Raw genomic sequence first — 72,089 nt, 5'->3', positions numbered from 1 at the left:
CTATTGCTATAGGCGATTCATTCTATTATTATTATATGCTCTGCATCATTCACTTGTTGTGCAGCCTCTTACATCTTCAGGTGTTGCTCCCTTCACCCACGGTGCTATGCTTCCTTCTATGGCTATGAGCTCTGCTCCCTTATATCGGCTTCACGCCCTTTATCTTTTACCCTCACTCCACCGGTATTCGAGAGTCGAGGGATCGAGCGGAGCTTCAGCTGGCCGATAGGTCTTATCTCTCCCATTCGGGGTCGAGCGGTTTTCACTGGTCTCAGACCAGCTTATCGGATTTCATATCTTCCCTGTTCAGGGTTGAGCGGTTTTCACTGGTCTTGGACCAGCTTATTGGATTTCATATCTCCCTCGTTCGAGGTCAAACTATCGCCACCGATCTCGGACCGGAGCAGCAAACTATCGCCACCGGTCTCGGACCGGAGCAGCAAACTATCGCCACCGGTCTCGGACTGGAGCAGCAGACTATCGCCATCGGTCTCGGACCAGAGTAGCAGACTATCGGTCTCACCATTCGCGCACTCACCGCTCTACTTGACACCCACCACACTCACTTCATTGATCGCTTTGCCTGGCACCCATCGCGTACTCGCTTCATTAGCTGCTCTGCCCGGCACTCAGCATCCACGTTTCGCTCACCGCTGTGGCTCGATCGGCACTCATCGCTGCACTCGTCATTCTGCCCGACACTCATCCTTAGCAGGTCGCTCACCGCTGTGGCTCAGTTGGTACTCACCGCTCACTTGCCGATCTGCCGTGCACTCATCATATTTGCTTCACTCACCGCTCTGCCCGGCACTCAGCATCCGTGTTTCGCTCACCGTTGTGGCTCGGTCGGCACTCACCATTCCGCTCGCTGCTCTGCCTGGCACCCATCATACTTTCGCTCCCCTCGTCGCTCTGCCCGACACTCGCCCTTCACGTTTCGCCCATCGCTGTTGCTTGGCCATTGGCTCGACCACTCACTGGTGCCACTCGGCTACTCGCTTTACGCCGATCGACACATCGCTTAATGTTTTTCTCGGTTACGCACTCGACATCGCTCGCTCGGTCTTATTCTGCCATATAGGCATTCTCTCGGTTTCCCGGTTGACACTTTTCGATCACCCGGTCGTGATTTATTGTCGTCCGAGCACGCGCTCGACACCGCTCGTCCATTATCTTTCGACTCGCTTGACTTTTTTTTGGCCACTCGGTCGTCATTTTTCAGGTCGCGCTCAAGGCCTTACTCGTTGGTCCGTCTCTCTATAGCCCGGTCGCAACTTATTGTCGCTAGGTCGGCACACACTCGATCATGATCATGATTTTGCGCATCCGTCATTTCTCTTTATTGTCAGGTTGCGATTCGCTGTCGCTCAGTCGACACTCGCTCGGTCACGATTATGGTTTTGCTCGTCCGTCATTCTCTCCATTGCTCGGTCGCGATTTATCGTCGCTCGGTCGGCACTTTCCTAGTCACGCTCACGGCTTCGCTCGTCGATCAGTCTCTCTATTGGTCGATCGCGATTTCTCGTCACTCGCTCGATTCTATTTGGGTCCCTTGCTCAGCATCGCCACAATTACTCGTTCGACGTAATAAGACGAATCCAACGATCTGATTTCGCGTTCGGTAGTGATTTTGTTTTGGACGTGGTCTAGTCAGTCGGACTTGTGCCTCCTTCGACTAGACTTGAAGGGGAGGCTTGTGATACGGTTATGGCTTAATGGCAGGAAAGGAATTATGAGGGAGAGGAGGGGCAATTTTGTCTTTTGACAGGTGTGGAGTTTTGGGGTTTTAGGTGTGGCACTGTAGCATGCGAAAGAGGGGGGTTTGGGTTCGTGGGACGCCGCCACCGCCAACAGAAGGAAAAGGTCTTCTTCCTCATGCTCTCGCGACACCCTCGCCGGTGTCGACGCCGGCGCCGTCGGCCTCCACCACTCCTCCCTCTCCTTCTCTTTCTCTCCGCCGCCCACAGGACCAAGAGGAAGATCATCTTCTTCGTCCTCGCATTCCTCGCCAACGTCGCCAGCACGAGGGATCGACACCAGCATCCACAGCTGCGCTCCGACCACGCTCCTACTTGCCTCCTCGTCGCAGCGGCCGACCATCACCGCCGATGAGGCATGCCCCTGACTCTCCTTCTCGCCGAGCTCTGGACGCCTCCTTTTCTTCAAGTCGCCGCACCTCTTCTTCTTCCTCACGTGCTCTACCGGTGACGACTGACGTCAGCCACAGCACTGCCTCTTCTCTTCCTTCCTCCCCCTCGCTGCGCCATCGTTTCCTCCTCACTGCGCCGTTGCCGGCAGATCACTGCCCCTTTCCTCCTCGTGATGCCGCCGCCCGGCCACTGCTCCTCTCTCCTTCCTCTCTTGCTGGCAGCAACTTCCAGCCACCTCCGCTGCCTATAATCCGAAGCCGGCAGCAACCACTTCCTCCCTCTCCCTCTCTTTCTCTTTGTTGCCTGACCGGCCACTGCTCCTCTCTCCTTCCTCTCTCGCTGGCAGCAACTTCCAGCCACCTCCGCTACCTATAATCCGACGCCGGCAGCAACCACTTCCTCCCTCTCCCTCTCTTTCTCTTCGCCGCCAACAGGAGCCAAAGGAGGCCTTCTTCTCATACTCCCTTCCAGCGCCACCGCCGGCTGCAGGTTGTGTCACGCCCCGGGGGAGTCCCTGCCCGAAGAAATTTCGGCAGCACCTCCCTTGTACGGCGGACAATCTGAAACATTGCTACATACGAAATACACATCAGCCACACTCGGCTGGAATATATGTACCATAGAAAATGGAAACAACACAACCACGCAGTTTAATATACTCAGCCTACTCGGCTGGACAAAAGAAATAAAATAAGTACAGCGGAAAGAAAACGAAGAGAAAACCCACAATTGCAAAGTTATCAAAACATCACAAATACCAAGTCCACACAACAAGTATCAAAACATAGTTCTCACAACACCAAATCCAATGAATACGAAATGCAAGTAAAGAGAAACAGAACCAAAATCAATTTTCGAATATGACGCGGGACCCAGGACTGGCAGACGGCATCTCTCCAAGCATCCATGAATAATCTACTGCTACCTGGCGAAAGAAAACCATTTTACGGGGTGGTGAGTATTGAAACTCAGCGGGTATAGAAAAGAGATAGTGCATGAACATAATAAACCAATAGAGAATGCCAAAAGGAATACAGTCTCATAAGAGGAATAGCAGATACTACAATAGAACCAAAATAAATGCTCGTACCTGAAACCATATCCTAGGCTAGGTATAGTTGGTCAGAACTGATACTAATCTGCTACAGTACTGCTCATAACTATAGAGGTAATAAGCAAGGTATATACAAATATCCAATGACTAAACATTTCCAATGAGCATATATCTCAACACAAGTAAGCATATCAGCATATGTGAACGACAGCAGTAAATAAGCAATAACAGCATATATAGATAGCAGCAGCCAAAACAAATATAATAACAACAGCGTATGCACGGATGGTCACTCCCGCCCACCTCTCTGCACCATGACCCCTGTATGGTCGAGAGGCCGGGTCAGTGACAGACTGTACACCACTCCAGCTACCACTCACACAAGTGGCCGAGGGGACAGTTGCATAGTAGCTAACTAGCTACATCTGCGACGGGGTCCCTGCTGCTCGTACTCCAGCTACCACTCACACGAGCGGCCGAGTGCGGCAGGACAGGACAAGCGGCATCAACTCCAGCTACCACTGTCTCGAGTGGCCGAGGGTGCGACATGCATGCAATGACATGATGCGAACAATGCAACAGTCATCATATATATATATATAAGCAGAAACAGGTATGCTACATGAAGCCAACATGCTCAATATCGTACATAAATAAGCAACAGTTAAAGCAAACAAACATGGTAACTAGTATCTGCTACTGATCATGGACAATAACAAGAGACTGTATAGATATGGTACGAATTTCTCAAAGATTGCGTGGAAGTATCAAGTGCAGGAAAAATAAGAGTGGAGTCAAGGTAAAATAGTCCTTATCCAAAATAATTCATGCACCAAGGTCAAAATACTAAAAGAAAACAAAGCAAGAAGTACCCGCCTTTATACGTAGACCGTGCTAATTAATCCCACATCGAGTTGCTCGTCTCGAATCAAAATCCTGCAAATCACACAATGTACAGTTTAGCTAATCATGTTATACATCCACTAACTAAGCCTAGTTCCCAAAACTGATAAGGTAACCCTCCATCGCAATGATTATTAATCAATACTAATCGTCGATTTACCTCGATTAATTCAATCAATAAATCCTTAATCGAATTGATTTAACCCTAATTAATTCACCTCGACTTCAAATAGACCACTCAAATCAGAAATTCCAAATCTATCGAGAATTCAAGGCTATCTGTCGAAACCAAAATAACCTTAAGGTTAATTCAAAATATGCAAATCTGTCTAACAATCCAAAGTTGTCTTGCCAAACAAAAACTACATCAAGATTGATTCACAACCCTTGGATCTGTCCAAACAAATCCACAGCCGTCCAAAAGAATCAGAACCTCCCTTAACCCGTGAATTCAGCACCATCTCAAAGAATCAGAAGTTATACAAAACAATATGACTTCCACCTTAAGACTCGGAACCTTCAAAAGACTAGAATACAAGATCAAGCCAACATCTCACACCCAAAATAAATCTGTCCAAAACAAAATCAAACTATCACAGCAACATGAACAAAAAATCGAAACCATACACCACCACCAAATTCCGTCCACTGCTTCACAACCAATTCATGGAAACCAGCAATTCCATCAACACCGAATCCTTGCAAAACAACCAACCAAGTTTTTGATCACGTTTAGCTCCCTACCCTTGAATCGAATAAATTCCCAAAATTCCATTGCTAACTGAAAAACAGAACTAGTTGAATCCATCAAGATGGCCAGAACTCAATCCGAAAGACTAAACAAAATAAGATCAAACGCGAACGCCCAAATTCATAACCATAACTAACCACTTACCACCGAAATTACTGCTAGGGCACAACGCCGCGAGAGGGAAAGGGAGGAGGGTCGGCAGCGTCGAGTGCGAGGAAGAGAGGAGCCGGCGTCTACGGTGGCTCGGTGGCTAAGGAGCTCGCGTGAGGAGGAGATCACTGGCGGCTATTGTGCTCGACGACTGGCACCCGCGTGAGGGAGCGAGGCCGCAGCTGTGGTGGCCGCGTGAGAAGTAGGGGAGGCCGGCGACGTCGGGCTGAGGGCACGAGAACGAGGACTCGGCAGAGCTTGTAGTCGGCAGGTTTTGGGGAGCAGATTCGCGAAAGGGAGGGAGCTCGGGGATGAAGGAGGTGCGGCGCCGTGTGGGAGGCCAGGGCACGGGCTAAGAAGAGAAAAAGGGAATTTATAAACCTAGGTATATTTGATTAAGCCCTAGATTAGTTTTTCAATCAACTCCCACTTCCCGATATTCCAAACAGGCTTTTTCTCGGACCCATTTGTTCATCCCCTCTAAGTACGTCATATGAGCTCTAATTAAATCCCAGAAAATTTCTAAAAATTTCTACAAATTCCAATAAGATTATTTGTCTAATAACCTTATTATTTAATTATTATTTGGACATCGGATTTTACATTCTCCCCCACTAATAAAAATTTGGTCCCCAAATTTCCTACTTAACTCAAGGGTCCCCATCTAAGGGAATCAACTAAACAACATACTCATATACTTTTCCAACCAAATATCATGAACCAACCTCTAACCGTAAAAGATGACTCTGATACCTAATCAACTATGAATAAATTAACTATCTCTAAAATCCATAATCCATTATCAATCACTGAAGGAAAAATCTACTCAACATAAATAGTTTTCACCCATGGCTTCGAGCTTACAGCAATAATCTTTACCTTGGGCATATGGAGACATTATGATAGACCCTTTTAGATCTACCACTATTCTTAATTTAGAGTGGCTTTAGATTTTATATTTATTGAAATAACAAAAGGGGAAAACAAATGCACTGTTGCATGGACAGAGCTCAAGTTACGAACAGCATATACTATAATTTGAGGCTAGGTAAGTCAATAACTCACAAAATAAACCAATTCTGAATTCTAAGGTAACATAATCATAGAATAATTTTCCATCAACCAAAACTGGAAATCTTCTAAATCTTTTAATATGTTGCATTATCCAAACTTCTCCACAACAAGGATAACTAGACTAAGATAAGTCTAGTCCGAATTATCTCTAGCTGCTTTATCTTCTAGCTTATCGTAGCATCTAAAATATGACATTTCCCTAAGTGTTATCATGCTAGCTACCAATAACGGAGTACTACAGGTGTAAAAACAGCAACCCCCATCCAACAAAATTGGAGGGAGCTAGAGCTAACTAACCACATCCTAATTCCGGTGATATCCATCTTATCTAACATTAACCTACACCAAGTAGTGAACACCAAAAGGTAAGATAATTACATACATATACCTTACTTTCCTATAGCTCAGAGATTCCTGCCGCTGCCTGGTCCCAAAACTCGAAAGTCACATCGAAGAATCGAAGCCAAATCGAAATCTCAAAAAACGTAAAACCCAGAACACGGAATCAACTCGAAAAATCATAAATTGAAACAAGATCGAAATCCCAAAAGACAAAACACAGCATTTGACTCGAACCAGACTCTGATACCACTAAATTGGTATCAGATTAGCTCGACAAATCGTAAATCACAACAAGATCAAAATCCCGAATACAAAAAAACCAACAAACATCGTATATCTGCTCTGATACCATTAAATTGGTATCAAATTAACTCGAAAAAAATCATAAACCGAAACAAGATCGAAACCGCTCTGATACCACTAAATTGGTATCAGATTAACTCGAAAAGTTGTAAATCACAACAAGATCGACATTCCAAACACACACATCCCAACATCGAAAATCCAAAATACAAAAAAAAATAGGAATCACAAACCCGCTCTGATACCACCAAATTGGTATCAGATTAACTCGAAAATTCAAAACATGGAAACAAATCGCAAAAACCTGAAACATAAAAATAGGATTCGCCAAAACCTAAGCTCTGATACCACTAAATTGTCACGCCCCGGGGGAGTCCCTGCCCGAAGAAATTTCGGCAGCACCTCCCTTGTACGGCGGACAATCTGAAACATTGCTACATACGAAATATACATCAGCCACACTCGGCTGGAATATATGTACCATAGAAAATGGAAACAACACAACCACGCAGTTTAATATACTCAGCCTACTCGGCTGGACAAAAGAAATAAAATAAGTACAGCGGAAAGAAAACGAAGAGAAAACCCACAATTGCAAAGTTATCAAAACATCACAAATATCAAGTCCACACAACAAGTATCAAAACATAGTTCTCACAACACCAAATCCAATGAATACGAAATGCAAGTAAAGAGAAACAGAACCAAAATCAATTTTCGAATATGACGCGGGACCCAGGACTGGCAGACGGCATCTCTCCAAGCATCCATGAATAATCTACTGCTACCTGGCGAAAGAAAACCATTTTACGGGGTGGTGAGTATTGAAACTCAGCGGGTATAGAAAAGAGATAGTGCATGAACATAATAAACCAATAGAGAATGCCAAAAGGAATACAGTCTCATAAGAGGAATAGCAGATACTACAATAGAACCAAAATAAATGCTCGTACCTGAAACCATATCCTAGGCTAGGTATAGTTGGTCAGAACTGATACTAATCTGCTACAGTACTGCTCATAACTATAGAGGTAATAAGCAAGGTATATACAAATATCCAATGACTAAACATTTCCAATGAGCATATATCTCAACACAAGTAAGCATATCAGCATATGTGAACGACAGCAGTAAATAAGCAATAACAGCATATATAGATAGCAGCAGCCAAAACAAATATAATAACAATAGCGTATGCACGGATAGTCACTCCCGCCCACCTCTCTGCACCATGACCCCTGTATGGTCGAGAGGCCGGGTCAGTGACAGACTGTACACCACTCCAGCTACCACTCACACAAGTGGCCGAGGGGACAGTTGCATAGTAGCTAACTAGCTACATCTGCGACGGGGTCCCTGCTGCTCGTACTCCAGCTACCACTCACACGAGCGGCCGAGTGCGGCAGGACAGGACAAGCAGCATCAACTCCAGCTACCACTGTCTCGAGTGGCCGAGGGTGCGACATGCATGCAATGACATGATGCGAACAATGCAACAGTCATCATATATATATATATAAGCAGAAACAGGTATGCTACATGAAGCCAACATGCTCAATATCGTACATAAATAAGCAACAGTTAAAGCAAACAAACATGGTAACTAGTATCTGCTACTGATCATGGACAATAACAAGAGACTGTATAGATATGGTACGAATTTCTCAAAGATTGCGTGGAAGTATCAAGCGCAGGAAAAATAAGAGTGGAGTCAAGGTAAAATAGTCCTTATCCAAAATAATTCATGCACCAAGGTCAAAATACTAAAAGAAAACAAAGCAAGAAGTACCCGCCTTTATACGTAGACCGTGCTAATTAATCCCACATCGAGTTGCTCGTCTCGAATCAAAATCCTGCAAATCACACAATGTACAGTTTAGCTAATCATGTTATACATCCACTAACTAAGCCTAGTTCCCAAAACTGATAAGGTAACCCTCCATCGCAATGATTATTAATCAATACTAATCGTCGATTTACCTCGATTAATTCAATCAATAAATCCTTAATCGAATTGATTTAACCCTAATTAATTCACCTCGACTTCAAATAGACCACTCAAATCAGAAATTCCAAATCTATCGAGAATTCAAGGCTATCTGTCGAAACCAAAATAACCTTAAGGTTAATTCAAAATATGCAAATCTGTCTAACAATCCAAAGTTGTCTTGCCAAACAAAAACTACATCAAGATTGATTCACAACCCTTGGATCTGTCCAAACAAATCCACAGCCGTCCAAAAGAATCAGAACCTCCCTTAACCCGTGAATTCAGCACCATCTCAAAGAATCAGAAGTTATACAAAACAATATGACTTCCACCTTAAGACTCGGAACCTTCAAAAGACTAGAATACAAGATCAAGCCAACATCTCACACCCAAAATAAATCTGTCCAAAACAAAATCAAACTATCACAGCAACATGAACAAAAAATCGAAACCATACACCACCACCAAATTCCGTCCACTGCTTCACAACCAATTCATGGAAACCAGCAATTCCATCAACACCGAATCCTTGCAAAACAACCAACCAAGTTTTTGATCACGTTTAGCTCCCTACCCTTGAATCGAATAAATTCCCAAAATTCCATTGCTAACTGAAAAACAGAACTAGTTGAATCCATCAAGATGGCCAGAACTCAATCCGAAAGACTAAACAAAATAAGATCAAACGCGAACGCCCAAATTCATAACCATAACTAACCACTTACCACCGAAATTACTGCTAGGGCACAACGCCGCGAGAGGGAAAGGGAGGAGGGTCGGCGGCGTCGAGTGCGAGGAAGAGAGGAGCCGGCGTCTACGGTGGCTCGGTGGCTAGGGAGCTCGCGTGAGGAGGAGATCACTGGCGGCTATTGTGCTCGACGACTGGCACCCGCGTGAGGGAGCGAGGCCGCAGCTGTGGTGGCCACGTGAGAAGTAGGGGAGGCCGGCGACGTCGGGCTGAGGGCACGAGAACGAGGACTCGGCAGAGCTTGTAGTCGGCAGGTTTTGGGGAGCAGATTCGCGAAAGGGAGGGAGCTCGGGGATGAAGGAGGTGCGGCGCCGTGTGGGAGGCCAGGGCACGGGCTAAGAAGAGAAAAAGGGAATTTATAAACCTAGGTATATTTGATTAAGCCCTAGATTAGTTTTTCAATCAACTCCCACTTCCCGATATTCCAAACAGGCTTTTTCTCGGACCCATTTGTTCATCCCCTCTAAGTACGTCATATGAGCTCTAATTAAATCCCAGAAAATTTCTAAAAATTTCTACAAATTCCAATAAGATTATTTGTCTAATAACCTTATTATTTAATTATTATTTGGACATCGGATTTTACAGGTTGTGCCTTTCCTCTTCTTGCTCTCGTACACGTCGTCGTTGAGCCCTAGCGTCGTTGGGACAGAACCCTCCCCTTTTTCCCATTCCTTACGCAGCAGCCCCGCTAGCCGGCAGTCATCGGGCACCGCGGCCTTGCTTGCCAGCGCCTCCTTCGACTCATCACGCCTCCACGCGCGTTAGCCTCTCTGACCAGCAACCCCCACGCGCCAACAGTCCACGTGTCGACCGTCCTTACGTCGATTTCGTCCCGGCTCCGATTCCGCCTCGTTTGGTGCCGACCTTCGTGCCGTTATCTCATTCCAGCTTCGTATGTTGTGGTGTTTCAGCCTTTGTGCCTTGGTTATTGTTGAGCGCCACTGATTTGATCGTACTCCGCTCCTGTTGTTATCTCGGTCTACATGCCGGTGTCTTCTCCCGGCCTGCGCGCTGATGTCCTATCCTGATCTATGTGTCAATAGTGTAGTCCGGCCTGCATGCCGATCTCGTGTCTTGGCCAGCGTGCCGACCTAGTGTCTCGGTCTATGTGTTGATCTCGTGTCCCTGCTCGTGTTGCTAGTACCTCTTGGCCTGCGTGCCGAAGTCTTATCCCGGTCTGCGTGCCGATGTTTTATCCTGGCCTGCGTGTCGGTGCCTTTATCCCGATCTGCGTGTCGATGCCTTATCCCGGTCTGTGTGCCGGTAGTACCTTCCGGTATGCGTGCCGGTGCCTTATCTCGGTTTGCGTGCCGATAGTACCTCCCGGCCTGCGTGCCAGTGTCTTATCCCGATCTACAGGTCGACTTCCAATGTCGTGTTGCGTTCGGCTCCTCACCATCAGATCCAGCCTGATCAGAGTCATCTACTCTTTCGAGCCGCAACAACTCGAGCCGCGTCCCATCCGAGGGCGCCCCCTGGGCCAGGGTACATTCTCCGTTCATATTCCATACGTATTTTCATTATTTTATGGCTTAGTCTGTTACTTATATGTTCATTGGATCCGCCTCGAGCCTCGGGGTACCAGGGACCGGGGGCCCCAGTCACTGGTTGCAGGTAGCGTTGATCACAGGACTTCTGAAGACTTGGTCAACACGGAAGTCATCTCAGCACACCCTCCTCCGAGATGTCGTGACTCGGTCAATATTCTCACCACCTCACTCGACGGTCCGTCTGACTCAGATTTCGAACGGGATCAATCTTCATACTTTTCGTATAGAACAGGTGCAGTTTACACACATAACAATTGCATGTGCAAAACTAAGCTAGCTACATTAGGTCGGCCTAGACAAATGCCTGCAGCTTAAATATGAACACAGATACATTGTAGATATGATCTCATGATTATAATAACAAAGGATTTATAAAGACTAAATTGATTTAGCTATCCTAATTCAATCATGTGATCCTCTTCAAAAAGATCAGCTGAGGATATGACTAGAAGGTCGACAAGATGAAGACTCCGTGTAATTTTGTAATACAAAAGGTGTTAATACTGAGTTGAGAAGGAGTTCCCGATATTGACCCTCCGACGTTCAAGTCAATTCCGGTATAGTGGAGAATAGTAAGAATATTGTAGTAAAGAGTGTGTGAATAATGAAGTTGCGCATACCTTCGCCTATAGATGGGAAGTTGGGAACTCCTTTTATAGTGTGCCTACGTAACATGCTCTGTTATCAGTGGCACAAACCTCCAAAATAGTATGATGAGATACGTAAGTAGGTTCCACTGTGAGCTGACTGGTGGCCGCTCGGCCGGGATGCCTCTGCTCAATCATGCTAAACAAAGCAATCTCACTTCACTCGGATGCCCCATTGCAGGAGGATTGGCTTTCATCCAACCGGTTGTGTCGTCCGGTTGGTCGAGCCGATGGTCTGAGGATTTTATTGTTGTCTCAATCGTTCGGTTGCAAGCTTTCCGAGACTGGGTGTATCATTCGACCTTACTCGTTTGCTCGAATCAGGCATGCCGTTCGTTCAGCCTTGCTAACATATTCGGCCGACTTTACTTGATCTATGGATTTTATCTTTTTTGACTTTAATCTTCATGTCAATCATTCTTTATTACTTTGATCCATCTTTGATACATCTCGTTTTTTCATCACTGTATTATAATAATTATATAAATAAATAAATAAATAAATAAATATATATATATATATATATATATATATATATATATATATATATATTACATTTTTGGTAGATCTTTTTTTTCATCAATGTATTATAATAAATATATAAATAAATAAATATATATATATATATATATATATATATATATATATATATATATATATATATATATATATATTATTACTTTGATCCATCTTTTGGTAGATCTCGTTTTTTCATCACTGTATTATAATAATTATATAAATAAATAAATAAATAAATATATATATATATATATATATATATATATATATATATATATATATATTATTACTTTGATCCATCTTTTGGTAGATCTCGTTTTTTCATCACTGTATTATAATAATTATATATATATATATATATATATATATATATATATATATATATATATATATATATATATTTTGGTCTTTACATCCAATATATATATTCAATATAAATATAAACTACTATGGAGAGACCGACATACACCAAGACAGGTGATTCATGCATGGGCTTTCTTTCTTTCGATAGGGGCGAAGACAGCAATGCAGGAAATCAATTCCTACATCGGCACGTCAATAAAAAATTGAATAAATGTAAAGCTTGAATAAAAAATTGAACACGTTGATCAAACATACTAATAGGTGCCATACAAAATTGAATAAATGTAAAGCTTGTGGCATTATTCGATAAACTCTATGATCAGCGTGGAGTATCTACCACGTGCGGTTTGTGTAATGAATAATCAAACATCTTTGCTAGTGCCAAGTACTGAAGAGTGGAGATGTCACTAATTAGATCAGAGATCTGACTACAAAAGGCCTAGCACTTGTTTTACCGTTCTCTTGAATTGAATACTATACCTTTCTCTTCATCTTCAATTAGCAACAATGAACAGTAGTTCTAAAACACATTTGACGTAATAGTTTGAGAGACAAGTGGTTTTGGTAAAGGTTATCTCCAAAGATTTTGGAAATACCATTTTATTATGTTTTTTTTTTAAAAAAAAAAGAAGACTATTACCTCAACTATTGGTCTCATGGTGCAGATAAAGAAGCTGATTGATTTTGTGAATAACAATACTACTTCAAGATCTACTATCATCTATTTCAAAAAGGGGTCTCTCGCCTACAATCAGTTCATCAAATGAGGTCCAAAACCATTGCGGCTTCAAAAAGGTGCTTTATTGTTAACCTAGAAGCTCCAATTTTAGTTGGTGTTTATCCACACTGACACTAGTACTAGTACGTTTTCTTTAGTTTCCTTTCTCCACTAATATTGTTCCTATTCCAAGCCATCTTCTTTCCATCAAAGAAGACTAAACGTCGACAAATATCTACATATAACATTCATGGTTCAATTGCTTGGAGCTTTACTACCTAACCTTTACATATCATTGACCCAATCAACATGTGTTCACCCATTTCAGACATCATCATTTAGAACTCCGGGAAAATATGCTAATAAATCAAAAGCACAAATTTTCTATGAAACCTATAGAACGATTCAAAAACAGTTTTGGGCTAGGAATTCTTCTTCCGTCTGCTTCTTTTCCTTCTCTGGCGCTCCCTCGCTAACCGACAAATCGCAATCAAAAGCACTGGCGAGATCGGGCGGTCATCAGACTGTTATGCCGTGATCCGACGGCTGTTAGATAGAGGAATTCTGATGACGCTGTAGTGCAATCAGTAAAAATAATGCGCATAAACCTACTTTTATCCATTTATTACATCAAAATTAGAATCATTCTCGCAAAGCTAGCAAATCCTCTACGACAATGTAAATCCATTCCGCCATCTTCTTTGAAGTGAGAACACAAACAAACAAATTAACAAAATGAATCTCTTATTCTCATGTGTTTTCCCCCTCTAACCAATGCTATGTACACATAAACGAATCGGTCTCCCCTCTAATTCCAATACGGCAGCGAGCTCGAAGTGGAATAGTAGTATTGCTGGTCTGAGACATCAATTTCAGATGTGGATCCAAGTTCTGCCATGGAACTCTGAAAACCTTCGAAGTTCAAGTCCATGATCCAATCTGTCTCCTCTTTCATTCCTTCCACCATTTGAAGGCTGCTGCTCGTGGGATTTACAGCTCTGCCCTGCTGATCATGAATTGCTTCAGAAACCTGATATGGGTTGATTCCTGCCGGCTGGATTCGATTTCTGGATTCGACATCCGATTCGGCAGTCCAGAGACTAGAGTTCGATGACAACTCCATTGTTGTTCCAAAGGATGATGCTGCTGCTGCCTCTCTCCTTTTCTGCATCTGGTCCCAGCTGTTCTTCTTGTGGTACAAGCGGCACAACACCCACTCATCCAACTGCACAGGAAAGAGTCCGGTCAGTTTCAATTGGCTTACTAAAGTAGTTGATCTCGAAGAGGAAGCGATTGAATAGGAGACTTGACTTACTCGTTTGCTGCCGCCTCTCTTGTTCGCCGGTAATTGACTGGAATCTATCAGGCGGTACTCGTGCATGATCCAATCAGTCTTGATCCCTTTGGGCGCTTTCCCTTGGTAGAAGACCAGAGCCTTCTTTATCCCCAGAGTACGGCCGATGCTGCCGGGCACCGCCACCGGCTTATCAGCTCCGGTGGCCTTCCAGTAGCCTCTCCCGGCGGCCCGGTTCGGCCGGGAGCCGTTGGGGTACTTCCGGTCCCTTGGCGTGTAGAAGTACCACTCCCTGTTCCCATACAACGCCAACCCTGTTCGCGTAAACGCACCCAAGAAATCAAATTAGGCAAATAGAAAGAAAGAAAAAACAGAGGAAGAGTTGGGCGCTGGATGGAATCGCTGACCTGGAAGGTCCCACGGATTGTGCTTGTAGAGGTCGACCTCGGCGATGATGGGCGCGGGGATGCGGTGGCCGGCGATCTTCCGCCAGAGGTAGTGCTGCACCAGCTCCTCGTCGGTGGGGTGGAAGCGGAACCCCGGCGGCAGCTGCAGCCCGGCCTCGGCGTCGTCGATTCTCCCCTTCATCTCGTCTTCCTGATTCGAGCTGATCTCCGTAGTTCGTATCGGTTGCGACTCCGCTGCTGGATTATTTATGGTGGGCGTCGTGGAGGTGATTCATGATTGTTGTAGGGCGTAGGGCGGCAGGCACTTCGGACACGTGCATGAATGATTTTCTAAACCGGCGTTGAATTTTAAAAGACATTCGGATTTCCCGACCGGATACGTGTCGAACGCCCGAGTCTGGAGGTGGAAGAGCAGATGACATATGTGTGTCTGTCTGCCGGACGTCACTGTGTTCGATTCCCCTCTTGTGCCGCGCTGGATTGGCAGTAGCCAGACACGTATTCCCGAGATTTTGGCGGACAGTGGCGGCGGCCGACCCAGCGCGTGTCACTTTGACTGGACACGTGGTTGGCTTACCTGTCGCAGCCTGGATTCGCTACGCGTGGTGTGTATTCGATCAAGCCTGTATTTGAGCTGGATTTAATAGTAAATTACGCTGCACTAAATTGAATCTTAAGAACGGTGTCCAATTGAATTGGGAGTGACTTGGTCGATATTTGAAAGATCTACCGTCTTGCTGACGTCTTCATTTCCAATAAAGTGGCTCCGGTTCCGGTGCCTTCACGTGCAACCTGGCCTTTTACTAATTCGATCGCGAGTTCGGACTGTTAAATTCAAATCAACTTTTTTTTTTTCAATATTCATTAAAAAAACTAAATTTTGCCAAACATGCATATATGTTCTAATTAGTGGCGTACCAAGATTTCCAATCAGATCGAATTCGATAAATCAAAATAATTAATTTAACATAATGTATAATAAAATTTATATATAAATTCGTGTGTTTTTATAATAATATTTTTTAAAAAATTCATGTTTTACTCTTAATATATGATACCAACTAATAATGTTATCATCTTATCATCCAACCGATTATGAAGTGGAGTTTTAATTATTTTATTATTGAAAATACTCCCTGTTGTAATTATAACGGATAAAAACAATACTTAAATATACCAAAAGAATACTGATCCAGTGGTAAGGACGAGGAACTCTCATGGGCGGAGGGTCAAAGACACGTGGAGGTCAACCCCAAGTTCGCGCCGAACGAAAGCATGCCGGGCCGAACGGAAGCATGCCGGACCGAACGGAAGGATGTCGGGCCGACCTGACATTCGGCCAAGAGCTTCCCGGGCCCGACAGAAGACAACCCGACCATGGGCGGGTTTTCAACGCTCATAGTGAAAAGGGTCACCGGGCCGAGCGGATAGCCCGCTCGGCCGAAGCATAAAGCATCGTTGCTATGAAACACTCTCAGCTGAGCACCCGGTCAGACCGATACTTACGCCCGGTCGGACTTATGCCTGCCGAGCGGATGAATGCTTGGTGGTGTTTACCATTTTCATGTCACGTGGCACATCAAATTAATAAAAGTTAAGGACTCAATTAACTTTAGTAAATCTTGTGTAATATGGAGTCCCAAGTCGAATCTCACAAGGAAACTAATAGTAGAATGTTTGAAATTAGACTAGCATTATTCTCCTTTTGAGGTTTTCTTCTGATAAAATAGGAATGATCAGTTTTGCTTCACATCCTAGATTGCGAATTAAAATGCAACTAATAAATCTGATCTTGAGCAGTAATCAAATCCTAACTAAGGAAAAATAACATAATCTATGATTAAGAAGCTAAAAGGGATATATCAGAAGTGAGATTTCAGAAATGACATGTGCAGCAATTTGATACTAAACTGGAATTGCAGAAATTAAAACTTAAACTGTAACAATAAAAGAGAAAATGGAATTGAATTGCACAAAAGCAATCTAAAGTAACAAAATCAGAACTACACAATTCAGATTTAGAAAACAAGAAGGTTAATAGCGAAATCTAAGAAAGCAATAATGCAGGAATTCATAAATTGCAGGATATGAATCTAAACCGTTTCTAATCAAAGAAACAGATGCAACAGAATTTATTGCAGAAACGAAATTGAATGATTCAAAGAACAGGAATTCAAAAAAACGAAAACAATATCTCATGAAAACAGAATTTGCAGAAACAATAAACTGTAAAATCTAAATCTAAACCATCTCTATCCAAATCTACTCTTCCAACAAGTCTTTCCTTGCCGTCACACAAGGAACCTGAATGAAAAAGGAACTCTCGACCACCAACTCAGTACAATCTCATCCAGCACCAAAGAAAATCTTCCCGGAAAAGCTGGTGAAGATTGAATCTGCCAAGCTCTAAATTCTGCAGATCTGAAATCTAGATTCTCTGGATCAATGCTCTCAGATTGAGAGCGAGCCACTATCACCAAAGATCTCCTCGATGATGGCTGAAACAGAGAGAATATCCAAACAAATCTAAGCTCCGGAGAGGAATCACCGGCGCGTACAGAGGATCAGAACTTGGAAGCCAACGGATGGAAGCTCCGACGCTAATGAGACTCACTGAGAAGTAGATCTGGAAGAGGATGGGGAGCTGCGGCCGTCGCGCGAAGAAGGCGACGCTACAGTGGAGAAATCGCGAGACCGAGCTCAGGCACTGTAGCTTCTCACGCGGGTTTTAAATCACTTCAGTTCTGATCGGACGGCTGAGGATTCTCGGCGCTTGATCAACGGTGGAAAACATCCCAGATCTGGATCAAAGGGTACTGATCTTCATCTATGGTCCAGATGTACTCCTCATTAGATTGGATGAGCCGGATCTTCAACGGATGGCTCAGATCTGCTTGATCTTCAATGGACGGTCCATAATGCTCCAAGGTTTGATCGCCTCGTTAAGCCCTTGATTTGAGCCCAAATGCGGTCTGATTTGATCGGGTCCATGACCCTTTTGATGCCTACAAAATAATAAACAAATATTAGCACCAAAACACCATGAAAATAGGCTAATTTGCAATTAAGTCCAAGATCACATGCAAATTATGAAATGCAATCTAAATGTGAGATTATGCTGTGAATAGTCCAATAAAAACATGCATAATGAATTAAAATAACGTAGCAAAATCATGGTTATCAAATCCCCCACACTTAGCCTTGGACGTCCCGTACAAGTCAATAAAATCTAAAATCATCTCCACGCAAATTCCCTAGCAATACTTAGAAGATAGTAAAAAGAATTTAACTAAGATCATCTTAAAGATCACAAACATTCATGAATACAATCCAGACAATAATCAGTAGGTATGGTAGTTTCAATTCAATTGAAAAATTAAGCAAGTTGCAAACTCACAAGAATTTACCTATTCTAGCTCTCACACTCAAGCATGTATATAAAGTGGAGCTCACTCAATGTCACTCACAACATTTCACTACTATAAGCTTGCTTATTTTCTAATTCTCCACCACCATAAAACATAGCATACATTAATCAAAAGGATTTTATCATCAAGAATTGAAATGGAATCAAGAAGAACAATGAAAGTGAATGAAATGGCAAAAGAAAAGAATTCAATGAAAAATTGAGAAGATGAGAGTATTGGAGGAATATACTTGATGAGTTGACCAATTTTGATGTGTAAAAGATGAATACCATTTGTCATTATCAATATAAGAGATCAAGCTAAACTCCCCTTCAATTTGATGGCAAACAAAGAATCTTGATACTCTATCTTCCACTTGATACTCTCTTGATGTGCCAAAATTTTCAAAAAAAAATTTCCTCACTGTTTTTCATTGTTCCACTTAAATTCCAGCATTCGAAACTCAAAAATAATCTTAAATCATCTCATGGAGAAGAGCTTCCTCCCCCACACTTAAATCATTGGCCGTCTCGGACAATAGAAACTCAATAATAAATGCCAATTACATGACACTCTTGAACGTTGTTATCATTTTCTTTCCTGCTGCAGGTTCTGATTTTTCTCTGTCTCTATTCCTGTGGTGCTTTTGTTGGAGTGTATACTGAAAGCCTAAGCTTTTGTAAACATTTGTTTTGAATAAAGAATCACATTTGGTCAAATTATCTACATTTGTTTGTAGTTGTTCAATTAATTTATATTGTAGATAACATAGTATGTGGTGTCACATATAGAAGATGATGTTATCAGTACCTTATAAATTATAAACAGTAGCTCACGACCAAAATGGAAAGGAACAAACCATTGGAAGGTCGTAGTGTAATTAGGAATTAGTTTATCTTGACTATATAATTACACTAGTACACTTAAAGTGTATTGAGTAGGACCATTTGAGGTTGTTTCTTTTATACTGACTTTATAAAGGAACAAATACCTCAGTTATTATGGAAGTGTGTGCTCTTAATCCTAATATAATAACAAGCACATATATTTGATATTTATTTCTTTAATTTATCAAAGGGTGAGATTTAGTTCGATAAATCAATAAACCCGATAAGTTGGGAAATGATATCACTTATAGTGTGTGTTGTTGATTATAGAAGGAAACTGTGTCCTAGAGATACTAGGTTGATAATGTCCCCAAGAGGAGCTCATAAGGATTGTCATGTTAAACCCTGCAGGTGGACTTAGTCCGACATGACGATAAGGTTGAGTGGTACTATTCTTGGACTAAGATATTAATTAAATGAGTTGTCAGTAACTCACTTAATTAGTGGACATTCGATATCTTAAACACAGGGAGACTAACACACTCATAATAAGTAGGAGCCCAAAAATGTAATTTGGGATTGGTGCGGTAGTTCAATAATAGTTCTCTAGTGGAATGAATTATTATTGATAAAATTAAGTTGTGTGTTCGGGGCGAACACGGGATGCTTAATTTTATCGGGAGACCAAAATCAATTCCTCCTCTCGGTCCCTATCATAGCCTCTTATTTATAGAGTACTATATCCACCTTCTATACCCACCCAAAGGGGGCTGGCCAAGCTAGCTTGGAAACCAAGCTAGGGCCGGCCTAGGTATAAATTGGGGTGGCCGGCCCTAGCTTGAGGGGCCAAATTAAAAAAAAAAAGAATTTTAATTTTAATTTTTATTATGTGGAAGATATAATTTATTAAAGAGAATTAAAATTAAATTATCTCTCTTGTAAAAGATCTACAAAAGATTAAAGAAAGAGATTAGATCTTTTTCCTTATTTGTAGATTGGTGAGATATTTTATTTTCTCTTTAAAAATTATTCACATGTTGTAAAATTAAAATTATGGAAATTTCTTTTTATCAACCATGAAGAGATTTTAAAGAGAAATTTTAATTTTAAAATTTCCAGAAACAAATTAGGAAGTTTTAATTGTTGATTGAAACTTGTCTAATTTGATTTCATGATATGGCCGGCCATTCGAATTTAATTGGGGAAATTTTATTTTATTTTTCTCAATTAAATCATGTCAAGGAAATTAAGGAAATTTTATTGTAATTAAATTTCCTAATTTGCCTAGGCCAAGGAATATAAAAGAAGGGGTGAGGGTGCCTTCATGACACACAACCTCTATTGTTTCTCTCCCTCTTTTGTTCCTTGGTGTGGCCGGCCATCATCATCATCCTCTCCCTCTCTTCCTCTTGTGGTGGCCGAACCTCTCTCTCCCCTTGGAGCTCTTGCGGTGGCCGGATACTACTTGGAGAAGAAGAAGAAGAAGGAGAGAAAGCTTGCATCTCTTGGAGCTTGGTTGGTGTTTTGTTCTTCATCCTTGGTAAAGCTTCTTTGTGGCTGAACCTAGCTAGAAGGAGAAGAAGGTGGTTGGTGGTTTCTCATCTCGGAAGATCGTTGCCCACACAACGTCCGAGGTTAGAAGAGGAATACGGTAGAAGATCAAGAGGTTTTTCTAAAAGGTATAACTAGTAATTTTTCTTTCCGCATCATACTAGTTATTTTTGGAAATAATACCAAATACAAGAGGCTTAAGATTCTAGTATTTCGAATATGGTTTTCGATGTTGTGTTCTTTTGTTTTATTTTTCCTTGTGATTTGATTATTCTTTTCGGTTAACCTAAAGTTATTTTAGGAAATTAAATATTAGCTTTCTATAAAAGGTTTTGTCTAGTCAGTGGTGGTTGCTCTCATATCCAAGAAGGTCATGTGCCTCACCACGTCAGTACTGGGAACCAATTATGGAAATTAATATTTAATGAAATTAATAACTTAAGGTGACTTGGGTCGAACGTGTTAAGTTCCGCAGGAGATCCAAGTCAAAACCTAAAAGAACAAATAGATTAAGTTTTGGATCAAACGTGTTAAGTTCTGCAGGCGATCCAAAATTTAATTTAAAAAAACACATGGTAGCTAGGAAAAGGTTCAGACCTTGGTACAAAATTTAGATTATGCTGAGAAAGAAAGCATTATCAGATAGCACATGGCAATAGCACTTGGCCTTTTGGAATCAACATCATCAGCTCCTAAAAGATGCGAGATCTTCATTTATCAATACTCTACAATAGCCCTTTTACATCAGATTCTAAACCAATCTCTGGTATCCAGATTAATTTCATCTCTGTAGAAGTTCATGTTACAGAATTCACAGGAATCACACCACTGAATTCCACATTCATTCAACAGCAATAATAAGCATTCTACAATAATTTTTTTCTACAATGGAGTTGAACAATTCCAGCAATACAATTCCATCGAATTATGCATGCATCCATGATCCACTTCCACATAACACTTCTAATAGTCACCAAAACTCACTGATTCAGATCTTGATCAGCATCCTAACTCAACTAAACTTACTGATTTCATCATTGAAATTGCAACTGCCAATAAGATTTCCATATAGCACTGAATTATTAAGAAATTGAATCATAAACAATGCTGATCAGAGGCAAAACTAGCATTCCATTACATTCTAAAATCTGCAATTTTCAGAAACGCAAAGTAAAGAATAGAATCAAATCCAAACCTTCTTTTCAAATTCAGTTTCAGAGGTAGATTTGAATACTGTTAATAAGCTTTTGGTACCAACTTGATACACCATGACTAAAGTTCTATTTCTTTCATTCAGCTTTCTTCTAATTCTTCTATTCTTCCTTTTAGAATCCTCATTGAATTCTCACCATATTTCAGTGGAGCATTCATTTCCTTGGCCACCAAAAATTCCAGCATCATATTAATTGATTTCCCACCTTGCAATTTCCAATACAGATTCAATCTTCAAGACTGAAACCATACTAAATTCATATCAGATATTCAACTTCAAATTTCCCATAACAGATGCCACTTTCAGTTTCTCTTGATCCATGGAGAGTTAAGCTAAATAAAGGGTTCATTAGCACTGAAATGATTGGAGCTTTGCTTTGAAACAATGCTGATCAGATCCACATCAACTCTTGCAGCAATTCACCAACAGATTCTATGTCCAGTAGCAAAAGAAATGAACTCTGCTGGATACTTATAACAGAATCTAGCACACAACTGAATTTTTTCTTGCTTTTCTCTTGCACACTACTCCTGATTTCTGCATTTCAGTTACGTTTGAAAGAAGCTCTCATTTAGCACTGAATCAATGAGGAATCAAATTCAAGGTATGATTTAAAGCTTGGCACTTTGTTATTTTGATTTTCTGCTGAATCAAATTTCAGAATTCATTGCCTATTTCCCAGCAATCTGATTTCAGTGAATCATTAGTTGCAGCTTCTGAAAATTCATGGTTTCAAACTTCAGTTTCTTTAAAGGAATACCAAGTTAAGTATCAACACTTCGATTGGAATAACTTACACAACTCTTAGATATTTCCTCACTACTACAGCTACACTCTGTTTTTTTTCTTTACTACTATCAAACTTACTGAACAGAATATTCCACAGAATTGGCACAAACAGTTTTCAATCCAATTCACAGCTCAACTTTTGACTCATAACAAACAGCTCTAACCACAGAATTGCCTCTTCTATTTCCCTGCAAAATTCGTTCATTTCTGCCCCTGCTCAAGATTGGCTATCAGAAGTTGATCAATAACATCAAAGAATTCAATAACCTTCCTGCATCAAAGTGCTTGATAAAACTTCTCAATTTCTGCACTTAAGTATCACTATTCTTTCCATGAAGTTATTCACTTCATTATTGCCTCCCAATAGCAACACACATTTAGTGTACTGTGTCTATCAGTAAACCTCACTGCCTTAGGCAATTAGGGCACTTGATAATGCTCTAACAATTCCAATAAATCATACAACTGAAAAACTCTTGTCATTTCCATGTCATGCTTGAAAATCACAGATCAATTCTCACAAAGCCATCTAAAACCTTCATCATCCTCAAATATATACCAATCTTCCCCCACACTTACTCTTTTGTCCATCTAGTCAAGTTAATTCATCAAGCACTTAATCCAAAACTCTCAACAAAATAGAGCAAGCAAAGGTAATAAAAGGATAAAATGCAAGAGGAAAATATTTTAAGAGAATTATGGGGTAAGAGATGGGAAATGATGAGGGAACAAGAATGAAAAAGTATCCTTCATTTCCATGCATACACATGCTATTGTGACTTTGAAAAGAAATTAAGCAAGTTCTAGAGTTTAATTTGCTATGAGTGCATGCCACACAAAGAAATTAATGAAGTGTAGGCTTTAAGTGGTCCTCTCTAGGTATAATTTATGCAATCAAGCTCAATTGATCAAATTAGCATCCACCACCAAATTAACCAATATCATGTAAGAAAAGCATCCAATCATATCACATGACCTAATATTGATGATCAAATTTAAGAAGCCTTTACCATCTTAAAAATATTACTAGAAAATTCCCATGGAGATTTTATTCAAAATAAAATGCTATGTACTAATCAAAATGCAAAGTATAAAAGCAAAGTGTGGAAATAAAATGCAATTACTAAGTATGAAACTAAAGAAACATGTGAAGCAAGAATTTATTAACAAAGCATGAATTAAAATGTAAAAGAAAGTGAAATTAAAACTAACTCCCCTTTAATTCCGGTGGTCGAAGAAGATTTAGCAATAAAATCCACACCGGTAGTGGTGTAATTGTGGTTCCACAAAAATTCTTTTTATTCTTCATTTTTCCATCGCAAATTCTTTCCGGAGGTCTTAGGCGGTTCAGTTCAAGCATCCACTCCGGGAGCTTGTATTCTCCTACAACATCAATACAAGAAACCAACTCCCACACGCATGTGGGGTAAAAAGAAAATAGGAGATTATTAGTGTGGGTAGAAAATTTAGCAAAGAATGAATCACAACTAATGAAATCAATGAATGGTACCTCTGTTAAATTTTCTGATGAATCACAAATAATACTCACCTTTTCATCTTGGAAGGTACCTAGAGTGGTGATTGTTACCTCTTTCTCATCAATATATAGCTCAAACTCTTTTTCTTGTGAATGTTCATCCTCATGTAGTGATTCTTGGGTACTTGGCTCCATAGCACAAGTCTCTACACTTACATCTTCAACTCTTGGTGATTCTTGAGGTAATGCTTCCAGTAAGCATTCCCCTACACTTAAATCATCTTCAAAAACATGTTCAGAACCTGAATCACTAATAACATCTTCAACAACAAAATCATTAGGACCATAAATTTGCATAATTACATAATCATCACAAAAAATATTAGAAAAATTATGTGAATTAATGGAAGTAGGGCCAGGCTTGACAGAATCGCTACTTTCCATCTCTCCACTGGAGTTTTGTGCTTGCAGCTGATTGATGGTTGATGCAATTTGGTCTATCTGACTCTGTATGTTCTGTATCCTTGAAAATTGCTGCTCTTGATACTCACTCATTTGTTGCATGATCTCCTTGAGTTTCCATGTTGATTCATCCATCTGAAGATCGTTTTGTTGAAAAGGTTGTGGGAAAAAATTTGTTAAAACTTCTTGGAACCCATATGAACTCTGATAAGTAGGATATGGCTCAATAAATAATCCTTGTGCACTTTCATACCTGAAATATGAATTATCCACCCAATTAGCATTAAAACCATTTGAAAATGACTCATACCTATTTTGTTGATCCATGTTTGGGTAAATTTGATACTCAGGTTGAAAAATGATAATTCTCCATTCCACCTCCAAAATTCTGAAAATATGGATCCATGCTAAAGAAATCTCCTGTATTTCACTACAACACTAGAACTCAATGTTAGAAGACTCAAGAGCATAAAGTTTCAAACACATGAAAGTATGAACAGTAAAAGCACTTAAAAATTCAAGAATAACCCAACATGAAATTACAAAAGAGAAATAAGCAATCAAATCAATCAACATGCTAACAAAATAAAATCACTCAATGATCAATCTAAAATCAACACACACTACTAGTTAGCCTTCCCTGGCAACGGCGCCAAAATTTGGTGTTTACCATTTTCATGTCACGTGGCACATCAAATTAATAAAAGTTAAGGACTCAATTAACTTTAGTAAATCTCGTGTAATATGGAGTCCCAAGTCGAATCTCACAAGGAAACTAATAGTAGAATGTTTGAAATTAGACTAGCATTATTCTCCTTTTGAGGTTTTCTTCTGATAAAATGGGAATGATCAGTTTTGCTTCACATCCTAGATTGCGAATTAAAATGCAACTAATAAATCTGGTCTTGAGCAGTAATCAAATCCTAACTAAGGAAAAATAACATAATCTATGACTAAGAAGCTAAAAGGGATATATCAGAAGTGAGATTTCAGAAATGACATGTGCAGCAATTTGATACTAAACTGGAATTGCAGAAATTAAAACTTAAACTGTAACAATAAAAGAGAAAATGGAATTGAATTGCACAAAAGCAATCTAAAGTAACAAAATCAGAACTACACAATTCAGATTTAGAAAACAAGAAGGTTAATAGCAAAATCTAAGAAAGCAATAATGCAGGAATTCATAAATTGCAGGATATGAATCTAAACCGTTTCTAATCAAAGAAACAGATGCAACAGAATTTATTGCAGAAACGAAATTGAATGATTCAAAGAACAGGAATTCAAAAAAACGAAAACAACATCTCATGAAAACAGAATTTGCAGAAACAATAAACTGTAAAATCTAAATCTAAACCATCTCTATCCAAATCTACTCTTCCAACAAGTCTTTCCTTGCCGTCACACAAGGAACATGAATGAAAAAGGAACTCTCGACCACCAACTCAGTACAATCTCATCCAGCACCAAAGAAAATCTTCCCGGAAAAGCTGGTGAAGATTGAATCTGCCAAGCTCTAAATTCTGCAGATCTGAAATCTGGATTCTCTGGATCAATGCTCTCAGATTGAGAGCGAGCCACTATCACCAAAGATCTCCTCGATGATGGCTGAAACAGAGAGAATATCCAAACAAATCTAAGCTCCGGAGAGGAAATCGCCGGCGCGTACAGAGGATCAGAACTTGGAAGCCAACGGATGGAAGCTCCGACGCTAATGAGACTCACTGAGAAGTAGATCTGGAAGAGGATGGGGAGCTGCGGCCGTCGCGCGAAGAAGGCGACGCTACAGTGGAGAAATCGCGAGACCGGGCTCAGGCACTGTAGCTTCTCACGCGGGTTTTAAATCACTTCAGTTCTGATCGGACGGCTGAGGATTCTCGGCGCTTGATCAACGGTGGAAAACATCCCAGATCTGGATCAAAGGGTACTGATCTTCATCTATGGTCCAGATGTACTCCTCATTAGATTGGATGAGCCGGATCTTCAACGGATGGCTCAGATCTGCTTGATCTTCAATGGACGGTCCATAATGCTCCAAGGTTTGATCGCCTCGTTAAGCCCTTGATTTGAGCCCAAATGCGGTCTGATTTGATCGGGTCCATGACCCTTTTGATGCCTACAAAATAATAAACAAATATTAGCACCAAAACACCATGAAAATAGGCTAATTTGTAATTAAGTCCAAGATCACATGCAAATTATGAAATGCAATCTAAATGTGAGATTATGCTGTGAATAGTCCAATAAAAACATGCATAATGAATTAAAATAATGTAGCAAAATCATGGTTATCACTTGGCGTCAGGAAAAAGGAGACAAAGGCAAGGGGACATTAGGGAACATCATTTTCTGACAGCAGGCATGTTCGACGACCAGGCCATACATAGAATCGTATGACGGAAGGACCTGCTGTCCCATCAAAGAGGTTATCAGACTATATAGTATGGTGTCAGGCATGTTCCTCTGACAAGCCCATGCTAAGGTATGGTACCAGGACACGTGTACGCCTCGGTAGGTGTGCCCGAGCCTCCCCACAGCTCTATATAAGAGCCTTCATACTTCGCCGGAGGTACGCATTCTCCCGTATTCGAAGCCACTTCTGCATTTCCTCTTGCCTGACTTGAGCGTCGGAGGGTCGTCGCCGGGAACCCCCTCCCGGCCCGACTTCTTTGTAGGTTCGCCGGAGCGCCGTATGACCGGTCGGAGATCTACGTCAGCAACCAGGAGAGCGCCACGTGCCCAGCGTCAGTTGATTCAGCGATTCGGACAAGATCAATTTGGCGCCGTCTGTGGGAACGCACCTGCATCCGAGCGGAAGCAATGGATGAAGCTGGACGACCGCATACGGTGATGCTCTCCATGGAGGAGCTCGACGCTCTGATCGAGGCAAGAGCCGTTAAGCTTGTGGAGCAACAGAAACAGAAGGCGCAAGCCGAGCGGATGGAGCAACAAGCGACGTCAGAGTCAGGAGGCCGAGCGGAAGCCGAGTTTCGACCGGAGGACATCTCACCAAGGGGCCGAGATAACGATCCGATCGGCATTCAAGGGGAAAGAGGATGGCCGAGCGAACCACCTCCAGCCGTATCGAGTGGGATGAGAGGTGCGCTAATGTAATTTCTCATGTACTTTGGTCGCCTATGTATTTGTAATGCAGGAAGCAAAAAATGATTAAGGATGGCGCATGGTTTCGCCGAACGACAGGGTTAAAGTTAGCCTTAAAGGCCATCGAGCTCCGACGTTAAAAATCAAGAGACGAGCCAGCGTCTATAAACCCGCCGAGCGGAAGACCGTCGAGCTCCGACGTTAAAAATCGAGAGACGAGCCGGCGTCTATAAACCCTCCGAGCGGAAGACCGTCGAGCTCCGACGTTAAAAATCGAGAGACGAGCCGGCGTCTATAAACCCGCCGAGCGGAAGACCGTCGAGCTCCGACGTTAAAAATCGAGAGACGAACCGGCATCTATAAACCCGCCGAGCGGAAGACCGTCGAGCTCCGACGTTAAAAATCGAGAGACGAGCCGGCGTCTATAAACCCGCCGAGCGGAAGACCGTCGAGCTCCGACGTTAAAAATCGAGAGACGAGCCGGCGTCTATAAACCCTCCAAGCGGAAGACCGTCGAGCTCCGACGTTAAAAGACGAGCCGGCGTCTATAAACCCGCCGAGCGGAAGACCGTCGAGCTCCGACGTTAAAAATCGAGAGACGAGCCGGCGTCTATAAACCCCCCGAGAGGAAGACCGTCGAGCTCCGACGTTAAAAATCGAGAGACGAGCGGGCGTCTATAAACCCGCTGAGCGGAAGACCGTCGAGCTCCGACGTTAAAAATCGAGAGACGAGCCGGCGTCTATAAACCCTCCGAGCGGAAGACCGTCGAGCTCCGACGTTAAAAATCGAGAGACGAGCCGACGTCTATAAACTCTCCGAGCGGAAGACCGTCGAGCTCCGACGTTAAAAATCGAGAGACGAGCCGGCGTCTATAAACCCTCCGAGCGGAAGACCGTCGAGCTCCGACGTTAAAAATCGAGAGACGAGCCGGCGTCTATAAACCCCCCGAGCGAAAGACCGTCGAGCTCCGACGTTAAAAATCGAGAGTCGAGCTGGCGACTATAAACCCTCCGAGCGGAAGACTGTCGAGATCCGACGTTAAAAATCGAGAGTCGTGCCAGCGAGTATAAACCCTCCGGCCGGAAGTAATGCTGTTTAGCGGTAATTCCAGTTAAAGCCATGCATGTATTCAACTAAGCGAGTCCAGCGGACCAAGTGTGCAAGCGGGCGGGTTACCAAGAGTACCCCGTAAACATCTGGCGAAAATCCCATTTGCGAAACGAGATATATTCAGCCGAGCGGACTAGCTATACAAAATACTTCGTGAGAAATCCCTTGCAAAACGCAAGAGAGGTGGGATGAGAGGCGATTAACGAGGAGAAGCAGAGGATGGTTTCTTGGATGCGCCGCTCGGCACTACGGGCGTCCAGTCAGTCGGACTATGCGCCTCCTTCGACTAGACTTGAAGGGGAGGCATGTGATCCGGTGGTAAGGACGGGGGACCCTCATGAGCGGAGGGTCAAAGACACGTGGAGGTCAACCCCAAGTTCGCGCCGAACGGAAGCATGCCGGGCCGAACGGAAGGATGCTGGGCCGAACGGAAGGATGCCGCGCAGAACGGAAGCATGCCGGGCCGAACGGAAGCATGCCGTGCCGAACGGAAGCATGCCGAGCCGAACGGAAGGATGCCGGGGCGACCTGACATTCGGCCAGGAGCTTCCCGGGCCGGACAGAAGACAACCCGACCATGGGCGGGTTTCCGACGCTCATAGTGAAAAGGGTCACCGGGCCGAGCGGATAGCCCGCTCGGCCGAAGCATAAAGCATCGTTGTTGTGGAACACTCTCAGCTGAGCACCCGGTCAGACTGATACTTACGCCCGGTCGGACCTATGCCTGCCGAGCGGATGAATGCTTGGTGTCAGGAAAAAGGAGACAAAGGCAAGGGGACATTAGGGAACATCATTTTCTGACAGCAGGCATGTTCGACGACCAGACCATACATAGAATCGTACGACGGAAGGACCTGCTGTCCCATCAAAGAGGTGATCAGACTGTATAGTATGGTGTCAGGCATGTTCCTCTGACAAACTCATGCTAAGGTATGGTACCAGGACAGGTGTACGCCTCGGTAGGTGTGCCCGAGCCTCCCCACAGCTCTATATAAGAGCATTCATACTTCGCCGGAGGTACGCATTCTCCCGTATTCGAAGCCACTTCTGCATTTCCTCTTGCCTGACTTGAGCGTCGGAGGGTCGTCGCCGGGAACCCCCTCCCGGCCCGACTTCTTTTCAGTTTCGCCGGAGCGCCGTACGACCGGTCGGAGATCTACGTCAGCAACCAGGAGAGCGCCACGTGCCCAGCGTCCGTTGATTCAGCGATTCGGACAGGATCAAATACAATTGATATTTTTTAATTAAACCATCTTTTTAGCAATCTCACTAATCCCCATAATCTCATAAAATTGATTGCTACCTTGCATGTCAAAATAAAATTATCAAATTGGTACTCAAGATATATTAACTCTAATAGAGAAAAATCGAATGATAAAACCCGAATGATAAAACTAAGTAAACTAAACAATTTTCTTTTATAATAAACATAGAATGAATTTGATGGATCAAGATAAATTATACATAATAATAATTTTGTGTTCATCTTATTAAAGTGATTGTTAAACTCTTGAAGTTACAAATCTATCAATAATAAAGATTTATCTTTCCTTCAATATTTTATCATGATTTCCCATGAAAGGCGCATAGATCTTCCATGTGCAAGACGACTATCTCATATTTAATACAAAATAAAAAAATCATTAAATAACAAATATCAACCATCATCTCATATGGTTTGCGGTTGATGTTTACTTGATCTTACAAAAATCATAACATTTACGATATCTTAACCTTTTCTTTACAAGGCTTGCAACAAATCAGTTGTGACTTCAAGATCATCTTCATTAAGTGCATTTGAAATATGAATTCATATTTTCCCATCAATTCTAAGAGATTATTTGTTTGCGTCCTTTGTGGTCTTTTCCCTTTTCTTCAACAATTAAAGGGACATCAATAACTGAATGATACAAGCATATCAAACTCAACAATGTATTATAATATGAACTACAATGTGTATACTAGTACTAGAAGTACTAGATAATCAAACTTGGTTTTGATATTAGCAAATGGTTCAAAGTTAAGTTATGTTATAATCTAACAAGGTTGGCTAACCATATAGGTAGTTTAACTAAAAAATCCTAATAAGTCAAGTTGACTGGATACTAGGTAAGGCAAAAGTCCTAGTGTACACTAGGCAAAGGAAAAAACCCTAGTTGTAACTAAGCAAAGAAGTCCTGGTCTGTGAAACTGGATAAGAAAGTCTTGGTCAGTGGGACTAGGCAGGAAGACCTGGCAAATTGAGTACACTAGATGGAAGTCTAGATGGATCTGAAGGATCATACGTCTACAACTTCAATGGGTTTGGAGAACCAGACATCGAGAGGGAACCCTAGGGTCAAAGGATCATATGTCGAGCAGAAAGTCCAAACAGGTTTAGAAGACTGTATGTTTGGCAAGTCATGTAACTTCTCCTGAGAAGAGTAAGTGAGGATGTGTTCCCTTGAAAAGAACAACAGGTGTTGGTCCGACCTAGGGTTTCATTTGAAATTCAAAAGTCAGGAACGGACAGTCCCCAGACTGTCAAAATATTCTATACTTATTTTTATTATTATACCTTTGTGATGCAGGTCCGACCTAGGGTTTCTTACTAACTTTGTGATGCAAGAGATGCTTCTGGATAAGTTAATCCAAGCCCTTGGAATAGTTCCAACTGCTCGAAAATTAGCTAATCTAGTTATCTGGAATGGTTCCAAACACCTAGAATGGTTGTTGTTCGAAAGGTGAGGTGGTAGACTTTAGTTGGCTAGAACACGTCAGCTTCCAAGCATCTGGAAGAGTTCTAGGAGCCCGAGAAGGGATAAAGGTGACTTGGATAGAGCTTCATCCTTGTATAGCCACTTCAGCGGTCCAAGCGCTTGGGAGTGGTCCAAGCGCCTGAAGTTAGATAACTTCGTGATGAAGGTGAATCAGATAGGTGCCTTAGTGGAGGAACCTATAAAACAAGCCTTCGACTAGAAGCTTAGAACATCATTCTTCTAAGCTCAAAAGTCTCTTGTGCTACTCTGAAACTTTGTTACGACACTGAAATACTGCTCCGACAACAACAATCAATCTTCGATTCCTACTGTTGTCAATATCTTTTATTATTGTGCATATTCAAATTTGTTTAAACTTATTGAATCTTTAGTGGATTATCCAACGAAAGCGATCAACGATTGTGGACCTTGGACTAGCAACACAGGCTGTGAACCAAGCAAAAAAAAATGTTGTTAGCTTTGTGCTTGTTTCTCTTTTTTTATTCCACTACGCACTTTTTGAAAATCATAAAAAAGTGACATGTGTTATTCACCCCCCTCCCTCTAATGCTCTATTCGATCCTACAATGTACTCTCAACTATTTTTAATGTATTCTCTTGATTCATACCTTGTCTAATGAAAATATCACCATTGTAAACTTTTTCAATAACTTTTTAAAATTATTTCTCACAAAATATGTCTCTTCGCTTGCATGACGCTCCAATAATATTATTCAACTATACAACCACATCAAAAAAAGTAGAAATCCGTATGTGATTTTTAAGTCATTGAATTTTTCTCTCATATTGATAGCTCCATCGTATCCTTGCCCTCGTAAATTAGATTTAGATAACTTATGTTGGCACAACAAAAAATCAATAGTAGTATTAAGCGATGAGATAGTAGTGTTGTTTACATGTATAATGGCTAGAAAGAGTGTTCAACAATATTTTTCCTTTCATCTATAAACCGTAAAGTAATTGTCATTTGCTCTTTAACATATGCATCATGAGCCTCATTAACTAATATAATAAATAATTCATCACTAAAATCTTCAAGAATATAATTAGTGGTTAAATAGGTAATAAAATTGATAATATCTTGTTGAATATTAGACAATATCAGTTTGAGGTTTGAAAGAGTATTGTCTAGTGCAACTCTATTGATATCCTCAGTATGGTCAGCAATAAATCTTAATTGTTCAAGAACATTATCATGATTGAGTGAGTCTATAGATTCACCAATGATCCTGTCCGAATGAAGGAAACTAGAAAGCCGGGGATAGGGTGACCACTGACGGAATGAAGACTTCAATCCTATAAAATAAAACCAAACCAGGGCAGGGGTCCCTGGCGTTGACCCTCCGACGCTCAAGTCAAAATCAAGAAGAGAGAATGAGTAATCAAGAAATGATCAACCTTGCCTTTCCTCATATTTGACATACCTTTATACCTTTCTTTGTGATCGTTCATCTGCCCTTATTTAATGATATTAATTGTCAGAGGTTCTTTGTCTTGACTTCTGTGCATTAATGATAAATGGAGTATTCTTTTTGGTCTTAGCTTCTTCATATTCAATGATGATAGACAGAGTATTCTCTTTTATTTTCTCGTCTCCTCCTGTGTAGCGTCATTCTTGCGCCGGACGGTTGGTCCGAGCGGCTCGCTTACCTGTCGGATGGGTAGGCCGAGCGGCTCATTTTCCTACCGACCGAAACAACCAACTACGGGTTGTCCATTCGTCCAACCGGCCCATGATGTCCATTTGTCTGACCGACCGGGTGATCCACTGGCCCACTCCTTTATCGATAGGCATAACCATAAGCCCCGATGTGACTTTGACCGACATCGTGTCAATTAACTCGTGACAGGTCGACTTCCCTTTATCATCTCATCACAAGTCTCCCCTCAAGTCTAGTTGAAGGAGACTGCATGTCCGACTGACCAGACCACTGATTTCCTTGGTGAGTTCTACGTCTGATCGGACGGTCCAAATAATGGTGGTGAATTAGCCGGTGATCAATTTTAGTTTTTTGATAACAAATGGTGGTGAATTAGCCGGTCAAAATAATGGCGAGGGTTTGAGAATGTATATATATATATATAACCCTCTGTTTGGATGGGGTGAACGAAGGTTCATTAATGGAAGGGGAACTAAAATATTTATATTCTCCTTGTTTGGGAGAGAGAGAGAAGGTTCATTAACACAACATGTGTTACCATGTTTGGGAGGAAAATGAGAGTAATGAAAGTTAAATATATAAAGTTACAAAATTACCTTCACTTTTGTTAAAGACTTACGCGTTCAAGAACCTAGTGCATCTTGTATACATTTATTGGTTAAGACTTACACATTCAAGAAATTGTAGCTTATTTGTTAAAATCGGCATCGAAATCAAAGTCGACGTTGAAATCGGTGCTAGTGTCGAAGTCGGCATCAAAGTAAACGTCAGGGTAAAATTCAACGTCGGCGTCAACGATATGCGAGCATCAAGTGGTTCGAGTAGGGCAGTGCGAGTGTTTTTTGTTGCGACGTAAATAATACCTAAAATAATTTTTTTTGGAATTAATATAATAAAACAGAGATAAAATTGGAACATAATTTTTTTTATTAATTCCCCTTATCCTTCCTTACACCCTAAATTGGGGTGTAAAAAATTCTTTCGTTTCATAGGTAAGGAAGGTTGAAGCTTATTATTCCTTACATTTTCTTTCTGTAGCTCACTTCCTCTAAAATAGAGTTCTAAATTTCCCCTCCCCTTGTTGACCCTTCCCTCCTCTTCCCATACCTCCTCCTAAACACTGTGTAACAAGGGATGAGATGTGACCCCATGAGCTATATATATAGCTTATGGTGTTAGTATAATCCTAGTACCAATTATGAGATGATTGATAAGGTATTTTTGTATCATATTTTATTAATTAATAAAAAGACAAAGTAGGTTATTATATTACTTCAATTCAGTGCCGAATGAATAAGTAAAATAATGTTTTAGGATAGTAGATTTTAGTTTATAACATATCAACTGGTTGAATTGATAGTAGAATATAATAGATATATAGAACGTTACTCTTAACTATTCCTAATCAAACATTAATATACAAGAACAATATTAATGCGTTGAGACTAGCATGTAGGTCAACAGATGACTTAATCTCACGAGTCATGGATATGAGATATCAGGTTGACAGTTGACACATTGATATATATTAGAGAATATGTACTAAATGATCCGCCATGAGAATGTTTCATGGATCATTATATAAGTGTCATAAACATTCTCATGTGACTATTGATATGAATAGTCCTTAAACCTGAAGTCATTACGGTTCCCTACATAAGGAGTTGTGTACTTTGATATCGGTAAACGTCACTTGTAATAAGGTGGACTATAAAGTTGATCACTGGGTATGTAATAAGTTATGCGGAGAGATGTGAGTGATATAGATGAGATCTATCCCTTCCATATGACAGAAGTGATATCTGTGAGCCCCTTGATTAGTAGAACATAAGAATGCATGGTCATACTTAAATGAGTCAATATACGATATTGAGCTTATTTAATTGAGTGTGTCTACTTAGAGATCAAGGATAGTCATACAAAATAATAAACATGGAAAATGTTAAGTTGGATATCAACATTGTCGTCAATTGGATAACAATGATGTCTTGCTAGATGTCACTCATTGTTTATGTATCTAAAATACTTTTAGAGACATTGCCAACGTTATGAGAACATATTGTGTCACACACAAAGAATTATAAGTTGATTTGGAGATGGGTTCATATGATGGATCATTGGATTGAGTCTAATTTAAATTAGAGTCATTGAGTTAGACTCAATTGGATCAAACTATTGAATTGAGTCCAATTCGAATTAGACTCATTGAGTCAATTCAGATTGATGATTAATGAGTTAGACTCATTGAGTGATTTGATGAATTTAAATTCATGAAGGAAGAGGATGTTAGGGTTGCAAGGTTGCAAACATAGTCCCTGTAATGACCCGGCCCTTGTGGCGGCCCTTATGTCGTCGGCCCATTTGGCGACCTCTCATGTCGTCGACTGACGACCCTTGGCCGTGCCGTTACTCACTAGGACTTGTCACCCCTGGCCAGTGGATTTTTGCCTCCCCCAGGATTCGAACTCTAAACCTCCAGACTTAAGTATTAGAGTTTATGAATCCTAATACTTAAGGAGATGATCTCACTTGGTTACCAGGATTCATAAACTCTAATACTTAAGCCTGGAGGTTTAGAGTTCGAATCCTGGGGGAGGCAAAAATCCACTGGCCAGGGGTGGAAAGTCCTAGTGAGTAACGACACGATCGACGGTCGACGACCCGAGGGTCGCCAAATGGGTCAGGTCGTTACAATAAAAGGCGTCTTTTTATGGTCTCTATCCGAAATGATAGTCAAAGGAATACCATGTAATATGATGATCTCCCGGCAATATAGATCTGTCAATCGATCCAGGGGATTAGTCCTCCGGATCGCTAAGAAGTACGCGGATTTGGTTAATCGATCAACAATTACCCAAATCGCATCATGGCCTCGTCGTGTCCTCGGCAATCTCACCACAAAGTCCATAGTAATATGTTCTCATTTCCACTCGGGAATAGGAATCCGCTGAAGTAATCCGGCAGGTCTCTGGTGCTCAGCCTTCACCTGCTGACAGACAAGACATCTAGCTATAAATTCCGCGATGTCTTTCTTCATACCGTTCCACCAGTAGGAACGCCTCAAATCTTGATACATGCGGGTCCCGCCTGGATGGATCGTAAATCGAGAGCGATGAGCCTCCTGAAGTAGCTCTTATAAGACCGAATGAGACTGAGGTACGCACAATCTGCCTCGGAAGTATATAATACCCTCCTTGTCTCGTGTAAACTCGGTCTGCTGCCCAGAAGCTATCTAACTGCTAATGAACTGCAAATGCTGATCACCAGCCTGGGCCTCTCGGATCCTCGTCCTGATCGACGATTGAGCAACCATGGTAACAAGTATACCCTGCTCTGTATGTCCTTGCTCCTCAAGGTCTAACTCGAAGAAACCCTGAACCAAGTCTGTAACTGAAACTCGGTGCCAAGCCAAAGTCCCTCTGGACTTCTTGCTGAGTGCATCTGCAACCACATTAGCTTTCCCTGGGTGGTAGCTAATGGTACAATCGTAGTCCTTCAGGACTCCATCCATCTCCTCTGTCGGAGATTAAGCTCCTTCTAAGTGAAAATATATTTGAGACTCTTATGATCAGTGAGAATCTCAAATGTAATACCGTATAAACGATGCTGCCAAAGCTTCAGAGCAAAGATGATGGCAGCTAACTCCAGATCATGAACTGGGTAGTTCTTCTCATGCTCCTTCAACTGTCGAGAAGCATAAGAGACTACCCTGTCGTGCTGCATCAGAACAACGCTCAAACCCTGAAGAGACGCATCGGTGTAGAGTACAAATCCATCCCCTCCAGAAGGTAAAACCAAAACTGGAGCCGACACTAATCTCCGCTTCAGCTCCTGAAAGCTGGTCTCGCAATCCTCGGACCACATGAACTTCACGCCTTTCCTAGTAAGACGTGTCAGCGGCATAGCAATACGCGAGAAACCCTCGACAAAACGTCGGTAATATCCTGCTAGTCCCAGAAAACTGCGGATCTCCTGAACTGATTTCGGCTGCTCCCAATTGGTGACAGGCTCGATCTTCTGAGGATCTACTGAAATACCTCTGCTAGAGACCACATGTCCCAGAAAACCGACTGAGGATAGCCAGAATGCACACTTGCTGAACTTTGCGTACAGCTGGTGTTGTCTAAGTGTCTCCAAGACTATGCGAAGATGTTGTGCATGCTCCTCCTCGGAACGCAAGTAGACCAATATGTCATCAATGAAAACGATAACAAACTGATCAAGATACTCCAGAAAGATGCGGTTCATCAAATCCATAAACACCACTGGAGCATTGGTAAGCTCAAATGGCATCACCAAAAACTCATAATGACCGTATCTGGTACGGAAAGATGTCTTCTGAATATCTAAGTCTCTGACTCTCAGCTGATGATATCCGGATCGCAGATCAATCTTAGAATACACTGATGTACCTCTGAGCTGATCAAACAAATCCTTGATCCGTGGTAAAGGATATTTATTTCTGACGGTCACTGCATTCAGCTATCTGTAGTCAATACATAACCTCATGGTGTCATCTTTTTTCTTGACAAATAATACCGGAGAACCCCATGGAGAAACACTAGGGCGAATAAATCCCTTATCCAAAAGGTCCTGGAGTTGAACCTTCAGCTCGTTCAACCCTTTCGGTGCCATACGATAAGGAGCTTTCGATGCCGGTGCGGTCCCCGGAATCAGCTCAATAGTGAACTCCACTTGCCTTCTGGGAGGCAGACATGCTAACTCCTCTGGGAATACATCTGGATACTCGCGGACTACCGGAACGTCGGAGAGCTGCGAACTACTGCTATCCTCAGTACTAATCAAAGATAACAGAAAACCCTGACAGCCATGTGACAGCAGCTTCTGAGCCTGAATCGCCGAAATGATCGATATGCCATCATCTCTGATGCCAGTGAAATCCCACGAGGGTTGGTTCGGAGGCTGGAAAGTGACCACCCTCGTCTGGCAATCAACTGTGGCATGATATGCTGACAAACAGTCCATGCCAAGTATAATATCAAAATCGACCATTTCCAATACCAAAAGATCCTCCGTAAGTATTAGGTTGCCAAAATCTAACGGGCAACCTCTGACCTCTTGGGTGACGCCCAAAGTATTACCAGACGGTAGAGAGACAGTCAATCGCTGGGGTCTGCAAGTGGGTAATCTACCAATCTCCCGCATAAAAGTACGAGATATAAAAGAATGCGAGCTACCAGTATCTATCAGTATATCTGCAGATAAGGCATAAATAGAAATCATACTGCGGAAAACGGATCCGTCGGCTCGCTGCGCATCCTCTCTGGTCATCACATGAATACGCCCAGTCTTTGGCGGAGCAAGAGGTGGTAACGCTGCCTGCGACGGCTGCGTCTGGGTAGGAGCCTACCACTGAGGCGGTGTTGGATACTGCGCCAGAGAAGTCTGAGAGGGTGGCGACTGATACTGTACCGATGGCTGAGACTGCGTCTGGTACTGAGCCTGTGGCTGGGGCTGCAGCTGATACTGCCCCTGCGTCAGATAGTGAGATCCCGGAACTGAGCTCTGGGGTACTATGGGAGTACTGGAGTACTCCTGTCCGAACATGCCAAATGCAGCTGCTGCAGGGGAAGCACTCCGCTGCTGGCCATGCGAAGGTTGGGCTCTTCGCCCTCCTCGATAAGTTCCGAAATGACTGGACTGTCCTCCATGATTAGACCCTCCGGAAGTCATATGCTGAGTCTTCTGCGGACAATCACGGCTCTGATGCCCAGGCAATTTGTAATGAAAGCAAACTGACTGTCCCAGAGAGCATGCTGAGGTGATGTGATCTCTGGACCCACATCTGAAACAGCGAATGTCGCTGGCGGGTTGTTTCTGGTTCTGCTGTGGAGACCGGAAATGTCCTGAAGAAGACTGCCCTGATTTATGAGGCCGACGTGATACCCCAGATGTACCCTGATCTGACCGACTACGCCTGCTCTGTTGTGGTGTAGCTTGAGGCTGCTGGATCTGCCCAGATGTCTGACCCGGCTGTTTCTAATATGGGACTATGTTTGCAACCTTGCAACCCCAACAATCCCCCCTCAAACAAAGGACCCTAGGCTTCCCACGTCCGATCCTTGACCCACCAGGTCTTCCTGCCCCTCGGTCCACCCGACCTACTAGGACTTCCTTGCCTAGTTGCAACTATGACTTCCTACCTGGTGTCTGGTCCTCTTGATCCGAACATAAGAGTCCTCACTTTCTTTGTTCGAGGTTAATATTATACCCACATGGCTCAATCAGACCATAGCTCTTGTGCACAGTCGGCGGTTAAACCTTCTGGCAGTCTGGGCTCTGATACCAATTGTAAGATCGAAAAGAATTTAGATATCTCCACAATGACATGATATTGTCCACTTTGGGCCTAAGCCCTCATGATTTTGCTCTTGGACTTTACCCAAAATGCCTCATGCCAATGAAGATATTTTTTCTCTTATAAACTCATGATCTTTCCCATGTGTTTCCAATATGAGACTTTGATTGAACCCCAACAATCCTCCCTCAAATGAAGGACCACAATTACTCTCATGGTCTGGGTCTCGCCGCGAGCATCCGGTCATCCTGACCTGCTCTGGGCCTCCCCTCAAGCATCCACGCCCGGTCACCTTGACCTACTCTGGGCCTACCTGCGAGCATTCGGCCACTCTGACCTACTCGCCTCACTACAAGTACCTGGGCATCCTGACCTGCTCCAGGCCTCCCCGTGAGCATCCGGTCACCCTGACCTACTCCGGGCCCACCCTCAACTTCGTTCAAGGCCACCCCACATGGTATCTGGTCCGGACCATGACTCTGATACCATTTGTTGTGCCCAAAAGATGTCCACATATCTCCACTTGGTTACCAGGATTCATAAACTCTAATACTTAAGCCTAGAGGTTTAGAGTTCGAATCCTAGGGGGGGCAAAAATCTACTGCAAGGGGTGGAAAGTCCTAGTGAGTAACGGCACGGCCAAGGGTCGTCGGTCGACGACATAAGAGCCGACGGTCAACGATATGAGAGGTCGCCAAATGGGCCAAGAGGGTCGGGTCGTTACAGTCCCATATTGAAAACACATGGTAAAGATCATAGGTTTATAAGAGGAAAGATATCTCCATTTGCATAAGGCCTTTTGGGTGGAGTCCAAAAGCAAAACCATGAGCGCTTAAGCCCAAAGTGGACAATATCATGTCATTGTGGAGATATCTAAATTCTTTTTGATTCAACAATTGGTATCAGAACCCGGACTGCCAGAAGGTTAACCACCGACTGTGCACAAGAGCTATGGTCTGATTGAACCATGTGGGTACAATATTGACCTTGAACAAAGAAAGTGGGGGCTCCTATGTTCGGATCAAGAGGATCAGACATCAGGCAAAAAGTTCTAGTTGCGACTAGGCAAGGAAGTCCTAGTAGGTCGGGTGGACCGAGGGGTAGGAAGACCTGGTGGGTCGAGGATTGGACGTGAGAAGTCTATGGATGTTAGGGTTTCAAGGTTGCAAACATAGTCCCATATTGAAAACACATGGTAAAGGATTGAGGATTGGACTAGGCAAGGAAGTCCTAGTAGGTCGGGTGGACCGAGGGGTAGGAAGACCTGGTGGGTCAAGGATTGGACGTGGGAAGTCTATGGATGTTAGGGTTTCAAGGTTGCAAACATAGTCCCATATTGAAAACACATGGTAAAGATCATGAGTTCATAAGAGGAAAAATATCTCCATTGGCATGAGACCTTTTGGGTAGAGTCCAAGAACAAAATCATGAGGGCTTAGACCCAAAATAGACAATATCATGTCATTATGGAGATATCTAAATTCTTTTCGATCCAACAGAAGTGTTTAATTTAGAATTGATCATGCATTGAATGAAAAGTGGTCAATTTTGAATTGCTCATGCATTGGATGAAGATAAATATTAATATCACATTAAGACAATTTCATGAATGAGTACAAAAGAGGTTTTGATTCATTTTCATTTTTTTTTGTGTGTGTTCTTGCTCTTCTTCTCTCCTCTTCCACTCTTGGTCGAATCTTCCAAAGAGGTTATTAGCACAACATTTAGTTGACATTTTTCTCCACTTCTTGAGTTCGTGAGATAAACGGAAGACTTGTTCGTGTGGATACCGAAAAAAGCACGGACACGTGATCATACTGAGATCCTAGCTGCCGGGAGTTTGTGTTCATGCACCAAAGGTATACCTCCTTTTAACAAAACTTAGTATATAGTTTTCCTTCGCATGGATCTTCTAGAAAAGAACTAGTTATTTTTCGCTGCGCTTTCTACGTGTTTAGTGCTCTAGTTCCCTACACATGGGTTCACATCCCATCCCCTCTTAGAGGTGCTATTGGTTGTTAATATAAAATTTTATTTATTACGGTAAATAATGATATCACTCGTGATTCTTTTAAAATTGTCTAACGGAGTTCTAGCTAAGGGTGATGAAATTTTTCCGTCAAGATTTGACCTCACCTCTACAATCATTATTCATGCACTCATTTGTCTCCTCGAGATGAATAACTGACTAACGTATAGTGGTGTTGTCATCACAAAGTCTGGGTCAAATATCGACTAATAGTTAGTACTTATTTTTTTTTCTATATATTATTCAATTATTCAAAATTAATAATTATCCATAATTTATCTCTTTTGTATTGACATGAGCATGAGTAAATTATATTATTATTATTATTATTATTATTATTATTACCTGTTAAGTCAATCACGAAGGCAAAAAATAAAAAATAAATTTTTTTTATTGATTTTATTTTTGATGGGAAATAATTCCAGCAATTTCGGCATCATTACGCATGTGGCCTAAGAAATTTATGCAGCAATCCATAAACACTTGGTTTTCCCCCCTTACACAATGTCACAATAGAAGATAAATTCAAATTACAATTTGGAATTGGAAGATAATTGGATTCAAATCTTCACCACACACGTGGATCACTTATTCTTAAATCAATCAAACTACACAACGTAACACCCTCAAATCTTCAAGCTCAGCGAGTGCTTCAGGCTGCCCACGTGCAAAACATGTGCCCCCAATGCCACCTTCCTCTCCCCAACCTCGTCCGCCAAGCTCAAGTCCCGGCAGACGTTCACCGTAAAAACCACCTCCGCCGCCGCGCGAGGCTGCAGGTACACCTTCTCGAACCCCAGCAAATGTTTCATCGGCGCGTTGTGCACCCGCGGGGGCGTCGAGAAAAGGAACACGGTGTGGCTGCCGGAGGTGCCTCCGGCGTTGCGCACCCGCAGGCGAACGTCGAATGAGAGCCCGGAGCAGCCAGATTCGGAGACAGGGAGGGATATGCAGCGCTGGTAGCGGCAGGCATGATTGTCGTCGAGTGGGATGGAGACGAGCTTGGGGGCGGTGACGAGGTGGTGGGTGTAGTCAGTGTAGCTGAGACCGTCGCCAAAGTTGTATACGGTCTCGCCGGTGTAGAAGCGATAGGTTCGTCCGGGGTATCCGACCGATGGGTCAGGCCTCATCCGCATATCGGTCATGTCGACGGCGTCGGCGAAGGACTCGGGGTACCACGTCACCGGCAGCCGCCCACCTGCAGAGCGTTTATATCAATTATTTTTCCTGACCGATCAATTTGAAACTTTGAGTTCTACAGAGAAAACTGAGGATTTATTTTTTACATGGATTGAAGTATCCAAAGAGCACGTCGGCTATGGCCGCGCCGCCGGCTTCCCCGGGGTACCCCACCCACAGAATGGCGGGGATGTTATCGTTGCTCTTAGCGAAAGTGATATCAAACGGGCCACCGGACATGATTACGAGGACCACCGGGCCCTTGGCCGCCTTGGCCACCGCCGTGATTAGCGCCGTCTGCTGCCCGGGGAGGAGGAGGTCCAACCGGTCGAAGCTCTCCCTCTCTATTGACTGGTCGGCTCCGACAACCAGGACGGTGGCGTCCGCCGCTGAGGCGGCAGCTACGGCGGCGTCCAACTGGAGGGAGTTGCCGGAGCAGCCCACGTTGGTGCAACCCGGCGCGTAGACAGTCTTGACGATTGCCCCGAGACCTTGGAGCGGACTGGTGTACTTGCACGGTGTGCCTGAAACATATTAACCGTATTAGAAGCAACAGAGCAAGCTTTTGTTTCGGGGCTTAAAACAGAGCATCCTTTTACCCTCGTAGTTTCCGATCATGGTGAAGGTGGCATTGGCGTTGGGTCCGATCACCGCCAACGATTTAATGGCCTTGGCGTCAAGAGGGAGGTGCCCATGGTCGTTCTTGAGGAGGACGATGCCCTGCCGTGCGGCTTCGCGGGCGAGCTCCTGGTTCGCGGCCGTGCACACGTCGCCAGGGCCGAGTCTGCCATAGGGAAGCTTTCGGGGATCGCCGTCAAAGAAACCAAGCCTCATTAAGACGGCAAAGTTGTTGGTGATGGCCCTGTCAACGTCCTCCTCCGCCAGCTTCCCACCCTGGATGGCGGCCAAGGTGTGGCTGCCCAAGAACGAGCCACAGTTGAGATCAAGCCCTGTAGAGATCAATTAGCAGAGCTAAGTTCATATATAAGTGGTTATTTTCAAATCTCCAAGAAATATCTTAACCTGCTTTGATTGTGATGGCTGCGGCATCCTCTGGAGTCTTGGTGTAGTGCTGGTGATAGTAAAGCTCATTCACTGAATCACAATCTGTGACAATGTATCTGTAATTTTGAGTTCAGCATCAAAAGAAGATTAAAGAAGAGATTATTAATTAAGAGGAGGATTAGTAATTAGATGAGACCCATTGAGGTTCCATTCTCCTCTGATGGTTCCAGCAAGGAGGTCTGGATCAGCACAAGTAGGCACTCCATTGACTTGGTTGTAGGAGCACATAACACTGGCCACATTCCCATCTATCACACAGCTCTTGAATGGTGGTTGGAAGGTATCATCCATGTCTTGCTTCGTGACCTATAAACAGAGATATTGTTCAAAACCTGCTTCACATTGTACTCGAGATAATAGTTCTGGCAGTCACCTTTGCGTTGAAAGTGTAGCGTTGGATGCCTTTCCAGTTATCGACGTCGTAGGCAGTGTAATGCTTGCAGCAAGCGGCAACCTTGAGCTTGTCAGGGTCATCAGCTTCCTGCAAGCCCTTGACATAACCAGTGGCGTATTTACTGCTCAGCAAAGGATCCTCCCCAGGGGTCTCCTGCCCTCTTCCCCATCTTGGATCTCTAAAGATGTTGACGTTCGGGCTCCAAAATGTGAGCCCTGCGAGACCTACATTGTGCATTGCCCTGGCCTCAGTCGATACCACCTGAAACACATCGATACTTTCAGATCGAAGCATCTAAACCACGCTAAGCACCGTCGCATTGCATAAAAATCTCACCTTTCCGATGGCTTGGAAGAGGGAAGTGTTGAAGGAGGCGGCGGTGGTGATGACCTGGGGGAAGCTGGTGGCGCCAGGGACGAGGGAGGAGAAATGCGTGCCGGGGCCGACGTAGGACACACCGTGCAAGGCCTCGGACCACCACTCGTAGCTCGGGATTCCTAGCCGCGCCACCGCCGTCGCCTTGTTCACCAAATTGCCGATTTTCTCCGGCAGCGTCAGCCGGCTGACCAAATCCTTGACCCTCTCAGCCGTCCCCAGCGAGGTGTTGCAGAACTGGAAGGTGGCCCGGGTCGGGTCCGACGTCACGTCGCAGGCGAAGAGCGGGGTTTGGGCGGCCACGCCATTGGAGGCGGAGCGAAGGAAGCAGACAGCGCAGAACAGAGTTATCAAAAGATGGGATTTTGATGGCTCGCCCATCGTTCTCCCGACGTCCACCACCGCCTTCCACCACCGCCTTCTCCTCGACTCCTCTTCCTCTTTTTACTACAGGGCTCTCTTTTTCTTCCTGAAGCGGGGATATATAATATTTTTTTTTGTTTTATTTCCGAAAAACTCTCTTGGAGATCCATCCAAGTGAGTTAAATCAGTGGTAGGCGCGGGCCAAGGGGATGATGTTTGTTTGGAAGTGAGGTGACCGCCCGTGAGCTAGGTAGCTCCACCGATGTCGACCGCGTGAATGTTATAGATGGATCATGAACGGTGGATTTATTCTTCCGATGACGATCTCTTGGCTAAATAGGGGCGAAACGCGGATGGAAATAAGAAAGAAAAATGATATGTGTGTGCATGACGATGATTTTATTCATTGTTTTGTAAAGAATTTTTATTAGCCTCTGAAATTATTTTTCAAAACTATAAATCTTAAAATAAACAGGTTTTACACATTATAAAATGGAAGCGAAATGGATTTTAAAACTATAAAATAAAATAATATTCCAAAAGGCATAGAGCAGGGCAGCAGATATTCCAAGACTGCTAACTATTGAGCGCAGTAGCAGCCATGCAACACATGCCGTGAGCCAGCGGCCTCCATGCAGAATGGCAGTAGGTTACAGACGACCTGTGAGTATTATCTAAAAACTTATCTTTATGAAAAAAAAAACATTATTAATTCCCTGTGATTGTACTTATAAAGGGTTTACGCCTATGAATAATTGTTGCTTCATAAAGGAAAAAAAAAAAAGATAACAAACATAATTTTAAAAGGCTTTTAAGGCTAAAACTTAACTTATAATTGGTTTGAAAATTGAAACCTTGCGATGTAGACAAATCAGTAAAACTGGTCCGCGTGTGTCGATTAAATAGCACATGCAGCATGCTCGTACATCTATCAAATTGAGGCGCCGTAGAAAAACATGATCGGTGCATTTATCATTCTTAATTTATATTTTGCGTTTCTGGTCATTCATGGGAAGTCTCGGGCCATGTAGATCGGCTGTTAAAGTAGGTCGACCTGGACCGAGCACAAATTGATCCTCATTGGTCCATTTTCATATCATCTTTCGATTCAAGCTCGTGTAACCGAGTCAACAGATAATCAGATCTATAAATAGTTTAATATATTATTTGACTAGTTGAATTATTGGCATGTTGCATACTTGCATGCCAGTGCCTTCGTTTGCCATGGACAATTCCACAACAAAGCTAAAGAACAAAAGGCATCTTCCCACAAGAAAAGGTAGCAAGTCAAGCACATCTTGTAAGTTGTAACCTTCCCAAAACATAGTTCACGGGCTACTACGATTCTCTACTTAATGCCAAAAGACGTCTCCTGTTTTCAAGTCCTTAAAGTCATCACGCAAACAAAGGGACAGTTATACACTCATCAACCATGAATATAATTTTCCATTAATTATATTCTTTATTAAATATATATTCTAAGTGTGTTAATTAATCATGACATTTGGAAAATGGGCTATTCACATCAATCCGATCAATTGTAACCCATTAACGAGGCCCGGCCCATTGTTACTGCGGATCTAAATTTCAGTTTATTTCATCTGTTGCCGAACAAAAAAAAATCAATTATTAATAGTTCGTACATATTGTTTGACAAGACATATGGTGTTCCTTTGATCTTTTTATATTTTGATTTGATTTTCTCCTTCATAGTTAAAAATCTTTACGATAATAATTAGGACGGTAATCAAATCGAGCTCAAGCTATCAGTTCATGGTAGCTTGAGCTCAAGCTCAACTCATTTACATTCTTAATAATAATATCGAGTGTTTTGTATACGTCTCTTATCCATGTGAAAATTTTTTAAAATGATCATATATTTATATTTTTAAATTCAAGAACGAAAACATAAAGATTCATATTGAGAATGGATAATATCATGTTATTATAGAGATATGTGAATATTTTTTTTCTATACCAAATGATATCAATTATGATCCAGATCATATGTCATATAGGGTGTTCTTGAACGAAATTGAGGGTGTATCCAGAATAGGTCAAGATGACTAGATGCTCACAAGAAAATTCAGAACAGATCAAGATAATTAGATACTCCTAAAAAACTCAAAGAATGTCAAAAGTGACTGACATGAATACTTATGGGAGATTTAAAATAGATCAAAAGTGATCAAATATTCATGAAAAAACTTAGATCATACAAATAATGATGTTCTTTGTTTAAATAGAGTATTATTAGGATTCAATCCAAATATCATAATAATAATTGTTTTGAAAAGATCATTGGATATTTTTATTAATATGAAATTTTTTTATTTAAATATTTTTTTATTAATTATCAAAATAAATCAGCCATGAATAAAAAATATTAAATCAGCCCTGAATGACAAACTATTCATGGCGGTCTAAAAATTGAGCATTTTTTTTATTGCATGTATTATTATTTGGAGGAAAAAGAATGTTCAAATACATAAAAGATAAAACATTCAATTGGTAACACAATTATCGTATCCTTATCCTGTCCACGCTGGATCAACTGAGCACGTGTTTATCCTGCAGAAGTTGGCGTCGTTTCCGAGGGCTGTTTTGCTCTAGTTTCTCTTCCTCAGATCATTCCCTGCATGGATCATGCATGCCTTAAAAGTTGTATGACCAACTTTATCGTCTTAATTTACGGAGCCGTAATTAACCAAATAAAATCGCCGATACATCGAACGAAGTGCAGTGGTTACCGATCTAATTCGACCTAACAACTACTTAATCTGCATGCTGCAGCCTAATCTAATTAATGGAGGCATCAATTATATTCACCATCATGTTCATATTCAAAGGACGCATGCGTGCATGGTTGGTGGAGGCACCAACTATATTTTAACAGTTACAGCTTCTTAATTTTTTGAGTGAGTTGATGAAGGAAAGATTGGCATTTTTTTATTGATACAGTGTGAAAAGGATTTAAGAATTTATAGTAGCACTCTAGAGAGCAAAAAAAATCATAATAAATTTCATATGAAATATTCCTACGAGATTAATATTTATATAGATATGCCAATCATTAGAGACTCATAGCTAGAAAAAAAATGTAAAATAATTTTCTTTAAAATAGAATAAATAAACAATGAGTTACACTTGAATATCCCGAAACACATGCCTCAGGACTTGGCCTTCAAGCCTTTAGCTGTCAATTAATCCCGCAGCTCACGGCCGCGACGTGTCGTTCCCCGATCCCTCCTTTTCTTCAATTTTTTTTTTAAAAAAAAACTCTAATCCTACTCCTAATTAATTACCTAAGTCGCTTGATTAATCAATTAATTGGTTGATTAGTGGACTAATTAGCCTCTCACTTCCATGTGCGCACTAATCATCGCCAGCAAGGACGACGACGGCCTTCCGGGCATCCCGCCGCCGCCGCCGCCGCCCCCATGGCAACTGTCGCGCCGACATTTATTCGTGTTAAGAGCAAAGCGATATATCCTTCTTCTTCGCAACTAGTCAATTAATCATTTGATTCTATTCACAACTTGCAGTAATATTTGTTCTTCGAAGTGAGGAAAATTCAAACGATTTAAGACATATAATCGAAAAAAGAAAGAAATAAAAAAAATCGTGGTCGGTGGTTGAAGGCCAACTATCCGGGTCGGCTCGAACCGGGAAAGGAAGTCAACATTAGCAACGGATAGTGTTCTCAATCCTCCTCATCACCGCCTCATAATTCATGAATTAATTAATTAATACGAGAGTATTTTATCAAAAAGCAACCTTCATAGTTGATATTTACAAAATCACCCTTACATATGATTTTCCATTCGCAGTAAAAGGAAACATTAATTTTTTGGTAAATACCAACTCCTTAACCTAATTAAATAATTGAGTTAATTTAATCAATTAATTAAAATTGGTGGGTGGTCCCACACGTCGAAGCCGGACTTGTTCCGATTGCCTTTTAAGTTAAAACCACTGGCTTCTTCCTCTCTTCAATAGCTAATTAATGGATTGATATGAAAATGGATTTATGTAGGCATGTGGCTTGTTGTTGACCATAAAAAAGTTAATTCTAAGTGCTTTTATTTGATCATATCTATTTTTTTTTTAAAAAAAACCAAAATAATAATAAAGGCTGATATCAACCCTACAATATCCTCTGCATCAGCAAATGGGCCCACCCATCTGTACCTTCCCATCTCTTTTCTATACCTTTTCCTTTCTTCTTTTTTTTCATCACTTTCAATCTTTCTAAGCCATGAATGCTGAATCAAGAACTTTTATGCTTCCTACCAAAAGCAAGGAACTTCACCATCAATTAGGTTCAGCTGCATGTAACCAGTTAGTACTTCTCGATCGATATTACCTTCACAAGATATGTGTTGGTCTACACTAGGTTTCCTAGATGACCGACCAGGCCACCTCCATGGCAACTAGCAGTGGATATTATTCTTGAAATGCAGTCAAGGATAGCAATTACATTAATTTAATTAATTTGGAAGATGAAAATGAAGAGTCAAGGACAAGCCAAACACAGTACTGTTTTCAATAAAAATGGCGTGAAAAAGAAATGGCTAGCTAGCTAGTTGTGGGGCACGCTTTACATGGAGGCTTCTCTTGCAAGTGGCTTCGGCAACAAGGATATATTTATCTATATGTCACTGTGTTCCTAATTCTATATAAGTCTTCCTCTTCCCTCTCTTCTCTTCTCTTCTTAATAATCCTCCACCATTTCATTTCATAGCTAGATTCATAGCAATAGGGTACGTAGCGAGCGATCTCGTTAACCTTGTAATTAATTGCTTGTTCTCGAGGTGCAACAATGGCGGATGAGTGCATGGACTTGCCCCCGGGGTTCAGATTCCACCCCACAGATGAAGAGATCGCCACCCACTACCTAACGCCGAAGATCCTCGACCACGCTTTCTCTGCGAGAGCCATAGGAGAGGCGGACCTCAACAAGTTTGAGCCTTGGGAACTTCCGAGTAAGTTTCTTCATCCCTAGCTAGCTCCATGATCAATTTTGTTTTTAGTTTGGTTGATCGATAAAGCATGCAGGCAAGGCGAAGGCAGGGGAGAAGGAGATGTACTTCTACTGCCTCAGGGATAGGAAGTACCCCACGGGGATGAGGACCAACAGGGCCACCAAAGCTGGTTACTGGAAAGCCACAGGAAAAGATAAGGAAATTTACAGAGGCAAGGGAGTGCTCGTCGGCATGAAGAAGACCCTTGTCTTCTACAAAGGAAGAGCCCCCAAGGGCGAGAAGACCAATTGGGTCATGCATGAGTTCAGGCTCGAAGGAGGCAAAAATTCCCTCCCCAGTAGTCTCCCCAAATCTGGACAGGTACAACATGCATATATCCTTATTCTACGCTATAGAACTGATCAAATTGAAGATTTCAGTATGGAATTGCGTTGTGATTATTAATTTGCAGGATGAGTGGGTTGTGTGCAAGGTGTTCCACAAGAAATTAGGGGCACCTAAGAAAGGCCCTACCCCAGATGGGATTCTGGAGTCTATCTCCTTGCCTCCCCTACTGGATCTTCCCAATTATCCTGACTACTCGAGCATGATCAACCTGCCCAGCTCAAGCTTCCTTGAGCAAGATCAAGCAGCACTGCTGTTTGATTCCAAAGGCTTCGATCAGAGCCAGCAGCTCTCAGTTAATTCTGCTCATGATCAGTTGAGCTTCTTGCACCACGATGATGAGGCAATGCTCAGAGCTTTGGCTGCCGGGAACAATTACAATGATCAGGAAGCTGCAGCAGCTGCGTCCAGTGCCATCATTAGGAAGGACTGCAAGGTGGAGCAGTGCTCAAACCAATCCTTGGGCTGCCCTTCGCAGGATACCGGCCTCAGCACCGATCATAACACCACCGAGATCTCCTCCGTCTTGTCGCGCTGCGAATTCGACGACTGGACGACCTATGGATTCTACAGTTGAACTTAGGATTTGGTTGTGTTGATTCTACATGACTACTATATATATATATACTTGTGTGATACATATACTCTCACTTTGTAGATATAAATTTCTCCTCTTTTTTTTTGGGCTAATGTTGGAGTTTTAGTTATTCTTTTGTGAGTGCTGTAATTTCTTGTTCCAATGAAATATAATTAATAACATTGCCCATCTATTTCATTACTCCTCCTCCTTCTTCTCCTTCTCTCTCTCTCTCTCTCTCTCTCTCTCTCTCTCTCTCTCTCTCCTTTTGAGTTTATTCATTTATAGACCATACATCAAGTCAAACAACTCAATTTCCCCCCTCATATTGCAGGAGTTGTTTTTTTTATAGGAAAGTGAATTAATGAGCACCAAAAGAGTGCAAGGAAGAAGATGCATTGTTTAATTTTTGCTAAAGGTAGGAGATATGTATATATATAGATGCAAAAAGTAATTTGAGTAGTGCAACATTCAATATCTCCATGTAGAATGATCATTATTTTAAGAGCTAATAGTTATTCATGATTTACCATCTCTATATTGGCCCTGACGAGTTGGCGGGGACTCTGGGAGCAAGCACAAATCCGCAATCGCCTTTTACTAATGTGTGGAATAATTTTGTTACCCTAATTCTACATTGTTTTTGTTTACGAGTTAAGTGTTTGTGTTGATTTCAAGGACTCAGAAGGTTGCACCCTTCGGCCTTCTCCATCCGCCATTTCATGCGCCAAACAAGGGAATTCAAGGGAGAAGTGAGAATATTCCTCCATATAATATAATAGATATAGCACTTAATAATTAGATTAATATTATATATATATATATATATATATATATATATATATATATATATATATATATATATATATATAATGGGTCCAAAAGAGAGATATCCTTAATTCGTATTTAGAAGTGGACAACCTCGATCATCATATGCTTCACTTGCATTAGTTATTCTTTTAATTAATTATTAATTGATTCCTACCTTTGATTAATAGATATGTCACCGCCTGCGTCATCACCTATGAATCAAAGATGCAATTAGGTTTAACAAAATACACTTTAAGATGATTAGTTTGAACCATTGATGGATTGCTATGGTGGGATGATATCATATATCCTTTTCGGTGTCTGCTATATCTAATATCTACCCCACTTGAAAAAGAAAGGATAAGGTTTGGTGAAATGAAGACTCTAAAGCCTGAACAAGACTTGAACCTTCCTACCCAATTTCTCATTTACTTTTTAATTATTTTTATTTTCAAAAAATAAAATAAAACCTACCTGTCCACTACTTCTAGAACAGTGTCATGTCAAATTAAACTATTTGTAATTGCCAATTTAGTTAAATTTAATTTGATATTTTTGCTTAAAAGATACGATTTTAATAAGATATAATTTAATTAGTTATGGGAACTAGTTAGTTCTTTGTTTATTTAGCCTTGGAAATTGTATTCTAGATAAACTTTTTTATTGAAAAATGAAGGGAATGATTCCTAGCTATTTGGGCCACCTCATCTTATTTAATTATTTTCTCAAAAAAATTTCTGCAAAAAAAATAAATAATCTATTTCCATTTTTTTTTTATAAAAAAGATAGAATCTAAAATTACAAAAAGATAAATATTTTAAGATGTGCAATGGGAAAATTTATGAATTCGCTATACAAATTAGTTTATGCTATACCAAATGATAAGATATGGGGTTTAAATTAAATTGATTTGTATGTTAGTTTATGTCGAAACTTAAACAGATAGATTCGTAAATAGATGCTTAAAATGCTTAATTTGGGATATATCCTGAATAAATATATTATAAATTTATAATTTTTAACGAGTTAACAAATATCATAGGAAAAAAATTTGTTGCGTGAGGGGTGTGTTATCGTAAAATAACCTCTTAAAGTTTCATATTTAATATTTTAGAAGGCAGAGAAGGGGAATAAACCAAACTTGATCTAGTAATGATAATCCTAATTAATCTTGTTGATCATTTTTAGGGTGACCGACGATCAAGATAAATTGGAAAGTGCACGCGGCGGTCATCTCAGAAGTTCAACATCCTTTAATTGCTCTCTCTATTTGAAAAAAAAAAATTCTACAAATACATAATAGTTGGAGATCAAACAATGAATACCTAAATGATAATTTAAATATTTTATCGTAATATTATAACTATGGGATAACTCGACTGAAGTGATGCAAAAGGAGATGGTGATGCTCCCAACCCACCTGCATTACTACAACTTGTTTGTCTGTTCATTTTCATTTTTATTTTTTTATTGAAAAAAAAGAAGCTAATGCAAGTGGTTTTCTGTGATATATATTAAAAAAATACATATTTTTCAATAATGATAGTGATAGTTTTCCAACTTTGATGTCAAGCAGGGAAGGAACAGGTCTTCTCTCCATTCATCATCAAGTTTGATTTTGGACTGGAATTCTTTGGCATGTCATGGATAAATTTCAAACTAAACTTTGCTTTTGGATTTCATCTCATGGATGCTCTACTGATTCTGACTCATGTTGTTAGAGGTTTTTTTTTTCTCAAAAACAAAGAAGTCTAATTCACAAAGCTCCTGTCACTATGATATCAATAAAAAATGGATAAAAAACTCTTGCCAATATAAAATCCAAAGAAGATCAATCACATTAGAGTCTTGTCTTATCTAGTAGAAGAGATTATTTTCACGACTTAAATATATGATTATAAAATTATACAATAATAATTTTATCATTTCAACCCGACTTGGAGGGTGTTGATAGGTAGTTTATATTTGAATGAGATCAATACGATGATGTTATAGAAGAAAAATAAAAATATGTTATAATTTTATATAACAGAATTCTGTTACGATTTTTCATAATAGAATTTTGTTGCAATTTTTAATAACAAGTTCTGTTATGATTTTACCGGGTCTAGGGTTTATATATTATTTATAGGGATCATTGTAAACCTATTGTACAACAACAATCACAAGAATCATGTAATATGATTCTCTTATGTAGAGAGAATTCTAATAAACCTTCGGCCATTTTTGTGGATTAGGCACGTCGACGAACCACGGTAACTCTTCTTCTTTCTCTTCTTCTTCTCCTTTCTCTTCTTCTTCTCCTTTCTCGTGTTTGCTCTCTTTTTGTGTGTCTTTATCTTGTTGCTCCGTGCAATCTCTTTTATCTCTTCCTCTTCTTCCGCGCTTTAGAGGTTGAGAGGTGTTGCCCTCTCTTTGCACAACAATTGGTATCAGAGTATGGTTCAGACCCGATGCAATGTGGGGCGACCTTGAACGAAGTTAAGGGTGGGTCCGGAGTAGGTCAGAGTGATCAGATGCTTGCGAGGAAGCTCGGTGTAAGTCAGGGTCACTGAATGCTCGCGGGGAGGCTCAGATTAGGTCAGGGTGATTGGATGTTCGCGGGGAGCCCGGAGTAGGTCAAAGTCACCAGATGCTTGCGGGGAGACCTGGAGCAGGTCAGGGTGATCAGATACTTACGAGGAGACAAAAAAGTCAGGGTGACCAGATGCTCGCAGGGAGGCCTGAAGCTGGTCAGGGTGACCAGATGCTCACGGATAGACTCGAAGCAGGTCAAAATTGACCAGATCTAACTAGTTGCGAGGAGGCCCGGAACAGGTCAAGGCGACTGAATGCTCACGAGGGGGGAGGGCCAGATCATGAGAGTAATTGTGGTCCTTCGTTTGAGGAGAGGATTGTTGGAGTTCAATCAAAAGTCCTACATTGGAAAGATTTAGTAAAGATCATGGGTTTAAAAGGATGTAGGATATCTCCATTGGCATGAGACCTTTTGGGGAGAGCCCAAGAGAAAAGTCATGAGGGTCTAGGCCTAAAGTGGATAATATCATGCTATTGTGGAAATATGTGGACATCTTTTGGGCATAACAATTGGTATCAAAGCTACAGGTTTTTGGCGCATTTCTTCAATATGTCAGGGACGACTTCTGCGAAGTTTGATATGGTGAAGTTTGACAGAACCGAAAACTTTGGATTATGACAGAGAAGAGTCAAGGACTTGTTGGTGCAATAAGGCATGGTGAAGGCGCTAAAAGAAAGGAAATCGGAAAGCATGGAGAGATCAGATTGGGAAGAACTTTAGGCGAAGACAGTAGCAACAATCAGGCTTTGTCTTATAGATGATGTGATGTACTATGTCATGGACGAGGAGTCACCGGTGGCAGTTTGACAAATGCTGGAAGCTGGTACATGTCAAAGTCATTAACAAACAAGTTATATTTTAAACAGAAATTATTCGGGCTGAAGATGACAGAAGGAACCGATCTGAGCCAGCACATCAACATATTCAACCAGATTGTGAGCGATTTGAAGCGGGTTGATGTGAAAATTAAAGACAAGGGCAAGGAGATGATGTTATTGAATTCTCTACCTTCATCTCCTACATACGAGAATTTGGTTACTACTTTGATGTGGAGTAAGGAAACTCTCAAATTGGTTGAGATCGCAAGTGCGTTGCTAGGTTTTCACCAAAGGAAGAAAACAAGCGATGAAGTTTCTCAAGGAGAAGGACTTGTGGTAAATAGCAACCAAGAGCGTGGTAGGAGTAAATCTCAACATGGATCGATTAACAACAACAAGACTCGTTCTAAATCGAGAAGGAAGAAGGTGATCACGTGCTACAAATGTGTAGGAAAATGTCATATCAAGAGAGATTATCCAGAGATAAAAAAATATGTTGCAAAAAATAAAGGTAGTTCGGCAAAGCCTGCAAACATAGTTGAAAAAGAAAATTCAGAGAGCGGTGATGGAGATATGCTATCAGTTATGTCTAGTTCGGAGCAACTTACAGATGCATGGATTTTAGACTCTATATGTTCATATCATATGTGTAAAATACGACACCTACATATAACCTTAAGGGAATTTTCAGGAATTTTTATAAATTTTCTGAGAATTTTTCGTAACTCGTATGATGAGTTTAAGGGGATCAGTTATTGGGTCACGGGAAAGCCTGTTTAAGCTATCCATTTAAACGAAGGAATATTTTATTTCCTTAAATATTTATTATTTTTATTTTTTTTTCTTATTTTTCCCGTGCCTATTTATTCTTCCCCCCACCGAACCCTTCCTCTCCTTCCCAACCTGACGTCGATCCTCTTCATTTTCACCCGACGGCGCCGCCTCACGCCTCTTCCTCTTCTTCCTTGCGATTAAAGCACTGGCCAAGGGGAAATCGACACATCTTCTTCTCGATTTCCTTCTCTTCTTCTCTCCTCTCCTTCCCGATGCACTCTACCTGCCCTAGCATCGGCAGCCGATCCCCCTTCCACCTCCGACCACTACAAGGGCTAGCAAACTAGTGTCGAGCGCCTTCCCTCTGCCCTAGCGTCGACCGCCTCCTCTCTGCCCTAGCTCCCATTCGTCGTTGCCTTGTTCCTAGCGTACCCGTGCCCTAGAATCACTGGAAGCCGAAAACGCGCGTAGGCGACAGAGGTAAGTAGCTTAAGCCCTTCCTCGAATTCCATCCTTTTGATGATCTCTGTCGTGCCTTGCCTTCTCCTCAGGGTAGTGGTGATCTGGGGTGTGGTTGAGAGGTGAGGGCTTGGTTCTTAATTTCATGCTCTGTTCTGGTTCGATTTTGTTGTGAACATCACCGGCGATTGGAGAGGAAGAGAAAGGTGTATCCAACAGCGACAGCTTCTTCTGGCAGCACCTTCCCTGGCTGTGAATTTAGGTAAGGTGTAGAGAATTTGGTTTCTTTGTTATAGCCTACACCCGGATTGAAGCTAGGAAAGGTTAGAAATGAATTGTTCTTAATTTGATTTAAGGTTAGGTTGATTATGTATAGATTTTAATCTAATTGAATAGTGAGATGGTTAGGGTTAGTAGATCTAACCCTAGTTGACCTATGGATTATAATTAGTGGATTAATCAATAGATCGGGTTAGTGATTATATCAATTAGGGGAGTTTATTTAGCTATTTAATTCGTATGATTTTAGCTAAATAAAAGTTATACATATGATTAATGCAGGACTTTGATTCGAAACGGGCGTCTCGACGTTAGAGATTATTGGATACGATTTTCATTTTTGAGACGGGTACCTTGACTTATCTTTTAGATATTGTCATTTGATATGCATAGTGAGTTTTAATGAATAGTAATAATTATGTTATATCTGCATCGGTATGCCATTGCTTGATTTCTTTAGCATGCTTATTTATTACTTGTTTTGCATCCATTTTCCTCTTGATTATTTATGCTCATAGAGGTAGTGACATATCATGCCTTATGATATACCGGACTAGACAGTTACCATATCTGATATGTGTATCTAGATCTTCTTATTTGAGCTATTTATTTTTGGTACATGTTTTATGGAGGTAGATATGGTCAGGATTTCATGCTTAGTATCATGCACCATCTCGCATGATTGCATGCTGCGTGATTATCAGCTCCATTATTGTTGAGCACATCGCTAGTTACATGGATCTGTATACACAATCACTATGGGTTAGTGGTTTTTATTTAGGCAGGGTGTGTTGCAGTAGGTTGCTCTGTCGGTGCTCTGCTGGTCCACTCAGGGTAGCGTGACGCAGCGTGGTAGCAGGAAGAGCATTGAGCTCCCCCACTTATGATTTGGGGTAGGAGGATATGTGTACTCCGACAGCATCCTGTCCACTCAGTCACTCATCAGGAGCAGTGATGGCAGAGTGCACAATTGTCACATCCCTACCCATTCGATCTCACCATCGTATGTGAGATGGCTGACTGGAGTCAGGGGTGACCAGGACATGTCATTTGCATCATATGCATGCTTGCATTTATTGCTTGTGTTTGATGTACTTTGTTTGCTGTATATTTGGTGGATGCATATGATTGACATACATACAAGAGATATGATATTTTCGGTCTGACGACCTTATTATCCTGATAAGAGGTCCTGGTGAGTACAACTTCTCCCATTCCTTTCAGTTTGCATTTTTCATTATTATTTCAGGAGACTGTACACATAATTGTTACTATTGGTTATTTCTTACTATGCATGTCAGCTTGGTATCCACTGAGTGTTGGACTCACCCCGTTGATTATTATCATTTCAGGTTGAAGCTGTCAGGAGGTTTGAGTCGCTAGTCCCCACCCTGAGTTGCGATGGTTTTCTACCTTTGGACTTGTGGTTCCCTTGTTATATTTTTATATATTTATGATGTATAACTGTACTCATGGATTTTTATCGAGTTTTGACCTACTGCCTTTGTTTTTCGCTGCGTTGGATTTTTATTGTGGGTTTAAGTTTTTCGTCATATTAGTGGAGTAGGTTTTATTTAAATAAACTGTGTGGTTGTGTCAGCCAGAGGTTGAGTTAATATAAACTGCGTGGATTGTTAGTTATTTTTATTATTATTGTTCCGGTTGTGTTGGTCGAGGTTTGTGTGGCCTCGAGGGCTTTGTAATAATGTTTCAAATTGTCACCGATACAGGGGGAATGCTATATATTAACGTTCCTCAAGTGTACGATTACGTCGTCAGTAATAATAAAATATATCGTATCCACAAGGACTGTTGATTAAGCACTAGTCAACTTCGCACAACGAATTATCTAGACAAACCTAAGATTGGTGAGAAAAGAGAGTAAGAGGAATAAAAGAGAAAAGAGAGAGTGTCACGCCCCAGAGGAGTCTCTGCCAGATAAAAATCCGGCAACATCTCCCCTGTACGGGTGACAATTGAAGTAATACATACACACACACACACACAACATATAGTATATTCATCAGCCCACACGGTTGGAACATAAATAAAATAGAAACAATATAACCATGCAGTTTAATATACTCAGCCTACCCGGCTGAACAAAAATGAAATAAACACAACCACGCAGTTAAATAACAGCCGACACGGCTAGAAATAAGCTCAGCGGAAAAAACGAAGAGAACCCCCACAATCCACAACTAAAGTTTACTAGCCAATTAAACTTACACAATCATAAGATCACGAAAGTAAAACACCACGAATCAAACTCCAAACACAGACCAATTCATACAATATTAAAACCGTTGTATACTAAAAAAAACAAGTAAAACGAAAATGAAACTGATATAACGCAGGACCCAGACTGGCAGTCGACATCTCTCCAAGCATCCATGAATCATCTACTGCTACCTGGCGAAAGAAAACCAATTTGCGAGGTGGTGAGTACAGGGACTCAGCGGGTAAGGAAAGATAGTGCATGAACATAACATACCACTAGAAAGTGAGCCAAGAGTATACAATCTCATAAAGGAAATAGCAGATACTACCATGATGTTAACATAAATGTTCATACCTGAAGTTATATCCTAGGCTAACAATAGAAGGTCAAGGTGGCACAAACCTGCTACAGTACTGCTATAACTACAAGGTAATATGTAAGATGTATCCATTTTACCAATAAATAAACCAGTGTCTACACACCTATAACGAGTGTATATCTCAACATAAATATGAATATCAGCATAAGAAACAACGGTAGTATAAACTAGCAACAACAGTATAAGCTAATAACAACGACATAAATAAGCCATAATAACAGCAGGTACAATAATAACAGCGTATGCACGGATGACCACCCGCCCACCTCTCTGCACCACGACCCCTGTATGATCTAGAGGCCGGATCGATGATAACTGTACCACCCAAAATCCGCCACTACTCTCGAGTGACCGGATGGACAGGTGCTAAGTAGCTATCTAGCTACCAAGCGAAGGGGGCCCTGCTTCTTGCAACTCCAGCTACCACTATCCATGAGTGGCCGAGTGCGGCACGACAGGACAAGCGACATCTCCTCCAGCTACCACTACCCATGGGTGGTCGAGTGTGCGGCCCGACCCAACGACTCACTCCCCCATAAGGAAGAAGTGGTTGCCTGCATGCATGCAATGACATGATGCGTACAATGCAGCAGTCATCATATAAACAAAAGTAAAAATCAGGTATAAGGTATGCTACATAAAGCCAGCATGCTCAATTCGGTACATAAATAAACAACAAACAAAACATATAAGGTTGGTTTCTAGTATATCTGCTTAATGTCATTGATAGCAACAAGAGACTATATGTATATAAAAACAAATATCTCGAAGGTTTTGAGTGGAAGTATCAAACATAGGAAAAATTACGAGTGGAGTCAAGGTAAAGCAGCCCTTATCCAAAAAAACTCATGCACTAAGTTTAAAGAACTAAAGAATCAAAGTAAGAAGTACCCGCCTTTCAACATAGAATATACTTTGATGTCCTCAAGTCAACGAACATGTCTATTGTTGGAGTGTATACTGAAAGCCTAAGTTTTGTAAACATTCATTATGAATAAAGAATCACATTTGGTCTAATTGTCTACATTTGTTTGTAGTTGTTCATTTAATTTATATTGTAGATAACATAGTATGTGGTGTCACATACAGAAGATGATGTTATCAGTACCTTATAAATTATAAATAGACGCTCACGACTAAAATGGAAAGGAACAAACCATTAGAAGGTCATAGTGTAATTAGGTATTAGTTTATCTTGACTATATAATTACACTAGTACACTCAGAGTGTATTGAGTAGGACCATTAGAGGTCGTTTCTTTTATACTGACTTTGTAAAGGAACAAAGACCTCAGTTATTATGGAAGTGTGTGCTCTTAATCCTAATATAATAACAAGCACATATGTTTGATATTTATTTCTTTAATTTATCAATGGGTGAGATTTAGTTCGATGAATCAATAAACCCGATAAGTTGGGAAATGATATCACTTATAGTGTGTGTTGTTGATTATAGAAGGAAACTGTGTCCTAGAGATACTAGGTTGATAATGTCCTCAAGAGGAGCTCATAAAGATTGTCATGTTAAACCCTGCAGGTGGACTTAGTCCGACATGATAATAAGGTTGAGTGGTACTACTCTTGGATTTAGATATTAATTAAATGAGTTGTCAGTAACTCACTTAATTAGTGGACATTCGATATCTTAAACACAGGGAGACTAACACACTCATAATAAGAATGAGCCCAAAAATATAATTTGGGATTGGTGCGGTAGTTCAATGATAGTTCTCTAGTGGAATGAATTATCATTGATAAAATTAAGTTGTGTGTTCGGGGCGAACACGGGATGCTTAATTTTATCGGGAGACCAAAATCAATTCCTCCTCTCGGTCCCTATCGTAGCCTCTTATTTGTAGAGTTCTATACCCACCTATACCCACCTTCTATACCCACCCAATAGGGGTCGGCCAAAGCTAGCTTGGGAAACAAATTGGGTGGCCGGCCCTAGCTTGAACCCAATCTAGTAGGGCCGGCCAAATTAAATTAAAAAAGAAATTTAATTTTAATTTTTATTATTATGTGGAAGATATAATTTAAAGAGAATTAAAATTAAAATATCTCTCTTGTAAAAGATCTACAAAAGATTAAAGAAAGAGATTAGATCTCTTTCCTTATTTGTAGATTGGAGAGATGTTTTATTTTCTCTTTAAAAAATTATTCACATGTTGATAAAATTAAAATTATAGAAATTTCCTTTTATCAATCATGAAGAGATTTTAAAGAGAAATTTTATTTTTTAAAATTTCCGGAAACAAATTAGGAAGTTTTAATTGTTGATTAAAACTTGTCCAATTTGTTCTCCAATGATGTGGCCGGCCATGTGATTGTAATTGGGGAAATTTTATTTTATTTTTCTCAATTAAATCATATCAAGGAAATTGAGGAAATTTTATTGTAATTAAATTTCCTAATTTGCCTAGGCCAATGAATATAAAAGAAGGGGTGAGGGTGCCTTCATGAGACATAACATCTATTATTTCTCTCCCTCTTTTGTTCCTTGGTGTGGCCGGCCAACCTCTCCCTCTCTTCCTCTTGTGGTGGCCGAATCTCCCTCTTCCATTGGAGCTCTTGTGGTGGCCGGATACTACTCGGAGAAGAAGAAGAAGAAGAAGGAGAGAAAGCTAGCATCTCTTGGAGCTTGGTTAGTATTTTGGTTTTCCTCCTTGGTGAAGTTTTTCCTTTGTGGCCGAACCTTGCTTGGAGGAGAAGAAGGTGGTTGGTGTTTTCTCATCTTGGTAGATCGTTGCCCACACAACGTCCGAGGTTAGAAGAGGAATACGGTAGAAGATCAAGAGGTCTTTCTAGAAGGTATAACTAGTAGTTTTTCCTTTTCCGCATCATGCTAGTTATTTATGGAAATAATACCAAATACAAGAGGCTTACGTTCTAGTATTTTGAATATGTTTTTCGATGTTGTGTTCTTTTGTTTCTTTCTTTTCCTTGTGATTTGATTGTTCTCTTTGGTTAACCTAAAGTTATTTTAGGAAATTAAATATTAGTTTTCTATCAAAGGTTTTGTCTAGTTGGTGGTGGTTGCTTTCATATCCAAGAAGGTCATGTGCCTCGCCACGTCATTACTGAGAACCTTTTATGGAAATTAATATTTAATGGAATTAATAACTTAAGGAGACTTGGGTCGAACGTGTTAAGTTCCGCAGGAGATCCAAGTCAAAACCTAAAAGAACAAATAGATTAAGTTTAGGATCAAACGTGTTAAGTTCCACAGACGATCCAAAATTTAATTTAAAAGAACACATGGTAGCTAGGAAAAGGTTCAGATCTTTGTACAAAATTTTTGTACAGTGGAACCTATAGGTTTTCCGAGTAGCAACCAACAATTGGTATCAGAGTTAGGGTTTTGCCTCTGTGTATTTGGTATTTAGTTTAATTATGCACATGTCATACATAATTTAGGCAGGTTAATAGTAGGATGTGCTAACTTTGTGAATGCAGGATCCAACTATTATGGTTTTTAGTTATTATGTGTGTGATTGGACCCTTGGACATGTCAAGGGCATTTATATGTGTGTGCATGATTGTATTAAAATACAGCAGGAGCTGTATTTAGTTTTATTAGGATTTTATTTTTGATCTAGATACATGTACATTCCTTTTATGGAATATAGGATCAAAAATGTAAAATTCTATTTATGTCGCGGATCGAATCTTGCAAAGCGTGGAACCTTCAAAGGACCAGAGGCGCAGCGGAACTAGGAGCAAGATGGATGCGACAGCTAGACCCGGTAGCGGTGGCCAAATATGGCAGCAGCTTGGGATGACAACACACGGAGGACAACAAGAGATAAAAGCCATAATAGTTGAAATTAGATTTTCTATTTATTGCTTTTATATTGTGCTGTGTGTGCATGTTAGTTTACAAGTAAAGTAGGCTAGCATAGTTAAAATTCCTCATTTATAAATAACTAAGTGGGAGAGGGTTTTTTAAATAAATCTCATGGTCTCCATTACTGGTTTGTAAGTGATGCAAACAAGCTTGCGCGTTGGCTCTGAGTGCCTTTTGTTGGTGCAACCTTAGGTCAAGGTTGACCTGGTTGACCCGACTCGAGGTGATTTGACTCGAGTTGTATTTTGATGTTTGACTTGGGAAGATTGTCGGTGCAACCTTAGGTCAAGGTTGACCTAGTTGAGTTGCATGTTGATGTTTGCCACTCGGGAGAGAGTTCTATTCTTGATGTGAGACAAGAATAGATGGTTGGGAGATTATTGGTGCAACCCTAGGTCAAGGATTGACCTGGTTGACCTGAAAAGTCCAAGTATGGAGACTTGGCACTGGAAAAGTCCAAGCAGGGAGCTTGGCACGCGAAAAGTCCAAGTATGGAGACTTGGCACTGGAGAAGTCCAAGCAGGGAGCTTGGCACGGGAAAAGTCCAAGCAGGGAGCTTGGCAAGTGGGAAAGTCCTAACTGGGATGTTAGGCAGTGTGGAAAGTCCTGGTGAGTGAAGCTGGTAAGTGAATCCTAGGCAGATGGAAAGTCCCGTGAGTGAAGCCAGGCGGTGAGAAAGTCCTAATCGGGATGTTAGGCGGTGTGAAAACCCTAGTGAGTGAAGCTAGGTGAAAGTCCCGGTGAGTGAAGCCGGGCAGGAAAATCCAGATGGATCAAGGGTGATCGGACATCCGGTGATGGGAAGTCAAGTAGGTCATGGGGGACCGATATGTTGTCAGCAAGAGGAAAGTCAAGTGGGTCAAAGGATTGACCGGACACTTGGTGGGGAGTCTTAGCAGGTCAAGGGAGTGACCGGATGCTAAGCATGATGTACCAATAGGTCGAGGTTGACCGGATATTGGTTTGGAAGGTTTGGGACTTGGTTTGGGCAAAACCAAGCTCGGATCGATCTGCGGACCGATCCAGAGTAGTTGTGATCTGTATCGCCTGATCGATCTACGGACCGATCTGTCAACGTTTTGTGTGTAATCTGATCGGTGCGGGGACCGATCGAGGCTGATCGGTCCGGGGCCGATCGGGGCCTTCACTGAGGTGGGATCGGTCCGGAGACCGATCGAGTCCTACAGAGTTGGGCAACTCTCGTGAAAGCTTTCGATCGGTGCCGGGACCGATCAGGCCTGATCGGTCCCCACGACCGATCAGATCGGCCCCAGACCGACCGATCAGGAGGTTCCCTGATCGGTCCATGGACCGATCAGGGACGGAACAGAAGCGAAGGCTTCTTCCCTGATCGGTCTGTGAACCGATCAGGGTTCTAGCCGTTGAGACGCAACGGCTAGTTTCTTAGCTGTCTTCTTCGCAGGTATAAAGGGGTCGAGGGCTGCTGCTGCACAAAATATGACTTCTTCTTTTCTGCTAGAACTTCTGTTCTTCTGCTGCTAAAGCTTCTGCTTCAACTGAGCTTTGATTGAGGTCGTCTCCGAAGCTTCGCGTGAGCTTCCAGTCGTCGACCAGCTGCAGCGTTTGGGTTGTGAAGTTGCTGCTTCACCTCCAGTCGACAAGAAAGCAAGCAATTGGTAGAGTGCTATTGTATTCATATTGTATTATTTTTCTTACTGTTCTTGTACTCTTTGTTTGCTGTTGCAAACGTTTGTGGCGAGGTTTCTCCACCCACAAGGAGTATATTGTATTAGCCGGTTCTCCGGGGACTCATCCACCGACGGATTGACTGGACTCGTCCACCCTACGGACACGCCGAGGAGTAGGAGCCCTAATCTCCGAACCTCGTTACATCCTTGTGTTAAGGTTTGGTTTTCTTCTCCTTCGTTTCTTTGTATTTTCCGCTGCGCTAACACGTTTTGTAGAAAGAAACGACGATTTGGGGTCGGCTATTCACACCCCCCCCCTCTCTAGCCGAGTACGAACGATCCTAACAAGTGGTATCAGAGCGAGGCCGCTCTTCGACGGATCAACACCCGGGGGAGCACGGGCTAGAGATGGATCTCTATGGAGAAGATGTCACGATTCAACCCTTCTACGAGTCTCACGACAACTTCACATATTGGAAGGTAAGGATGATGTATTTTCTTAGGACTAATATGTTAAATTGGTTTTGTGTACAAGAAGGATTTTCCCCTCCGATGGATGAGGAAGGAAAACCTATCAAGAAGAAGGAGTGGACGAAAGAGCAAATCCAACAATCCGAAATCAATGACGAGGTAACAAAAATTATTGAATTTGCTTTACCTAATAATGTTTTGTGCAAGATAGATAGGTACAACAACGCCAAGGAATTGTGGAACAATTTGGCAAAATTCCATGAAGAGGAGCCTAGTGAGCCAAGTAGCTCACATAATGGAGGAAGCGAATTGGGAGTTGAGGGCTACTCAACATCCAAGGAAGAAGAGGAGGAGAGCTCTTGTTCAAGATCGGAGCAAGAAGAGGCATCTACCTCCGGAAGGGATGAAGAAGAAAGCTCATCTACATCCACAACCCTAGGTAACTCAAACACTGTGATTTCAAGCAAATTACACATAATGTGTTTTGAGTGTAGGAAGTTTGGGCACTACAAGAGTAAGTGTCCAAAGAGGGTTAAAAAGACTCCACCGGCACCAAAGGTCAAGGAAGCCGGAGTCCCGACATGCAAGAGCAAGAAGCACGTGGTGTGCTTCCAATGCAAGCAACGGGGACACTATAGGAGTCAATGTCCAAGGGGGAGGCAACCTCACAAGGACAAGAGGCCAAACACATGTAAAGGGGGAGCTAAGGCAAACCCTAAGGTACCTTTTAAGGCTCATTCGTGCAATTCTAGTAGGATACATGCTAGTAATTTTATTGCATTAGTCAATAATGATAAGCATGTTAACACTAAAAATCAATACATGTGCTTAGGTGCTAAACATGTCAACCTAGATAGGGATACTACTAGGAATGCTAACCCTAGGATTAACACTTCTAAGGTTAAGGAAAACCTAGGTAGAAACCCTAAATCAACTAGACACATGCCTAGGAATACCTCAAGAAAGAATGACAAATCAAAACTTGAGGTATTAGAAAAAAAGAATCAAGTCTTGAGGTCAAGGCTTGATACCCTAGAAAAGGCCCTTAAAAATTTAGAGAAGTCAACTCTAGGGCTTAAGGGTCAAAAGTCTCAGGACAAGAAAGGTTTGGGTCACAAATCTAAGTCCCAAGTGGTCAAGCCCACTTACCACAATGTTCCATTCGATTATGGAACAAAACATAGGGCTAGGAAGACCATTACTAAGGTTTCAAGGGGAGTCACCCCTATAGTTGACCTTGATGAGACCCAAATGACCAAGGCTTCAAAGCCCAAGAGGGTCATTAGGAGGGTTGCTAGGGAAGTCATCCCTAGTGAATATTTAGTGAACCCAATGAGCTCAAATAGGTATTGGGTTCCTAGGAGCATCTTCTCTACCCCATAAATGGGTTAGAGAGTGTCAACTCCAATAAGAAGGGTAGTTAACCCAACTTTGAGGAAATTGACACTCAAGGAGCATTTTCAAGGTTTTGTGAACCTTTGAGAATGAAATGGAATTATCATTTACTCCTTGGAAGAGTAAAATGTGCCATTATGGAAAAGAATGATTTTAATTGACACAATTTGGGAAAATCTAGAGAACTCTCGAGGAAAAATGAAACATGCAAAGTTTTGAGGATAAATTTGATCTTTAAATGACATGAATTAATCTAGAGTTCAAGAAGTGTCAAAATTAGGATTTTGGCATTTTAGGGCAATCAAGGGTTAAACTTTAGGTTAGCAAAGTGGTTAAGGATACTTAGATAGGTAATCTAGGTATATTTATTTATGCTAAATCTTGCCATGATTGTTTGCCCTCACATGTCATGACATCATGTTTAGTTTTATTATCATTCGAAATGTCATGATCATGCTTAGGCTAATTATATGTCATGCTTATTTTAAGTTTTATACTTTATGCCATGACATCATGAAATTGGAACATGCTTCTATTTATGACATCATTTTATGCCATGTCATCATCTCTTGCATTAATAATCAATGAAATTGATTTAAGGATAAAAAATACAATTTGATATTGAGATCAAATTGGTGTTTAGAAAATGCATGAGAACTTAGCCTAAGATAACCTAAACCCATATCTCACATCAAAATTGACTTGGATGTGTTTGATACACTTTAGATGTGTGTGAGATATTAGGATCATGAGTTAGGATCAAGGTACATAGTTCTTGTACCTAGATGAGCCTAATTCAAGAGATTGGAGGATCATAGGGAAAACTTGTGTACAAGTCATGTACATATAGTCCTAAGATTATGGTCCTAAATTAAAGGGTTTAAAATCATTTTAAAATTGATTTGAAAAACCTTGATGAAGCTTTTCTAGTGATAGCATTCATCATTGAGCAAGATGATACAAAGATGAGTTAAACTTTGAACTATTTCAAAGTTTTTGAACTTTGTATCAAGATTTGAAAATGGAAGTTATTTTCATCGAAAATTATTTTTCCATGATAATGTATGTTATGAGGAATGTATCCTCAAAATTTTACAATTTTTGAAATTTTCTGTGATTTTCTAGAGGTTTCTGAATTTCGGGAGAAGAAATCAGAAATCTGATATCAGACTTATGGACCGATCAGGAGGTTGCCTGATCGGTCCAGGGGATGCTGGATCGGTCACTGTGACCGATCCAGGGAATCCCTGATCGGTCTGGTGACCGATCAGGGCGTGCCAAATGCTGATTTTTCGACTGTTTTGTCTGAAATTTCAGCTGGGAGTTGGTGTTTTGGATTTCTAAAGGTTTGAAACTCACCAAAACATTGTTGGTGCAATGGTCAAGGGGGAGTTAACTTTTAGGGGGAGCTTTACCTATTAGTCAAGGGGGAGTTGACTTTTAGGGGGAGTTTTTACTCCTAAAAGACTTGAGTGATATGGGGTTATCACTAAGTTAATTATTAACTCTAGTGTCAAGGGAGAGATTAAGAGTTTCAATGAAAAGTATGGGACTTCATTAGGAAGAATCTCTTGACCTTGATTCACTCTTTTTGATGTGTGTCAAAAAGGGGAGAGTGTTCATTGGAGAATTATTGGAGAAACCCAAGTTAGGTTATCGGGTTAATCTAAGCTAGGGGAAGAATGTCAAGGAATGTTCGAGGAAGAACATTGGAATGCTTTTTGATGTGTGTCAAAAAGGGGGAGAATTATTAAGTTAGGTTATCGGGTTAACCTAAGGGGAGAATGTCCAGAGAATGTTCAAGGAAAGAACATTGGACATTGGAAGATGGTTGAAAAACCTAAGTTAGGTTATCGGGTTAACCTAACTTGATTATGGGTTTTGTCAAACATCAAAAAGGGGGAGATTGTTGGTGCAACCTTAGGTCAAGGTTGACCTGGTTGACCCGACTCGAGGTGACTTGACTCGAGTTGTATTTTGATGTTTGACTTGGGAAGATTGTCGGTGCAACCTTAGGTCAAGGTTGACCTAGTTGAGTTGCATGTTGATGTTTGACACTCGGGAGAGAGTTCTATTCTTGATGTGAGACAAGAATAGATGGTTGGGAGATTATTGGTGCAACCCTAGGTCAAGGATTGACCTGGTTGACTGAAAAGTCAAGTATGGAGACTTGGCCGGAAAAGTCCAAGCAGGGAGCTTGGCGAAAAGTCCAAGTATGGAGACTTGGCAGGAGAAGTCCAAGCAGGGAGCTTGGCACGGAAAAAGTCCAAGCAGGGAGCTTGGCAGTGGGAAAGTCCTAACTGGGATGTTAGGCGGTGTGGAAAGTCCCGTGAGTGAAGCCGAGTGAGAAAGTCCTAAGCGGGATGTTAGGCGGTGGAAAGTCCGTGAGTGAAGCCAGGCGGTGAGAAAGTCCTAAGCGGGATGTTGGGCGGTGTGAAAACCCTAGTGAGTGAAGCTAGGTGAAAGTCACGGTGAGTGAAGCCGGGCAGGGAAAATCCGGATGGATCAAGGGTGATCGGACATCCGGTGATGGGAAGTCAAGTAGGTCATGGGAGTGACCAGATACTTGTACGAAGAGGAAAGTCAAGTGGGTCAAAGGATTGACCGGACACTGGTGGGGAGTCTTAGCAGGTCAAGGGAGTGACCGGATGCTAAGCATGATGTACCAATAGGTCAAGGTTGACCGGATATTGGTTTGGAAGGTTTGGGACTTGGTTTGGGCAAAACCAAGCTCGGATCGATCTGCGACCGATCCGGTGATCGTTGTGTATCGATCGATCCGCTGACCGATCGGATGACAAACGAAGGTGATCATGGTTACGTGGGCTTCTGGTCGGTGCGGGACCGATCGAGCTGATCGGTCCCGGGACCGATCAGGGATGCTACCACGAGGTGGGATCGGTCCGGAACCGATCGAGTCCACAGAGTTGGGCAACTCTGAAAGCTTCGATCGGTCCGGGGACCGATCGACCTGATCGGTCCCCACGACCGATCAGGAGGTTCCCTGATCGGTCCATGGACCGATCAGGGACGGAACAGAAGCGAAGGCTTCTTCCCTGATCGGTCTGTGAACCGATCAGGGTTCTAGCCGTTGCGACGCAACAGCTAGTTTCTTAGCTGTCTTCTTCGCAGGTATAAAGGGGTCGAGGGCTGCTGCTGCACAAAATATGACTTCTTCTTTTCTGCTAGAACTTCTGTTCTTCTGCTGCTAAAGCTTCTGCTTCAACTGAGCTTTGATTGAGGTCGTCTCCGAAGCTTCGCGTGAGCTTCCAGTCGTCGACCAGCTGCTGCGTTTGGGTTGTGGAGTTGCTGCTTCACCTCCAGTCGACAAGAAAGCAAGCAATTGGTAGAGTGCTATTGTATTCATATTGTATTGTTTTTCTTGCTGTTCTTGTACTCTTTGTTTGCTGTTGCAAACGTTTGTGGCGAGGTTTCTCCACCCACAAGGAGTATATTGTATTAGCCGGTTCTCCGGGGACTCATCCACCGACGGATTGACTGGACTCGTCCACCCTACGGACACGCCGAGGAGTAGGAGCCCTAATCTCCGAACCTCGTTACATCCTTGTGTTAAGGTTTGGTTTTCTTCTCCTTCGTTTCTTTGTATTTTCCGCTGCGCTAACACGTTTTGTAGAAAGAAACGACGATTTGGGGTCGGCTATTCACACCCCCCTCTCTAGCCGAGTACGAACGATCCTAACAAGTGGTATCAGAGCGAGGTCGCTCTTCGACGGATCAACACCCGGGGGAGCACGGGCTAGAGATGGATCTCTATGGAGAAGATGTCACGATTCAACCCTTCTACGAGTCTCACGACAACTTCACATATTGGAAGGTAAGGATGATGTATTTTCTTAGGACTAATATGTTAAATTGGTTTTGTGTACAAGAAGGGTTTTCCCCTCCGTTGGATGAGGAAGGAAAACCTATCAAGAAGAAGGAGTGGACGAAAGAACAAATCCAACAATCCGAAATCAATGACGAGGTAACAAAAATTATTGAATTTGCTTTACCTAATAATGTTTTGTGCAAGATAGATAGGTACAACAACGCCAAGGAATTGTGGAACAATTTGGCAAAATTCCATGAAGAGGAGCCTAGTGAGCCAAGTAGCTCACATAATGGAGGAAGCGAATTGGGAGTTGAGGGCTACTCAACATCCAAGGAAGAAGAGGAGGAGAGCTCTTGTTCAAGATCGGAGCAAGAAGAGGCATCTACCTCCGGAAGGGATGAAGAAGAAAGCTCATCTACATCCACAACCCTAGGTAACTCAAACACTGTGATTTCAAGCAAATTACACATAATGTGTTTTGAGTGTAGGAAGTTTGGGCACTACAAGAGTAAGTGTCCAAAGAGGGTTAAAAAGACTCCACCGGCACCAAAGGTCAAGGAAGCCGGAGTCCCGACATGCAAGAGCAAGAAGCACGTGGTGTGCTTCCAATGCAAGCAACGGGGACACTATAGGAGTCAATGTCCAAGGGGGAGGCAACCTCACAAGGACAAGAGGCCAAACACATGTAAAGGGGGAGCTAAGGCAAACCCTAAGGTACCTTTTAAGGCTCATTCGTGCAATTCTAGTAGGATACATGCTAGTAATTTTATTGCATTAGTCAATAATGATAAGCATGTTAACACTAAAAATCAATACATGTGCTTAGGTGCTAAACATGTCAACCTAGATAGGGATACTACTAGGAATGCTAACCCTAGGATTAACACTTCTAAGGTTAAGGAAAACCTAGGTAGAAACCCTAAATCAACTAGACACATGCCTAGGAACACCTCAAGAAAGAATGACAAATCAAAACTTGATGTATTAGAAAAAAAGAATCAAGTCTTGAGGTCAAGGCTTGATACCCTAGAAAAGGCCCTTAAAAATTTAGAGAAGTCAACTCTAGGGCTTAAGGGTCAAAAGTCCCAGGACAAGAAAGGTTTGGGTCACAAATCTAAGTCCCAAGTGGTCAAGCCCACTTACCACAATGTTCCATTCGATTATGGAACAAAACCTAGGGCTAGGAAGACCATTACCAAGGTTTCAAGGGGAGTCACCCCTATAGTTGACCTTGATGAGACCCAAATGACCAAGGCTTCAAAGCCCAAGAGGGTCATTAGGAGGGTTGCTAGGGAAGTCATCCCTAGTGAATATTTAGTGAACCCAATGAGCTCAAATAGGTATTGGGTTCCTAGGAGCATCTTCTCTACCCCATAAATGGGTTAGAGAGTGTCAACTCCAATAAGAAGGGTAGTTAACCCAACTTTGAGGAAATTGACACTCAAGGAGCATTTTCAAGGTTTTGTGAACCTTTGAGAATGAAATGGAATTATCATTTACTCCTTGGAAGAGTAAAATGTGCCATTATGGAAAAGAATGATTTTAATTGGCACAATTTGGGAAAATCTAGAGAACTCTCG

At 41.7% G+C, this 72,089-nt stretch overlaps 4 protein-coding genes across 4 annotated transcripts in view; 2 read left to right on the top strand and 2 right to left on the bottom strand.

Annotated features, from left to right (window-relative positions):
* The window catches only part of LOC122042908 (WAS/WASL-interacting protein family member 1-like), a 9,555-nt gene extending 7,030 nt beyond the window's left edge, over window positions 1-2,525 (top strand). The window contains exons 2-3 of the mRNA XM_042603305.1: window positions 81-183; window positions 1,791-2,525. Of these exons, the coding sequence (XP_042459239.1) occupies window positions 81-183; window positions 1,791-2,525 (838 nt within the window). The remainder of the gene's footprint in view (window positions 1-80; window positions 184-1,790) is intronic.
* An 11,411-nt stretch (window positions 2,526-13,936) lies between these two features.
* On the bottom strand, window positions 13,937-15,205 carry LOC121982579 (NAC domain-containing protein 2-like). Its single transcript, XM_042535725.1, has 3 exons — window positions 14,967-15,205; window positions 14,581-14,873; window positions 13,937-14,490 (listed from the first exon to the last, which is right to left on the bottom strand). The coding sequence occupies exons 1-3, from the start codon at window positions 15,145-15,147 to the stop codon at window positions 14,074-14,076; spliced, it is 891 nt and encodes a 296-aa protein (XP_042391659.1). The 5' UTR covers window positions 15,148-15,205; the 3' UTR covers window positions 13,937-14,073.
* Window positions 15,206-42,124: 26,919 nt separating this feature from the next.
* Window positions 42,125-45,173, bottom strand: LOC121982568 (beta-xylosidase/alpha-L-arabinofuranosidase 2-like). The gene is made up of 7 exons (XM_042535721.1): window positions 44,651-45,173; window positions 44,294-44,575; window positions 44,057-44,226; window positions 43,879-43,976; window positions 43,455-43,805; window positions 42,963-43,379; window positions 42,125-42,874 (listed from the first exon to the last, which is right to left on the bottom strand). The coding sequence occupies exons 1-7, from the start codon at window positions 45,068-45,070 to the stop codon at window positions 42,303-42,305; spliced, it is 2,310 nt and encodes a 769-aa protein (XP_042391655.1). The 5' UTR covers window positions 45,071-45,173; the 3' UTR covers window positions 42,125-42,302.
* A 4,559-nt stretch (window positions 45,174-49,732) lies between these two features.
* Window positions 49,733-51,181, top strand: LOC122005259 (NAC domain-containing protein 92-like). Its single transcript, XM_042560270.1, has 3 exons — window positions 49,733-50,037; window positions 50,111-50,397; window positions 50,489-51,181. The coding sequence occupies exons 1-3, from the start codon at window positions 49,875-49,877 to the stop codon at window positions 50,996-50,998; spliced, it is 960 nt and encodes a 319-aa protein (XP_042416204.1). The 5' UTR covers window positions 49,733-49,874; the 3' UTR covers window positions 50,999-51,181.
* The last annotated feature ends 20,908 nt before the right edge of the window (window positions 51,182-72,089 follow it).

This window comes from Zingiber officinale, chromosome 1B (assembly GCF_018446385.1).
Source record: "Zingiber officinale cultivar Zhangliang chromosome 1B, Zo_v1.1, whole genome shotgun sequence".
NCBI lineage: Eukaryota > Viridiplantae > Streptophyta > Magnoliopsida > Zingiberales > Zingiberaceae > Zingiber > Zingiber officinale.
This window is presented reverse-complemented; position numbering and strand designations above follow the sequence as displayed.

What these genes read in the sequence shown, in the direction of transcription:
- LOC121982579 (XM_042535725.1), bottom strand. Translation starts at nt 15,147, where the DNA reads ATGAAGGGGAGAATCGACGACGCCGAGGCCGGGCTGCAGCTGCCGCCG. An exon ending in CAATCCGTGGGACCTTCCAG is followed by an intron (nt 14,874 to 14,966) that starts GTCAGCGATTCC and finishes TTACGCGAACAG; the next exon opens with GGTTGGCGTTGTATGGGAAC. An exon ending in AGAGAGGCGGCAGCAAACGA is followed by an intron (nt 14,491 to 14,580) that starts GTAAGTCAAGTC and finishes TTTCCTGTGCAG; the next exon opens with TTGGATGAGTGGGTGTTGTG.
- LOC121982568 (XM_042535721.1), bottom strand. Translation starts at nt 45,070, where the DNA reads ATGGGCGAGCCATCAAAATCCCATCTTTTGATAACTCTGTTCTGCGCT. An exon ending in GGAGAATGGAACCTCAATGG is followed by an intron (nt 43,977 to 44,056) that starts GTCTCATCTAAT and finishes TCAAAATTACAG; the next exon opens with ATACATTGTCACAGATTGTG. An exon ending in AGCCATCACAATCAAAGCAG is followed by an intron (nt 43,806 to 43,878) that starts GTTAAGATATTT and finishes TGATCTCTACAG; the next exon opens with GGCTTGATCTCAACTGTGGC.
- LOC122005259 (XM_042560270.1), top strand. Translation starts at nt 49,875, where the DNA reads ATGGCGGATGAGTGCATGGACTTGCCCCCGGGGTTCAGATTCCACCCC. An exon ending in TGAGCCTTGGGAACTTCCGA is followed by an intron (nt 50,038 to 50,110) that starts GTAAGTTTCTTC and finishes TAAAGCATGCAG; the next exon opens with GCAAGGCGAAGGCAGGGGAG. An exon ending in GTCTCCCCAAATCTGGACAG is followed by an intron (nt 50,398 to 50,488) that starts GTACAACATGCA and finishes ATTAATTTGCAG; the next exon opens with GATGAGTGGGTTGTGTGCAA.